Source organism: Homalodisca vitripennis, chromosome 6 (genome assembly GCF_021130785.1).
Source record: "Homalodisca vitripennis isolate AUS2020 chromosome 6, UT_GWSS_2.1, whole genome shotgun sequence".
Taxonomy (NCBI): domain Eukaryota; kingdom Metazoa; phylum Arthropoda; class Insecta; order Hemiptera; family Cicadellidae; genus Homalodisca; species Homalodisca vitripennis.
This window is the reverse complement of record NC_060212.1, coordinates 166,716,621-166,788,709: the sequence shown is the minus strand read 5'-3', so window position 1 is coordinate 166,788,709 and position 72,089 is coordinate 166,716,621.

Sequence of the window (72,089 nt, the reverse complement as noted above, 5' to 3'; positions counted from 1 at the left end):
TCACATAGTAGACTGAGCGTTAGTGGCGCCTATAAATCGAGGGGCGTTATTGCATGTATGTCTGTTCATACGACATGTTAAGAACCAACTGCCCTAAAAACTTTAAACTTTGCACGAAACTGCATTTATATGTACACAACATCAAGTTCCATAATGACGCGTGTCACTCAATACAATTTTACTGAGCGTCAACTAACATTTTTAAATTATCCTTATAGAAAAATCTTATGACTGTCTCTACGTCTTTACATATGATATATTGAAAACTAGCTGACCTACATACTTGAAATGTTGAGTAAAGATGAATTTATTTGTAGGCGACATTATTTTAGATGATGATGGATTTCACTTAGTGCAATTCGACTGAATAGTGTAGCCTTTAGAATAAAATGAGCAATACTCTTGATATTTTGCTTTCGACCACACCAAAACCTATGGCACTACCTGTTACAAAATAATTAGAATATTAATTTGCTTTATTTTTCTCTGCCTTTTTGATTTTATGTCTTATTAAAAGTTTTACGAAAGCCTTTTAATAAAAAAAATATTTGGGATTATTGTATTTATTTTTTATGTTAAGTGATTTTTTTGACACGTTTTCCGACTTACATATTAGAATTGTGATAGTAAATAATTCACATAAATGTATATACATAAATAAATAAACATGTGTAGGTGTTTTCTGGAGATAGAATATTATAAAGTTTTATAGAATATTATAAAACTATCTCAACGAGAATTTGTTTTGTTGAATGCTTCATTCCTTACCATCTGCTCGAACCCGATTATAGGCCAAAGTGAGACTGTTCGTGATTTGAGCCGTTATGAATAAAAAAATCAACAGCGGAATAAAATTATATTTGTAGTCAAACTCTAGTACAATTTTTCCTAGGTTTCATGTTAGGTTTAGCTAGATTTTCATAGCTCATGTTTAGATCCGCACTGTTGAAATATTACAATTTCCTCGGAGTTATTTCCAATTTTCTGTTATAGTTGTTAAAGATGTTCTGTACTTGAAATAGTTGAAATGACAATGAAATATTTTGCAGTCAATATCGTGGTTTTCTAAAAACCCGTCAACGCACAATCAAGCTTTATATGTATTCTTGCACAAGCCAGGAACTTCTAGTTTTTGGATGACTATATAAATGTATTAATTCTATGCAGTGGTATCTGAGAGCAGAAGAAATGTCAGTAACCGCCGTGAACAACCGAACAACCGGAAACCTCAAACTTCAAACATCAAAACAGCCTAGAAAATAAGAAACATTCAGTGCTACAAATGCATACGATGGAGAGAGAATGAAGAGCACTGCCTGTATGGTTCTGAAGGCTTTACACTAAACGTGTAGGTGGAAAAGTTACCGGGAGTCTCTAGTATCCAGGAACAAATATAGATCATTGGCTCGTACAATTCTAGGGGTTAGATTTCCCAAAAAGTGTACATTCATAGGTTAAAAGCTATCAGTGGCCAGTTTCTCTATTGTGTATGAAATCCAAAACCATCGGAATTTCAACAACTACGAAGGAAATCAACTTTAATCTGAGGTCTGTGATCCAGAAAGTATTGTTTTAATACCAAATAATTTACTGAATGGGCACTGGGAACTGTAATGTTCTCACATTTATTTTAAACCCAAATACTTGTGTATTCGATAAAACAATGGAGCTGGTTCTCAAGTTGACAACTGCTGCTGTCTCTATGGTTCCTTAGTCGAGATTCGAGTATTGTTGTTATGTCATGATAATGACATGCCCATTGTGTGAGCATAATGCTGTGCTTGCACTAAGTTGTGTTCATTTATGCGAAGTGTTTATTTTAATATTGAGTCTTAGTAATAAAATATTTCATTTAATTAAAACGCTTAGTGAATATAGTAACTGATAGTGTGTTAAATTTGCTGTCTAACGTTACAATAAAAGTTTATATATTTTAAACTAACAGCTTATATCAGTATAAACTGTTAAAAATTTAAAACGGCAGTGTTTCCGAAGAACCTCTTGGGTTTTGTCAGTTGGTGGATCGCCCTGATTTGGAAGCCAACCAGAGTCATCTGGGAGTAAGCGAGTGTGGCATTCCAAGTTATCCATTATCTGCATGGAGAATTAATACTGAAGGATTATCCTTTTTCTGGAAATATAAAATATGTAGCAAGTTTTTACGAGACAAAGTTCGAAGTTGACTTCCATCATTAAGTACTAACGCTCTCAAAATATTTCTGCTTGGTGTTCTTAAAGCCGATACTGTTGACTATTATTAAATTTCAGATTTTTTCATACACGAGAAATATATTTTAAGAAATTATATCGATACAAGTTACGTTAATTAAATTGCAATGGGTATAAAATTGTTGATTCCATAGATATAAAATAAAACCACCTAAAAGCATAAACGTGTTCTACCATAATTGTGACCAATCCCGTAGTTCACAACAGCTGGCAATATTTTGCTGTGAAAATGCTCATTTTTGTCAGTCTGTATTTATTATGTTTATTTAAGTGACTTTCAATGTACATTTATTGCCTACAATCCCTGGCGATATATTCACTGGTTCATATTTTAAATGTGTATCTGAAGCATTGAGACTTCTATGGCTTATTTTAAAGATAAAAAATGTAGGAAAACTGCCAGTCTAAGTAATGAGAGTAAAACTCTATCTTAAAAAGTAGATTTTAAAAAGGTATAACTTGACTGAACTGTTCTAGACGAGTTTGTTCCATTTTTACCGCTGATCTAATTGTATAGCTAGAGTTATAATTTAAAAGAAATTGCTCACCGGCAAATATATGATTTACATTATATTACAATTAAATTTTACAAAATACAATCATTCGACCACTTTACCCAATAGAGTATCTCCTATCAAAAAGTTTTAACAAATGTATCTCTATTAGAAATATTAAATTCAAAGTTCATAGTAAAAGAATTTAACCTAAATTCAGGATAAGCTATTTAGTTCTGTAGCTTTAATTCAAGCAACAGTTGTTTTTGACAAACGTTCGTTTTATTGCAGAACTAAAATACAGTAAAGAGCACCGTAGTAAACCGAGAATTTAAATGAAACTTTGCGAGTTTTGTAATGTCTGAAACTTAAGGTAGTAATAATGAAAATCTATGTAATACATTGTTAGGTACAAATTGTTATTAGTTTTGGTTTTTTAATCGTCAATATCTTTAGTATATTTGAAGTCCATTTTAACATATTTATATTATTAAAACGACAGAAAACAATTCCAATTACTTAATATGCTATTTTGTACTGCAATCAATTTTAATTTTGCCAATGCAAACAGGGTATAGCTAGTATTTGACAGCTGTAATACATGTTTTGGTTATAAAATTCTCATTCCGTTCACATAGTGACTTCTCATAAGACACAGTAAAAAGTTTTAGTTACCGTTTTCTAGTGAACGTGAGCTACAAACAATTATTATACTTCTATTGAGAACGTACGTCAGGTACCTTGTATAAAAAAAGATTTCAATAATACAGTATTTTAATATGAAATACATAGGATAGGTAAGTGATATAACACCAGTCATCGTATTATAGCAGAAAAATAATTAGCACTCTTCATTGAGTATTAGTCATTGCTATTAAGAGTGTGCTCTCTTGCTTTCAGTAAAAATATTAGATTGCTGCATTATTATAAAGCTACACATAACTATATGTTTTTTTAACATATATTCATATGAAATATTATTCGGTTGTGTAAAAAATTATAGAATAATTGTAACTATTATTAATTTATGATAAATTGAATTCAAATCTAAATGTTAGCAAAGAAAGTATAGTAAAGCTAAATTGCCCGATATTGCATTGTACTTCAAATTAAAAAAAATTACTCATAGTGATATTATTTTGAATTGAATATAATTTTATGAAATCAGTATTTAAATACTATACCAAAACCCTCATACAACTATGTTCAAATATAAATTCTATTTGTCATATAAAATAATACATTGTTATTTTTTATTACGTATCTAGGTAAATAAAATAAACTACTATAAGCTAAAATGCTTTCAATATAATATTGCAATGTTGAATTTAATACAGGACACAATATTGAAAATCATTTTAACAATATAACATTGTCATTTCGATTTGACAGAAAATTCATTAGGATTTTGCAGGTAATATTATTAAAATATTAAGAATGAAAAAATGTATATTAAGTTAAACTAATTTAAGCCAATTCAAGTATTTTTAATGGGGCATTATATAATATGCCATTTATAACAAGAATAAAATGAAATACGCAAAAATGCACTGCCATGTAAAAGGAGCTATTCCTTGATGTTTACAAGTACTCAGCTAAGTCCATTTACTGTTATCATATGGGACAAACCAACTCCAACTGAAATATATTTTCCAACCAATATGCTGGACAGGATTCTCGTACTTCAGCAAAAGTAACATGGTACTTTAACAAGGAATGTTGCAGGAAAGTACTCACGAGCACGGCGGGACGTACTGTTGTCTGTTCTGTGGATATCTCCGAGTGAATTATTGGGTCGGACCTGTGTTACTTTAGTTTGTATTTTTGCACAAGAGAAATGTTACACTACCCACTGAGTTTTGTTATTTTATTATAATTTTATTCTCTTTGTACATTATATATATATATATATATATATATATATATATATATATATATATATATATATATACAGTATATATATATATATATAAATTTAATGAGTAAAACATTTACATTACTATTAAAATATTATAACGATATTGTGTATGCATAAATTTATATAATTAAAATAATTATATCTAGAACGTTTTATTTTCACTGCATACATAGTAATCCTAGTGTTACATGGTCACAATAGGGAAATTTTAGAATTACTAAAAGATAAATAAATATACCTCGTACTGCAGTACGAGGTATAGCTTTAAATAATCAAGAAACTCGAGACGAAGGCAATGTTTGAAGATAATAAATATATTAATACTAATAAGTAAATTAAGAATAAAAAAAAACTATATCCTATAAACTGTTTAACAATAAATAAAGAAAAAATGCAAAATTAAATGAATATAATACAATATAACTACATAAAAAATTTAACGAAATCAAACATCGAAAACGATCAATAACCATGATACACGAATGAAGATTATCTAATTAATTGGCTGTATTGATTTTGAAGATTTAAAAAATTAAGATTAATTAGAAAATTGTTTAAAATTAGATGAGAAAATATTTTTCTGTCAATCTTAACCAGTAGTTAAAAAAAATAATTATAAACAAAAAAAATTGCAGATAAATTTATAAAAAAATTGTTATGGAGGATAAAATATTTTCGTGAGAAAGAAAAGTTTACTATTGTCAAGTTACACTTCCATCCCGTTATTTCGACACTTACATTAGTTGGATCAGGTGTGGACAGACTTCTAGCAAACACGTACCTTCTTAACATGTAAGTGATGAGCTATCGTATTATTAATTTAAAGGTGATTGTGATAATTATAAGTGAATCAAACATTTTGGTAAGACCGTATTTATTTTATAAACCGTACATTTACGATTGCCTATCTTGAGTACTGACAATAAACTCAGATCCAATAACCAATAAACGTGAGACATAGAACCACTTCAAGACTCATGCAATACACTGGGCTTGTTTATGAATATCCGGTGACATGAAACGCATGTTGCTATTATTTGTATCGTGAGAAGTCCAATCCACTCTGCTTAGGGAAAGCTCTTCACCTCTCCTTTGTAAACAAAATAGCTACTTTACATATAAAAGTACTTTTACATGCGCAGTTAAATTTCGTTTAATAATTGTTATTTCTGCTGCCATTATTATTGATCTTACGATATTTAACGATCGGTTGTAAGTATTTATAAAAATGTATTTTAATTGAAAAAAGTTACAGGATAGGATGGAATAAATTTCTATAATTTCCAAATTCATGCAGCCTAATAAATTATACCGAGTGATACTATTGACTGTGCAGTTATTGGCCTATACAAACGTTCTTTCATATCACTCAATAAAAGATAAAAATATTTATCGGTTATCCATTTCAAACAGCAGTTATGTGAAAAAATCGTTCTTTATTATTATAAAGAAGGAAGATTATAAATGGCTATTTTCCCAATAATCAAACATATTGTGGAATAAATAATCTCCATGTTAGGTACTCAATATTAAATCTGTGTGCAGTCTTAGGCAAAAGAGAAATAGCTATTTCATTGATAGCATCTCTAAAGCCATTGTTCGTATCTAGAGGACTCTCATTCGACTCCACTTCCCGTTCTCCATCTTCCAGCTTCATTTGAGTTGGAATCTAGTGATCTAGAGCTAATCTACGATCTGGTTGGCAAAAATATCCTCAACAATATGTAGGTCTAGTTATTGAAAAATATCCCATTACTCCATCCCATTTCAATTCCTTATTCCATATGTTCATATGCTTGAATGTTTATATCATTGTAAAATGTACATATAACTTTTAACACAGAATGTTCAGTATTCAAAATTAATTTTAAAATAAAAATATAATTTGGTCAACTGTTTAACTATGCCTAAGTTAAAAAAACTCATGCTTATGAGTTTTAAAATGCATAAAATAATTATAATGTTGACTGGTTATTTGTATAAAAATTAAAACAATGAAGAGTTGAAGTGAATGTTATAGACAAAAAGCTATTTACTATAAAGTAGCAGCTATCCGCGGCTTCGAACGAAATTTCGTATTAAACAGGGACACCATAAGCATATTGCATTCAAAATTCCTAGATAAGTGATAATCACTGAAAGATACTCAAATTCTGTTATTATTTCTTGATGAAGGCAGGGAATTAACCTGTTTTTATAAGTATCTTTGAAGTATTTTGAAATTCAAAAGATTTCAGTAAAATATGAGCGGTTTTAGACTAGTAAAACACTAAGTTTAATGAGAAACTGAAATAAAAGTCTATAGAATTTCTGTAAGAAACTTGTGATATAAATATTGATGACATCATTCCATTGCCGTATCAAAATGGCAATTAAAACAAACCTATACTAATTAAAGCTTCTGCGCGTAACGTGACACTTGTAAAGAGAAACTGACTTTGACTGATGATTTGCAACGAATATTTACTATCATCATTTGTTTAAATGTGTATAAATAATTATAATTACTGTTCTTTACTTTGGCAGGTTATTAACAGTAAATTTACTATCTGTAGATTAACCCCAGCCTACGGGGTTAATCTAACAGACCAGTATGGCGTAGCCTATATACTAACCAGGGACCCTAAGAATGTCTATGTAAAACATTTCCACAATAATACGCAATCTTATTTCCAACTCAGAAAATGTGTAGTGTCAATATAATATACTGACTTATAGTGCTATAAAAATATTGCTGTAAGTAGAATAAAGCAATGCCTCGAAGAGAGCAGAGTTAGCCTGAAGTATTATATTGGTTCTATCTCATATAAATCCGGTCCACTTTTCTATGTTCCCGTGAAAGTTTTATAGTATTAGTAACCGTCTTTTAGAAACTTATAGTTTACATGTGTTACAATTAATTTTCTTAATACAAATTATTAAACAAGTTTACCTGAAGATAATTCGATTATAGTAATTGGCCTAAATGGCTTAATAACGAAGATATGTGTAAATATTAAATTAATTTTATATTAATTGATGTGTTTATAAATATTATTACAAGAAGAATACCATCTATTTGCCACGATTATGTGGAAAAAAGTAATAGGGAACAATCTGATTCAGAAAACGGTGTCAAAGAAACATTTACAAAAATGGCAATATTTTATATTCAGAGATTATCGTCAGTTAGAAACATAGGAAGAAAATAAAACAACCGTTCATACCTCCTTAGGTAACGTCTCATAAAACCAAATAAAAAATGGCACAGCGTGCTTATAAAAGAATGTTTACAAACATAATAAGTTATTAAGTGTGAGAGTACATAGGTGAGAGAATACGAGCAATAAATGTGGTTTTTCCTATTTAAGTTTATGGCTGATACAGAAATATCTGTCAATATTATGTTTGACTATTAAATATGTACATAATTTATTTTCCAATGAGAAAATATAATATTATATAAGTTTTTGTATCAACTTCTTATGTGAAAATATTTTAGCATTAAACAGAAGAATAAACGAATTTTTGGGCCGCGATATAATCCACATACTACACTGGAACGCATGAAGAATGAGGAGTAAAGATCTTAATGGAACCACTCATAGCATGCAAATCTCAGTGAGGCCGGTAACAAATGACAGGCAACTGACTAACAACATTAACTGGGATCAGAGTAGAGACAAAGTAGTAACTTGAACTTGCACACCGGTGGTAAGCCTCTCTTCAAACCAAAATGTCAAACCTCATTCACTCTTACATGCATAAATAATTTAGACAGGTCTCTATACTAGTGAAATTTCTAGAGAAAGTATTAACTTGAACTTGCACACCGGTGGTAAGCCTCTCTTCAAACCAAAATCTCAAACCTCATTCACTCTTACATGCATAAAATAATTTAGACAGGTCTCTATACTAGTGAAATTTCTAGAGAAAGTATTAACTTGAACTTGCACACCGGTGGTAAGCCTCTCTTCAAACCAAAATGTCAAACCTCATTCACTCTTACATGCATAAATAATTTAGACAGGTCTCTATACTAGTGAAATTTTTCTAGAGAAAGTATTAACTTGAACTTGCACACCGGTGGTAAGCCTCTCTTCAAACCAAAATGTCAAACCTCATTCACTCTTACATGCATAAATAATTTAGACAGGTCTCTATACTAGTGATATTTCTAGAGAAAGTATTAACACAATACAAATAATAATTGCGCAATGAAAATATTTTAAGTTAAGCAATAACTTTATAGAGTAGCATTATGTAATTAAGACTCTAATAAATTGGGAACTTTGGGTAGGATAGTGTGGTATTATTCTTCTGATCAAAGATGATACACCAAGAGGATTGATTATAATGATTTAAAACCCACTTAAAAATATTTATATTCAGATCGACCCATTTCTAGATTTTATTCGCGTAGTTATAATGTTTACAATTGCCATTCCAATGATTCTAGGGTTTAAGTCGGCAGCAGCATCAGATTCCAAAAGCTGCATTAAGAGGAAGGTCAATCGCAGCTAAAGTCAACAAAAATGCACTACTTTGAGTTTCGGAGAAGTGCAAATTACTGGGTGCGTTCTTACATGGCAGACATACTGCAAGTGCTGGAGGTGGATGATGGCTGTCTTCTCAGCAGCTGAACTAGATATGTGCCTCAGGGCAGTTACTTGGAGCCAGTCCTGTTCACGATCTACACAGCTGATCTGCCTGGCTGTGTCACTCACTGTGCCGTCCATGCACATGCATATGATTTGCAATTATATCTTTCAAATTGGACTAATATAATGGGTTTTTGCCATTTTGGAGATCAACTCCGATCTTAATTGTAAAACATTGTGGTCAGTCGATCATGGCCTCAAGTTCAATATTAGTAAGTGTTCAGTGCTCGATATAGCAGAGCCTCAACGTGCTGCAACTGTATGGAGAATTCTGAGTAAAAATTAATGCTTGATGGCGAGAGTCTGGAAGTAACGGAATGAAAACTCTTGGAGTGTTGCTGGACAGCGATCTTTCGTTTACAGATCACGTGACTTCTGTCTGCCAGCGCGCTCTGGGAAGGTCATGGGGGCTGTACACCGGTTCAGGTCGTAGTTACCTCAGGCTGCTCCCATCCTGTCCGTGTTCTACCGTTGCTATCTAGCCTATAGCAATAGCATTTTGAAAGCGGGTGCTGAGCGGATCTCATAAATCCAGATCACCGTATTTCGTTTACCTTACAATTTAAGTTAATGAGACAGGGTATCCACTCGGAGTACAGCAGCCACTCTGATGCCTGTGGAGGCTGTGTGTAGACCACTGACATGCTGCATAGTTCACAAGACCCTGACACTTGGGTAGCCATTGTACCTGTATGATAGGTTCTTGCTCAAGGGGAGGTCGCCTTGCGTTACACCCGTCAAAGCAAAATACTCCACTTTCTGAGAGTTCCCCTTGAACTTGGGAGGAGGGGTTTCGGTTACTTCAGACCGGCATTGTGTAACGCCCTCCCCTGTTACCTTAAATCAATGCCTTTATCTAGTTTTAAAGATAAAATTAAGCAGTATTAATTTGCAGCGGACATATTGTTATAGTTAATTAATGAAGTGTAATTTTAAGAAACACTTAAATGCAACAATACTATTAGACATAGCTTGAATGGAGTTATTTTGAAAAACAGAATTTTTGTCTGAAAATTGCTTGGAAATAATGGAACTTCTATTTATTTATATCACACACACACACACTAATTATAACGTTATATAAAATATAAGATATAAAATCAACCCTTTCCGCCATAATTACGTTGTGTGCTCGTTTAATACAAAACTCGTTTGCTCCACCGTCCATAGTAATCGTGCCATTGACATAGTAGTGCACTAAACTTGCACTTGACAAGACCAGGAGAATCTGAATTTAATTGAATTACACTGATTTTTACACTTTGCAATCTAGGTGTCTCTTATACTAAAACTATGTAAATTGTTCGTTTTGATCTTTTTCGTCCTCTACTTTTTTTCTATTTCTCTGACGATCAAGGCTCTAGATTCGAATAGTTCTAGTTGGAGATTATAAATTTAATATTTGCGATATTTTGTCACGAGCAAATTACTTACTTTTTCACGAAACACTTACAAATTTTTAGGCATTAAAAATTTGTTACTAATAAATATAAATCACGAGGCAACTTTATAAAGTAAATTCACAGAACTATTTATATAACAAATTTGTTGTGTTAGATAAATCGTAAAACAATGTCACATACACGAGTAAAACAAATGATATTTTAAAATTTTATGAACAAAACTTCCTTTAAATTTATTTTTAAAGAATAAAGAGAACAACTTTTAGAACACAAAGAATTGTTTAAATTGCACCAATTAATCACACAACTTCTTCAAATATATCTCTGGTTGAGAGATTGATAGATAGCCCTAACGTATGACACATTTTGGAAATAAATGTAGTTAGTATTGATAAATAACCTCTGTACACAACATATTGTATATTCCTCATGCTTCACTCAAAGTCCTTACATATATCACTGGTTGAGAGATGCATAAGCGACACAAGTTAAAAATATCTAGGTACCTATATATCAGTCTTAGTACACAACATTGATATTTTTACTCATTCCTTACGGAACTTGTTCACATATATCACCGGTTTAGAGATGGATGGAGAGCCTCGATGTACGTTGAAATTAATGTAGTTATATATCTATACATCACTCTTAGTACACAAAATTGATATTTTTACTCATTCCTTACGGAACTTGTTCACATATATCACCAGTTTAGAGATGGATGGAGAGCCTCTATGTATGTTGAAATTAATGTAGTTATATATATCTATACATCACTCTTAGTACACAAAATTGATATTTTTACTCATTCCTTACGGAACTTGTTCACATATATCACCAGTTTAGAGATAGATGGAGAGCCTCTATGTATGTTGAAATTAATGTAGTTATATATGTATACATCACTCTTAGTACACAAAATTGATATTTTTACTCATTCCTTACGGAACTTGTTCACATATATCACCAGTTTAGAGATAGATGGAGAGCCTCTATGTATGTTGAAATTAATGTAGTTATATATCTATACATCACTCTTAGTACACAAAATTGATATTTTTACTCATTCCTTACGGAACTTGTTCACATATATCACCAGTTTAGAGAGGGATGGAGAGCCTCTATGTATGTTGAAATTAATGTAGTTATATATCTATACATCACTCTTAGTACACAAAATTGATATTTTTACTCATTCCTTACGGAACTTGTTCACATATATCACCAGTTTAGAGATAGATGGAGAGCCTCTATGTATGTTGAAATTAATGTAGTTATATATGTATACATCACTCTTAGTACACAAAAATTGATATTTTTACTCATTCCTTACGGAACTTGTTCACATATATCACCAGTTTAGAGATAGATGGAGAGCCTCTATGTATGTTGAAATTAATGTAGTTATATATCTATACATCACTCTTAGTACACAAAATTGATATTTTTACTCATTCCTTACGGAACTTGTTCACATATATCACCAGTTTAGAGAGGGATGGAGAGCCTCTATGTATGTTGAAATTAATGTAGTTTATATATCTATACATCACTCTTAGTACACAAAATTGATATTTTTACTCATTCCTTACGGAACTTGTTCACATATATCACCAGTTTAGAGATGGATGGAGAGCCTCTATGTATGTTGAAATTAATGTAGTTATATATCTATACATCACTCTTAGTACACAAAATTGATATTTTTTACTCATTCCTTACGGAACTTGTTCACATATATCACCAGTTTAGAGATAGATGGAGAGCCTCTATGTATGTTGAAATTAATGTAGTTATATATCTATACATCACTCTTAGTACACAAAATTGATATTTTTACTCATTCCTTACGGAACTTGTTCACATATATCACCAGTTTAGAGATGGATGGAGAGCCTCTATTTATGTTGAAATTAATGTAGTTATATAATATCTATAAATCACTCTCAGTATACAAAATATTTATTTTTTACTCATTTAAATGCATTTCATGTATCCCAAACTAGGCAAATAAGTTTATCGTTTCTGTTATTTTTTGGATGCTATATAGAGATAATTATTTATTGAGGTTTTAAAAGAAAACTAAAAAACTTCAGGAATTTAAAATTACTGTTAAGCCCTAATATAACTTTTTTATTGTATTTCTTATATATTCTGTTTGCGTTCAATTAGCTATATTTTAATAACAAAAATGTTATATTAAATAATTTTACATATTTATTTAGCACAATATGTTGTACTTTGTTTTTCATGTTATAAATGCTTTGTCTGAAAACCGCATGGTATTGTCTCCTGTTTGGTCATTGGAAAATGTATTATTAAAAAAAAAAATTAATAACAACAATAATATTTGTTTAAACAATTTTGAATTTAAACTGGTTGTTAACATTATCTTAACATGACTAAAGTGAATTATTTGAATTATAATTTCTAAGACTTTTCGAATAATATTTCCCACTAGAACTCTCAACTTGTAAATATACAGCGGCAGACATGGCCCAGAGGATTAAGATAGCTATCATATAAGAGAGAACGAGAATCATATGGAGGTTAGAAATCACTGAACCGTACTGAAATCACTACATACTATAAGAAGAAATATAGTATTTTAATAAATCTAATACTAGCTTCAAAAAAGTGAAGTGACATTCATATTGGATGCAATAAACAAGCTACAGGAAATGTTTCAAGCAGTTAATAAGTTAGTAAGTTAAAAATAAAAGACGATGAGTTTTTTTAACTCATCATACTAAATCTTTCTTAATCAATAATCTCCAAATAGTTAATTTATAAAAAATGTATTAACGTAGCTTAACTTTCAAATACCAAATAACACATTATAGAATAACTTTCTGAACGAAGATAAACAAGTTTAATTAGACTATTTTTAACCCTCTGGCCTGAGGTTTTACATCATTCAAAACTATTTCTAAATCTTATTTGAGATGAAGTTCCAACCCACGTATTAAAAATATCAACCCCATTTATATTAAAGCCTTATTTTTCATTATTAATTGATTTTCAAATTGTAATTTGCTAAAAAAAAGAATAAAGAATTCACCAATTAAACTTATGCATGACAAAAGTGACAAAAACTATATGTAAACCTATTGTCCCATAGCCTTTCTTCCGGAAAGTTCGAAAACTTTAAAAAAGAAAAGTTAGGCAGAAATTTTAAACATCTTACTAACACAAAATGTTTTAAGAAAACCAATTTGGTTTTAAAACAAGCTCATCAGTACATTATTTCTTTTAGCATGAAATTTAACGTGACTAAAAATTTGTTACATAATATTATAGTTAAATAACCTTAGTTAGACCTTTTCTTTATACAGTTACTTAACTGTTATTTCCGTGCGATAATGATGTTTTTACTAGTTCTGGACTAAATTAAGTATAAAAAATACACAAAAAGTGATGAGCCGGTTCTAAGTCTTGAGCCCAGTTCTCCCTGGCTCATGTATATGTTTATTTATATAGTATTGTAAGAGTTGTTCGTTGTCGCTGCAGAAGGCACTGACTGTGCTGTTTGAGGGCGCTCTCCACATCCTCTTCTGAGTGGCAAGGAACTTCTAAATTCTTGCACGTTAGAGAAAGTAATTGTGGAAAATATTTTACCTTTTCAAGTTTTAATGTTATTTCTTTTTTAATTTTCCCTCTAACATGTTGGCTTAAGTTGCTGTTTCGCACTGACGAGGTCCAGGAGAGGAGCTCTTGCCACCTGCTGCTCTCTCATCATGGGTGGTCGCAGTCAGTTTCCATGGGTTTCCTGCTCCGCTGGAAAACTGGCCTCCATGATGAGCTGAACACTTTTAGTCAACATCTGCGATACCCTGCTATTTGTTATTGGTTTATTTGTTACTTAATTTATTTTGTTATTTTTGCCAGTTATTATAGTTTATATTTTGTTATTTAGTTTTATGTTTAGTTTAAATGTTATTTAGTGTTATTTCTTGGTTTTCATTAGGAGCCCACCCTTATACAAAGGATACCGGGTGGAATTGAAAGTTCTTGTTTTAAATTATGGCTGTTCCTAAATTTTTTATTCAGGTGCAGCTGAGACATATGATTGACATATTATGTTATCTGTAGCAATGATTTTTTTAAATTGTTTGGCCAAACTTTTTATTTCGACAGAGAGGTTCTTATCGTGGTTAAAGAAATTTTTCTACTCTGTGGTGGTGACTGCGAATTAAAAAATTAATCTGAGCACGCTATCTACGGTGTTTTCTTTTTTCCTTCTAGGTTTAATTCTGATCCGCTATCCCGTTCGCCACTATAGGGGCAACTTCCTAATTGTCTACTTCGGGTGTGGGAACGGAGATGTGTGGTTTCAGTGAAGAAGTATAAACAAAAAATACAAAAAAATTCCTTCCTGTTCTATATACTTAAAATTACTCATTAATTTTCTTTGGTAGTTTTAAATGTTATAGTTTCCATTAATGTATTAGTCAAACACATATGTATTGTTGAACACAATAACAGGTGACTGGAAGGAAAATATCAATTCACTACAACCATACAATATTAACTATAGCCTTATGAAAAAAGTAGAAAACAGTATTGAGATACAGTGATGTTTAAAGTGCTGTATGAAACAAGGCTGTCAAAGGCTAAAACACTGTTCAATTTCAGTTCGTTTACTTTATCACATGACATAGCGGTAAAAACTTTGAAACGATAATCCATCACAGCAAACCGGGTTTGGTGGTTTGCAATGTAGGAAACAAACATGTAACATCCGTTACTACAGTACTATGTAACAAAATTATGCCATACAATTATAACTACGAATATTTTTATAATAGAATGTGATTAGTTTTAAATTATCTAAAGGGTTGAAATTTTATGCTAAAATTTCATATTTAGGAGCCTGTGTAGGATCATTAATAAAACAAATAGTGCACTTCATACACAAAACTTCTGTTCTATGCTGCCTTGGTCACGTCTGTTAACCGAATACATCCACAAAGTAGAGTGGTCATTTATAAATTTACTAATCAACATTTTTTAATTTTGTATTTTCCATTTGTATAAATATTGTTCAGATCCCTCTGGGTGGGAACAAATTACTCATTTTATAACACCGTAAGCTAGAGTAGTGCTCCAAGAATTTACGGTTTAATAATGACTTGGGATTACATTCGAAATATTTAAAGAGTAAATATAAACATTCCTCCATTTTTCTTCCTAGACCATTAGTTAATCAATAATAATACATGTATCCGTATTAAAACAAATATAAACACTTCATTTTTTATAAAATATATAATACAATTACATTACTTTACGTAGTAGAATTATTAGAATTTAGAGTATTCCTTTGTTTTGACTATAATTACGGCCATTCTTCTCACGAATTCATTATGTTAATATAAATACCATACATATATGCATTAGCATCAATAATTACTCATAAAGAAGATTTATGCATTACGAATAATATTTCAAAGTTTACTTTATTTTATTTTCCTTTAAATCATAACCCAGTATTCTTAAATAAAAGCATAGTCGATACAGCAGATACTGACAAGATAGTAGATACATCAGATACTGACAAGATAGTCGATGAAAATATAAACTGAGCGTATTTCCCCATGTACTTGGTATTTGTTACGCAATGTGTGATGTCAATCCAATGAAAGATTTTTAATGTAAGTGAATATATAGCTTTGCAATACTTTCTCCTGAAATTATTGATATGGTGTACGTTAATTATTATTGATTGATTCAATTCAAATCAAACAAACTGGTCATGATAAAATGAATATCCAATATAGAACTCTGAAAGATTATATGTTTCATAACTCCCCTCACTCTGGGAACTCTTGGTTGTGACGTGTACTTTTCTGTTTTACCTGAGAAATTGTTATGTAGAACTGATCACTCTACATAACGAAATTTTACATCCAAATGAAGAAGCGCGCATTCATTGTTGCTGCAATAACAGAACGGTCACTGATTAGACGCCAATCAGCTGTTCAACTAAAGCAGTTAGGCTAAGGTGAGCCATTACCATGCCATTGATATTTTGTCGCTTGCGTATGTCAGTTAGTAAAAATTTCAGTATAATAATTTTGTCTTTACAGAATTAAATGTCTACGGTAAACTAAGCCTTGGGCCTCGTAGTAAGATTGTCAAGTCCTGTCGATAAACGTAGGAAATTAATACGTTATCTGTAATAAATTAATACTAATCTAGTCTTTTAATAGTTCACGGAGATAAATAGTTGTAAATACGTGTTCATAGTGTCAAATACTGTAACCACAAATTGTTTCTGTAAATTGTACATAATTAGGCCGAGATATTATCTCGTAACAATTGCATCGTCTCTCATAAATTTCCTTACTAAACTTGTTAATCGTTCTATAAATAATTGAATCGGTAACTTTATGTCCTAATGTTTGTATATTATTTAGTTTTACTCAGAATAATGTAAAGGCAGTTGTCATGAAATTTATACCTACCATTGCCGTGAAAGTGCATACATTAATGCATTATGTTAATACTTCAATACACTTTACTATAATTATTGTAATTAATTAGTTTAAGTAAGAACAAACGTAATTAATTTTTTCTGTGTCAGAATAATTATGCTTTGTGTTTAAGACCAATATTGTATATCATTGTAATTGGCAGATTCTGCGCTTTTTAATGTACTTATGTTTATACATTAAACGTTTCTTTACATTTTACTGGCCGCTGTAAGCTAAATACGAGTATGTTAGACACACCAACAATAGTGACAGATGTTGCTGTTTTAGTCAGCTGGTTTCTTTTAAGTTAAGTTTGACATTGTTTCCATGATTGAAGATGAGTAGTGTTTACTGATTTCAATGAGCCGCAGAAAATGAATAAAACTGACTTTATGAAATTAAAGTTTCAATATTGGATTGCACGGACGATACAATCGACGGCTCGTGTGTGTGTTTTGGGTCCGCCCAGTTGGTGAGTAGACTTTACACTACTTATTCCATCGTGCTCCCCTGGGAGGTCGGACTAACTCCGTCAATGTCATTGTGGAGCCTCTACCTATCGGACTAGGCCTGAATAACTGCATCAGGGTGGATCCAGTTCCGACTTTGACAAATGGGACTCAACTTTAATTTAATGTCTAGCCATTATGTATTCATGTGAATTATTGTTTTGTAATTTTGTAGTTCAGGAATATGGTCATCATGATTTTGGCCACTGTAATTTTGTATTAGTAATCGGAGCGCTCCTACCGTAATAATTTTTCGTATTTTTATTTCAATTGGCCAACGAGTTAAGTTTAAGTTAAGTTAAATATATATTTGTTTATTTAGTTTAAGACCTTAGCACTGTGAGAGAAATAGGCAATACAGAATGAAATATGTGAAATATTGGTTTTAATTTCTAATTGCCTGATATTTAATTAGAGACCTTGCAACTTACTATTAGAAAATAATCAACCGAAATCTGTGGCTAATTTAAGTACCTAAGGCTTAGTGTCGTAAACCTAATAGTTCTTGCGTGCATGGTAGTGGTCTCGATTGAGCATACCTGAGGGCAGGAAACTGTTCCTTGTTGGAGACCTGCGACTATCACACCCCATCAACAAGGTGGCGCCCTTATTACCGAGCAAACCGTAACCATCTGGGTATCCGTCAATCTTAGTAGTCCTCTGTCACTGCGCAAGAACTTGGTTGTCCTGGCGCTCTACCAATACTCACGCCCTTCTCCACTGAGCGAGGCCGACAATATTGCTAACCCGCGAGGAGGGGTGGCAAACTGGCGCCCAACGCGGGGCCCCTTGTGTTAGCACCTGACTTTCACAGAATATAAAATTTTATTGAACTTGTGGTGTGAATATTTTTGAAAGATAGTATTTAGTATTTTTGTTGTTTGTTAGTATTGGGAAACACTGGTAATGTCTTGTTAATGGTTATGTGTTAAATTTTGCTAGTGTTCATGATCTTAAGTTAAATATTGGAAAAATACCTCTTTGCGAAACATAAAATAAATAATTTTGTTTTGGATTTGAACTTTCCCCGGTATGACAAACTGAGGATGATGTGAACTTACATAATCGTTGGTTGCATTCTAGTGTTGTTATTTGGTTGGAAAGAACTGCATTTTTAGGATTGGCTAAACTTAGTGCGAGGTGATATTTCCATGTGGGCTGTATGAATTATTCTGGTTATCTGGTGAATTTTTAGTATCCTACCTCACGATGAATGCGTATCATCTTCGTAAGACTGAGGTTATCTACGAACTTAAAATTAGGAATGTTGATACCGATGGCAACGCTAATGAACTGAGGAAGCGTCTGACTCAATGTTTTTCGGCTGATACCCAGGTTGATGAAACCGTTGTAAACTCTTTGGATGCCGATGCGGAATTGGAGGAATGCGAAGGGAAGTACCAGGACTTATCTTCGCTAGTGAGTGATTACGAAGGCACGAATAATGACAACGAGTTTCATCGTATTGTGGCTCGTCTTTGGCATCTGTATCTCCGAGTGGAGAGAATTCCGATTGGAGCATCTTCCGATAGTGAGCAATCGGAAAGTAAGGAAAAGTTGCTGAGTAGAAGTAAGGAGCTATTGGATTCTTTTAGAGGGACTTCTGATTCGAAGAACCAACCGGATCCCAGGACATCGGCAGGTGGTGTTCAACAGCTTTTATCGATTTTTATTTATCGATTTTAAAAAAGCGTTTGACCTAGTAAACCACGAGACTTTGCTTCGCAAGTTGGAGGCCGCAGGTGTGAGAGGGATTGCGCTTAAATGGTTTCGTAGTTTTCTTTTTGGTCGTGAGCAGCGTGTTCGTGTGGGTGAATGTCTCAGCTCAGCGTTACCGGTTAAGCTAGGTGTTCCTCAGGGTTCTGTCATATCAGCGACTCTTTTTTTGGTTTTTATTAACGATTTGCTGGAGTTAAACCTCAATGGAAAACCAAATGCTTTTGCTGATGACATTGCACTTTTTTACTGCCATAGAAATATTGAAACACTTTCTGAAATTCTAAATGACGATCTGCATAAATTAAGAAATTGGTTGTGAATTAAAATTCAATGCAAATAAATGTTAGCAAGACAAAATATGTAAATTTTGATTTTAAAGGTTTCAATTTTTTTTCTAGTTAGTTTAAAGTATCATATCAATCGTTCTTGTGAGATTAACTGTAATTGTGAGACCATTAATAAAGAGAAGGAATTCAAATATCTTGGGATAGTTTTAGATGAAAAACTTAACTGGGAAAAACATATAAATTCTTTACATAAAACACTTAAATCTTCGGTAAGAAAATTTTACTTTCTAAGAAATTTCTGCTCTACACATTTATTAAGAACGTTGTATTTTGCCTTAGTTGACTCCAGACTACAATATGGGGTGGTTTGTTGGGGTGGTGCATATAAATATCTAATTCAAAAATTGCGTGTCGTTCAAAATCACTTTTTACGAATTATATTAAGAAAAAAAAATCCGTGACAGTTCTTTTCCTTTGTTTATAGAGTTAAACATTTTGCCCATTCAGCATACTTATATCTATAAAGTTCTTAGATTATTTTACCAGAGAAGCGGCAATACTGGAACTACTGATCTTTTATACTTAACGCGTAATATAAATCGTAGAATATTTAGAACTCCAAAAGTATATAAATCGTCGTTTAAATGTTCATTTCGTCATAGTGGCCCTACGTTTTTTAATAAGCTACCCTTGTCAATAAAAGAATCGGTAGGACTAAGAACTTTTAGCTTTAAGGTAAAAATATGGTTGTTTTCTTTGAGTAATTTGTAATTATTTTTAATTATTGTTAATTTAGAACAATAAAATTTAAAACTTTATTATTGCTAAAATAGTTTTGATATTTTTTATTAAATTATTAATTGTATCGCTTTATTAAATATAACAGTGTAATGGTGGGCTGTATAATTTAATGTATTTGTAGTGTGATACAAGGAACAGACGTCACAGTGAGCGGCTCTGTGTCATTCAATTGAAAATCTGGACTCTAGCTTTTTTGTTGTTATTCTTTTTTGGCAATCTGGCCGCAATACTTGTAAACGTGGCCAGTTCTTATTCCGTAGAAAGAGTTTTTGTTCTTTTTTATATGTAAAAAAAATGCTGGAATAAATCATTATTTCATTTTTTAGCTTCAAATACCAGAGGATGGAGCGCAAGAAACTAATTTTGAACTGCCCAAAACTTTAGAGTTGGCATTTAAACCAAATAAAACCACTGAAGACGACGAGAACCTGGCGACAGAAAGGAAACTTCTAGAGGAATGGCGGAATAGGGGAGAAAGAAAACTGCAACAGGAAAGGCGTCACCAAGAGGAATGGCTCCAAAAGGAAGAGAGAAAACTACAAGAAGAAAGAAGAAAACAGGAGGCAAGATGGAAACAAGAAGAAGGACGACTGCAAGAAGCCCGAAGACAGTAAGAGGAGAAATGGAAGTTGGAAGAAGTGCGACTTCGAGGACCTCAGCAGAGAACAGAAGAAAGAATCCCGCACGAGGAATTGAGAGGTCAAGAAAGAAGAGGACCTCCAGAGGACGACTACCTTCCCAGAATTTCACTAACTCGAAACGACACAGGCGCTAGTTCCCGGCCCAGATATGTCCCAGTCTACAAGTGGGGGCTAAAGTTTGACAATTCCGGACCAAGTATCGCTGCATTTCTTGAGAGAGTAGAAGAACTTCGTCGGGCAAGAGGAGTCACACATCAAGAGCTATATGAGTCTGCGGTTGATTTATTTGCCGGATCAGCGCTTGTCTGGTACCGTGCTGCGTCTATTCGGATTCAGTCATGGCATCAGTTGACGAGGGAGCTCAAAGAAGTCTTTCAGCCTGCGGATTATGACATAAGACTTCATCAGGAAATCTTTAACCGGCTGCAGGGAGATAATGAGCCGATAGATCTGTATATAGCCGCTATGGAGGGTTTATATGGAAGATTAGCAGTATCTGTTCCTGAACCTACTCGCTTAGCACAGATCTATAATAACCTGCACCCTCAGCTGCAAGATCGATTGGCACTTTGCACCATTCAAACTCTTGAACAGTTGCGATCCATGGGACGTAGAGCCGAAGCGGGCCGACTAAGTATGGTTAGAATAAGGCCCGCAACTACAAGGGAAAATACCCTTGAACCGGACCTTGCTTATCACGATCAGAACCACCCACGAAAACCTTTATCCGGACGTGTGGCCAGCGTACAGTCTGCAAATTCAGACCGCCAGGACCCTGTCTGCTGGAATTGTGGAGATAAGGGCCACCGCTTCAGGTTTTGTAGTAAACCAAAACGAAGGTTTTGTTTTGGTTGTGGAAAGGAGGACGTATTTAAACGAGACTGTGTAAAATGCAGCTCAAAAAAACGGGCAAGGCAAGGGGTCAGAAAGGAAGTAGGTGGTTCTGGCTCCTTGGATACTGAGACCATCCCGGCCATAAACTATGTCATTCATAGCCAACAAGAAGACCATAGGCCTTATTTGAAAGTGAGGGTGTTTGGCCGTGAAGTTACCGCCCTCTTAGACTCGGGAGCTTCCCAAACGTTTTTAGGTGGACATGGAATGTGGATTTTGAATCAGTTTCCCGCTCGCTTTCAGAGTGCCAGTGGACGTTTTGTAGAAACAGCCGACTCAACACGCCATGAGGTCCAGGGCTTTGTCAATCTACCCATAACTTTACAGGGCCGTACTAAAAGTCTAAAGGTTTGCGTTGTACCATCACTGCAGCATACCTTAATCCTAGGCATCGACTTCTGGGAAATAATGCACATTGTTGCGGATATGCGCAATCGGAAGTGGGACTTTGCAACGAAGAGTGTGGATTTATTTTGTGGTTATGTTGAGGGAATCACATCGGAAGACAATGTAACTCTAGCAGAGAGAAAACGGCTACAAGATCTTCTCGAGGAGCATTTCGAGGATGAGCCATCAACATTGGGTAGAACAGACCGTGTGAAGCACGTCATCGACACTGGGGGCTGTGCCACCAATCAAACAGCGGTACTACAATGTATCCCCTGCTCGTCAAAAACTCATCAATGAGGAGCTAGACCGCATGTTGCAGTTAGGGGTTGTAGAGCCTTCACAAAGCGCCTGGTCCTCGCCAATTATGTTACTGGAGAAACCTGATGGCAGTAAAAGGTTTGTTGTGGACTTCAGGGCGGTGAATGCAGTGAGCCGAAAGGACGCCTACCCTCTACCACAGGTGACCGCTATCCTGGATAGACTGAGGGACGCTCGATTCTTATCTAGCCTGGACATTAAAAGCGCCTATTGGCAAATTGAACTAGACGAGGCAAGTAAGGAGAAGACCGCGTTTGCAATACCGGGTCGTGGCTTATACCAGTTCGTCACGATGCCCTTTGGTCTGTGCGGAGCTCCCGCAACATCGCAGCGCTTCGTTGACACAGTCTTGGGACCAGAGCTGGAGCCGAATGTCTTCGTCTATCTAGACGACATTATAGTTGTGACATCTACATTTGAGTCCCATCTGAAAACCTTGAAAGAGATATTTAAAAGAGTTCGTGAAGCAAAGCTCACCCTCAATAGAGAAAAGTGCAAGTTTTGCAGGAGAGAACTGAAGTACCTGGGCTATATTGTCAGTGGGGAGGGTTTGCGAGTCGACCCTGAAAAAGTAAAGGCGATTGTGGATATCCCAATCCCCCGGAACCAAAAGGAGGTTCGTCAATTTACTGGAATGGCCTCGTGGTACAGACGCTTCATTCCCAGCTTCGCGTCACGTATGACTCCTTTAACTTCCTTACTGAAACGGAGAAATCAGTTCGAATGGACTCCAGAAGCCGAGATGGCCTTCCAGGACGTAAAATCCTGCCTGATTAGCGCTCCAATATTATCCTGTCCAGACTTTTCGAAGCCTTTCACAATCTCCTGTGACGCCTCAGGCGTGGGGATCGGCGCTGTTCTTAGCCAAGACAGTGAGCAAGGAGAAAGTGTTGTTGCCTATGCCAGCCGCACATTAACTCGGCAAGAGCAGAACTTCTCGGCCACTGAAAGGGAGTGCCTTGCGGTGATCTTTGCTGTGGAGAAATTCCGGCCTTACGTGGAAGGAACCAGGTTCACGGTCGTGACAGACCACTATAGTTTGCTTTGGCTAAGTAACTTGAAAGACCCGACAGGACGTCTGGCTCGTTGGGCTCTGCGATTGCAGCCCTATGATTTTCACCTAGTACACCGTAAGGGGCAAGAGAACGTTGTGCCAGATCTTCTCTCTCGGACCACTCCACCGATATCGACTGAACCCTCTCATCCAGACGTGATTCATTGTGACTTGATTGAGATACCAGCTACAATACAGGACCAGTGGTACAAAGGAATGTTGGAAAAGGTTAAAATGGGCCCTCAAAAATATTGTCAGTGGCGAACTCAGGAGGAGAAACTGTGGAAGAATGTGAACACACTGGAACCCTCGCTTCACCAAGATAACTGGAGATTGGTACTCCCAAAAGATTTCAGATCCCAGGCCTTGTTCGAATGCCACGATACTCCAACTGCTGGACATCAAGATGTGTCAAAGACCTATAAACGTATCCAACAGCTGTACTATTGGCCAAAAATGCGGAAGGATGTAGCCACTTATGTTTCAAAATGTGCTGTATGTCAACGGACTAAGTACGACCAACAACTCCCTGCGGGCGTTATGGGCAGCAGACGTGCAGTCGATTCTCCATGGCAGATGATCGCTGCAGACCTGATTGGCCCTCTGCCACGATCAGTAAGAGGCTTTAAGTACCTGTTGGTTATTACTGACACGTTTACTAAGTACTCAGTCCTACGACCTCTCCGAGCTGCTACAGGCAAGGCTCGTGTCTCAACACCTGGAAGAGGACATCTTTATGGTTTACGGAGTACCACGGTACTTCATATGTGATAACGGGTCTGAGTTCATCGGGAAACCAGTGAAGGACCTTGCCAAACAGTACAATGTCAAGATACTACTGAACGCAAGTCGACACCCACAGGCGAACCCGGCAGAGAGGGTTAATCGGGATATCGTTGCTATGTTGCGAGCTTATGTAACAGACAACCACCGGGAATGGGACAAATTCATTCCAAAAATAGGTTTTGCACTCCGCACCGCGCATCATGAGGTGACACAGCATTCACCCGCGTTTTTGAACTTTGGGCGAGAACTCGCTACGTCGGGAGACGGATATGAAGTTCTTAACGATGGTTCGGGTGTACCCTCTACTGAGGATTGTGGTCCCTTTAGTGAGAAACTACGAGAGCTTAAGGACATATTCCAAGAGGTTTCAGAGAGACTGAAAACAGCCCATGAAAGAAATGCTAAACGCTATAACCTGCGCAGACGACCTGTGACTTATAGAGTGGGAGACGTCGTCTTGAAAAGAAACTTTGTACAGTCTGATGCTACTAACTACTTTGCAGCCAAACTAGCACCACGCTATGTTGGACCCTACGTAATAGTTGAACAGGTATCTCCTCTGATCTATAAGCTGGCGGACTTGGACGGCAAGAAAATAGGCCAGTGGCATGTGTCGGACTTTAAGAAATTTCGGCAGTGAAGAAAATTTGGGAAATTTTCTGCCGGATGGGGGGTGTTTGTGACGTGTACTTTTCTGTTTTACCTGAGCAATTGTTATGTAGAACTGATCACTCTACATAACGAAATTTTACATCCAAATGAAGAAGCGCGCATTCATTGTTGCTGCAATAACAGAACGGTCACTGATTAGACGCCAATCAGCTGTTCAACTAAAGCAGTTAGGCTAAGGTGAGCCATTACCATGCCATTGATATTTTGTCGCTTGCGTATGTCAGTTAGTAAAATTTCAGTATAATAATTTTGTCTTTACAGAATTAAATGTCTACGGTAAACTAAGCCTTGGGCCTCGTAGTAAGATTGTCAAGTCCTGTCGATAAACGTAGGAAATTAATACGTTATCTGTAATAAATTAATACTAATCTAGTCTTTTAATAGTTCACGGAGATAAATAGTTGTAAATACGTGTTCATAGTGTCAAATACTGTAACCACAAATTGTTTCTGTAAATTGTACATAATTAGGCCGAGATATTATCTCGTAACAATTGCATCGTCTCTCATAAATTTCCTTACTAAACTTGTTAATCGTTCTATAAATAATTGAATCGGTAACTTTATGTCCTAATGTTTGTATATTATTTAGTTTTACTCAGAATAATGTAAAGGCAGTTGTCATGAAATTTATACCTACCATTGCCGTGAAAGTGCATACATTAATGCATTATGTTAATACTTCAATACACTTTACTATAATTATTGTAATTAATTAGTTTAAGTAAGAACAAACGTAATTAATTTTTTCTGTGTCAGAATAATTATGCTTTGTGTTTAAGACCAATATTGTATATCATTGTAATTGGCAGATTCTGCGCTTTTTAATGTACTTATGTTTATACATTAAACGTTTCTTTACATTTTACTGGCCGCTGTAAGCTAAATACGAGTATGTTAGACACACCAACAATAGTGACAGATGTTGCTGTTTTAGTCAGCTGGTTTCTTTTAAGTTAAGTTTGACATTGTTTCCATGATTGAAGATGAGTAGTGTTTACTGATTTCAATGAGCCGCAGAAAATGAATAAAACTGACTTTATGAAATTAAAGTTTCAATATTGGATTGCACGGACGATACAATCGACGGCTCGTGTGTGTGTTTTGGGTCCGCCCAGTTGGTGAGTAGACTTTACACTACTTATTCCATCGTGCTCCCCTGGGAGGTCGGACTAACTCCGTCAATGTCATTGTGGAGCCTCTACCTATCGGACTAGGCCTGAATAACTGCATCAGGGTGGATCCAGTTCCGACTTTGACAAATGGGACTCAACTTTAATTTAATGTCTAGCCATTATGTATTCATGTGAATTATTGTTTTGTAATTTTGTAGTTCAGGAATATGGTCATCATGATTTTGGCCACTGTAATTTTGTATTAGTAATCGGAGCGCTCCTACCGTAATAATTTTTCGTATTTTTATTTCAATTGGCCAACGAGTTAAGTTTAAGTTAAGTTAAATATATATTTGTTTATTTAGTTTAAGACCTTAGCACTGTGAGAGAAATAGGCAATACAGAATGAAATATGTGAAATATTGGTTTTAATTTCTAATTGCCTGATATTTAATTAGAGACCTTGCAACTTACTATTAGAAAATAATCAACCGAAATCTGTGGCTAATTTAAGTACCTAAGGCTTAGTGTCGTAAACCTAATAGTTCTTGCGTGCATGGTAGTGGTCTCGATTGAGCATACCTGAGGGCAGGAAACTGTTCCTTGTTGGAGACCTGCGACTATCACACCCCATCAACAAGGTGGCGCCCTTATTACCGAGCAAACCGTAACCATCTGGGTATCCGTCAATCTTAGTAGTCCTCTGTCACTGCGCAAGAACTTGGTTGTCCTGGCGCTCTACCAATACTCACGCCCTTCTCCACTGAGCGAGGCCGACAATATTGCTAACCCGCGAGGAGGGGTGGCATGGTGCCTTAAACTTTTATGCTACACGCATGTAATTCATCCAGAAATATTTATTAATTTTCACCGAGAAAAGGATTTCTGTCATGGGATTACAATATGGTCTTAAAGTAGTTATAAGGGAATGGTAGATTCAATTTGAATGATGAGTTTAGATCCAGTTCACCTTAAGAGCTCAGCGTCTATAATATGAGGAAATCTGAAAGAGTTTCTCATATTGGAACTATGGATTTAGTTCAATTTGAGCTTCTACGTCAACTAATTTTTTTAGATGCCTCCATACAATCATTACTCCAGCTTCAAAGAGTCAATTCTGTGAGTGCGTCAGATACCAGAGGCCATACCAACTTTAGGGCAATATACACAACATTCACTATATGGTCATGACAGGAAAATGTCGTAATTATGATAATGATGAATACAGCTGAAATTGATAATAATGAATAATCTCTAATGGACTCTTCGATTTAGTAGATTGATCTGTTCTGAGCTTAATGTGTAGTCTTATTTTTAAGATGTCAACGTAAAGAGTAACAGACTATAATTTTAAAATCATCTATCGATACTGCTGTTTGGAGTGCGCAGACAAGCAACCTATCTTCCGAAAAAAAAACAATAATAGGTACCATGTTCCCGATTGTTAATATTGTTTGTTTTATTTCCATGGAAATCCATTCATGGATAGTCAATAGCAACTAATAACAGTCGATAGTTACTGATAACAGTCAATAGTGACTGATAATTTTTTTATTTGTTATTCTTTGCATTGTATAATTAGTTCCTAGTCACTCTATATTGTATAAACGTCGGCTATATGTATTTATTTTGGTTGTACTTTTGTGTAGTCTTGTGCAGACGTCGCGGAGAGCAGTCTGTTGACCTTTTAGTTTTTTTATGTGAGAGCAAGCTATAAACTTTTTATTTGTGTATTGTGTATCTGTTGCACTGACCACCTACTTGTTTTTGGTCAGTGACTTCCTAAGATTTTTCATTTATTTGTAAACATGAATGTAAATGTTGGAAAATAAATATTTATTTATTATATATTTATTTATTATAACAAATAGTCACAGATATCAGTCGATAATGACTGATAACAAAAAGTCATCGATAACAGTCGATAGTCACCGATAACTAATAGTCATTGATAACAGTCGATAGTCACCGATAACTAATAGTCATTGATAACAGTCGATAGTCACAGATAACAAATAGTCACTGATAACAGTCGATAGTCAGTGATAACAAATGGTCACGGAAAACAAAATATAGCCACTAAAACAGTAGATAGTAAATGTTAACAAATAGTCACCGATTACAGCTGTTAGTCACTGATAAGTTGATAATCACTAATAACATGTAGTCACTGATAACAGCCTATAGTCACTAATAAAAAAATGGTCCTTGTATGTAAAACACTAAACAACGCTACAAAGCTAGTAGGAGGCTGACTGCTCGATGTAATATTTCACCTTGTATGTAGAACACTACAACACTAAAACAAACAAGCAACGCTACAAATCTTATAGGAGGCTGACTATTCGATGTATAGTGTATATTTTTTAACAGTGAATATCCACTGTTGTCAGTGGCTATATGCTGTTTTCAGTGATGATAGACTGTTATCATTTACCTTTTGTTAAGAGTGACCTTGTATTATCAGTGACCTTCTGTTATTAGTAAATATCGTCTGTTATCAGTGACCATTTGTTATCAGAGATTAACGCCTGTTATCAGTGACTATTAACTGTTATCAGTGACCTTGTCTTAACAGTGCCCTTTTGTTATCAGTGATCGTTTGTTATCCGTGATTATCGATTGTTATCAGTGGCCGTTTGTTATCGGCGACTTCGACTGTTATCAGTGACATTTTATTATCAATGACCTTTGTTATCAGTAACTATTGAATGTTATCAGTGAACTTTTGTTAACAATGACCTTTTGTTATCAGTGACTATCGACTGTTATCAGTGACCTTTTGTTATCAGTGATTATCGAATGTTATCAGTGACCTTTTTATCAGTGACTATCGACTTTTATCATTGAACTTTTCTTATCAGAGACCTTTTGTTAATAGTGACCTTTTGTTAACAATGAACCTTGGTTAACAGTGACCATTTGTTATTATTGACTATCGACTGTTATCAGTGACCTTTTGTTGTCAGTGACCAGTTGTTATTAGTGACTATCGTCTGTTATCAGTGACCTATTGTTATTAGTGACCATCGACTATTATCAGTGACCTTTTGTTATCAGTGGCTTTATGTTGTTATCATTGACTAGCGCCTGATATCAGAGACTATTTGTTGCCTGTGACTATCGACTGTTATGAATGAATATTTTTTATCAGTGACCATTAGTTATCAGTGACCATTTTTTATCAGTGGCTATATTTTTACAGTAAATATCGCCTGTTATCTGTGGATATATTCTTTTATTGGTGATTGTTTGCTGTATTCAGTTGCTATGTTCTGTTATCAGTGACCATTTGTTTTAAGTAGATATATGTTTTATCAGTGAATATCGACTGTTGTCAGTGACATTTGTTATCAGTTGCTATATATTGTTATTAGTGACTATCGACTATTTTCAATGCATATTTGTTATCAGTAATTATCTACTGTTATAAGTGGATATATTCTTTTATTAGTGACTATCGACTGTATTCAGTTGCTATGTTCTGTTATCAGTGACTATCGACTGTTATCAGTGACCATTTGTATTAAGTATCTGTATGTTTTATCAGTGAATATCGACTGCTATTAGTGGCTATATGTTGTTATCAGTGACCATCGACTGTTATCAGTAAATATTTGTTATCAGTGGCTATATATTGTTATCAACGATTATCGACTGTTACCAGTGGTTATATAGACATACATAATTTTGGTAATATTTTAATATTATTAACTTTTATAATTTAGTAGCAATTATTAGTATTTTTGGGGCTAATCAAGCAAATACACTTAAAATGTTCCTTGGAAATATAGTTCCTATAAATTCATCTCATTACAGACTTTTTGTTTCACTCTCTCCTAAAGCTACGAAAATGATCGAGACCTATCCGGTTTGAAGCAGACCAAAATGGGTTTGGGTAGACAAGCGTATTAAAACGTAACCAGAATAAATATTATTTATAGGAATGCAAATACAAATTTTAACCAAGTTTAAAGGGTGTCCAATAAAATTATAAAAATTTGCAATCGACAATATTTTACATGCTACAAATCTATATAAATAATTTAATAAATATTTTTTTATATGTGCACACCTATACTATAACTGTGAAAGGCATTTGTACATAGTCCGTTCTAAAATAATATAAGAGTTTAATACGTAATACCACAAAAGGTTTTTAAAGCGGCTCATAGTAATGTAGTTGATGTAAAGAATATAAAGGCGGAAAGAGATTAAAGGATTTCAGGGTTCGTTTGATCCACCTTTACAATTTACGAAAGTGGCATGGAGCCGTCTCTATCAAATGGATGGTAGCTTCTCAAACTGAAGGTACTGATATTAATATTTATTCATAATCAAGTGGTTTTACATAGTTGTATACATTCAAATTATATTATTTAACTATGCCTATTGGATGTATCAGTAACCTAAATTATTAACTAAAATATATTTACATAATAAGATAAATAATCATGTACATTATATTCCAAAAAATAGAAATATCAGTAACTAGATTTGCTGTAACAATTATTAGTTATGACTGCATGTAATTGTTTCCAAACGTTTGAAACCAATAAATATTTAACATAACTGTGACACATATAAGAAATTCGTAATTTCTAAAATGTCTACATTTTATATAATTGATAGCCTATTAAATAAATACAAAAGTAAATTGTATGTAATTCGAATGCCGATGACCGAGCGGTATTTGACGTCAAACATATAGCCCAAGTTAGAGATAGCGCAGGTTCCAATCCTATACATGACGGTTGCAATCTTTATCTTGTCAGTAGTGTTAATCTTGTATTGGGGATCCTTAAAAAATCAAATTAATCTCTAAGTAATTTATAACATAATTTTTAAGCTTTTTATATTTTATGTATTTAAATAAGTTTAAACGTTTTAAAAATACAAAAGTACATCCGATAATCAATGCCGTAAATTTTTGAGACAGGAATACTAAGAAAAATGTCCGCTTAAACTCACATATACTCGGTAATAGCATAGTTAGAATCTATTCATAAAGATTGTTTTCATTTTAGGCTTTTAACTTCAATATAATAGTCAGATAGGCATGATATATAGTAAACACTAAAACGAAGAATTAATTTGGCTATAACACGCAATGCAATGCCAAGCCAAACTACTAAAATTATTGATTAAGAAGCTACATTTCAGTTTAAGCTAATTAGTTAATTTCGATTTTTCCGTTTTAGAAAAATGTATCTGCACAACTGTTTCTTTACAGATCTAAATACTTAATATCGAACCTCAAAAATCTCGATGCAATCCCCGTGGATTCTTTAAAATAGCTTAATAAGCGTCAATAATTTCGAATACTATTTGGACAATAGATCAAAATCTATTATATATATATATATATATATATAATATATATATATATATATATATATAATATATATATACAATATAATAATATATATATATATATACAGTATACATATATGTATATATATATAAATAAATAAATAAAAATGCCTTTTTATTGGAGCGTTTCTCAGTTACATTACTGTTTTACAGAATTACTCAAGTTAATACACAAACATTCTAACGACTAAACTTAACAGAGCTAATCATATAATAGGAATATTTACATTTAAAACACATCACTTATTATGCTAGTTCCTATGTACAAAATCTTTCTTTAACCATTTTCTTAAATTTAACAATATTTTCAAGACCTTTTAGGCCATCAGGAAGGTCATTGTACACCTTTGGCCCGAAATAAGAGAAACTCTTCCTTCCGAGGTCTAAATTTACTCTTGGAAGATGAAGATTTCCTCCATGTCGAGAGGCCCTTTGTGACACTTGATCCCGATACAGTAGTCTTTCCCTGAGGTACTGAGGTTCCTCAATGGTAAGGCTCTTGTGGACCATACATGAGGACAGTACTCTACAAACTGTGTCCATAGGCATTATGTTCGCAGCTTCTCGTTGGGGTGATACGTGTTCGAATTTGCGGAGTGTATATATATATATATATATATATATATATATACATACTTTTTTGCACATCAATTTACGTGTATACAAAAACTGCCATATCCGACCAAAGATATCTAATTCTATACATATACATATATATATATATATATATATATATATATTGATATTGTATAGAATTAGATATCTTTGGTCGGATATGGCATGTTTTGTATACACGTAAATGGATGTGCAAAAAAGTATAATATCTAAAATTTAACAGCAGTGTCTTGTAACTAATGCAATTGTGTGGCAAGTTATACAGCTAGTTTTTAAGAAATGAAGTTTCATAAATCTTTTTTATCTATTGAAATGTCGTTTTAACAAAAGTATATCCTTAAGAACCTTTCACTTTGTAATTAAAGTATGTTGATTTTATATCCACATACGTTTGAAGCCAATTAATCAATTCAACAAATTCGCTGCGGCACAACTTTAGTGGTGTAGAGCTGGACTCTAATAACAGTGTTAACACAACAATTTAACTTTTGCTGTTCCGGCACAACCATTCACGTTGCTTTGTTTGGGGTTACTGTTAAGTCATTGTAGTAGTTATTCACTGTTTCACTTAATAACACAGTTATTAATAGTATAATTTATTTGTATTGGAAGAAATAGGGGAATTAAGTAAATACTCTGAGTTCATGAAACAATTACAAACTAAAATGTAAAGACTAATGTAAAGATTTAAACAAATATGAAACTAATAAAAAAAGTTACCGTATTAACGACTTAGTTTGTATAATCGCTTATTTAAGGCAACTTTAGGGCTCCATAGCTATTTTTGACGCTTACCTGCAAAAGAACACCACCACCAACATCACCAACACCACCACCACCACCACCAACAACATTGCGTGTAAAGTCATAATAAAATTTAAGAAAATCTATAACGAGACTTCATAGCTCGTAGCTCTCTTTTGTACAGGTGAAAAATACATAGTGTTGGCATACCAAATAAGTAGAGCCAATTGTCGTTCTATTAACCGAACAAAAGGAAACACAAGAAGAGTAATTGTAATCAGCACGGAATTTTTGAATTTATAATGATAATAGAAGTGATATCTGATACATCATTTTTACTAGACGTTATATTTAAACAGCCGCTTGAACAAAATCATATATTTTCAGACGCTGAAACATAAGTTATAACATGACGACGTAAATCAATCATTGTCCTAGTAATAACTAGTAATAGACGTAACTAGTGGTACTTTTATCTTGAGCTTGAATAACCATACAATACAGTTAGGTAATATATCATTTTTATTTTTATTGAATACATAAAATCCGTATACACAATATGATAGATTTTATTTAGTGTACGGGTAGAATAAACAAAATATGGAGGAATACGGATAAATACTTGTCTGTCAAAGCTTAGAGATAGGATATGTGATCGATCCTTGGTGCATTGTATCATTTCAATTCAATCGTAAAAAATAAAGTTCTGTGGTGTAGTAGTGATAGCACATTCACCCGGCAAGTGACTTGTATAAATAATATTTCCTGTTTTGTAAGCGTTAAAATTATTGCGGTAAATTCACTAATTCTTTGTTCAAACTTCAATGAGAGTAAGGTAAAATATAAAGCTCTGTGGTGTAGTAGTGATAGCACATTCACCCGGCAAGTGACTTGTATAAATAATATTTCCTGTTTTGTAAGCGTTAAAATTATTGCGGTAAATTCACTAATTCTTTGTTTAAACTTCAATGAGAGTAAGAGATTTCATCAAGATCATCGATAAAAGAAAGGTGAGATATAATGCTTAGATAACTCAAATCTCTCCTCCTCTTAACGCCGAAATCTGTAAGTCAAAACATGCCATCGAGATCCCTCTCCTATGTCAGAAAAACAAAGTAATTAACACAGATGTTTTACTGCGTTACATGGTGAACAGTGCTCCTAATACCGTGATATTCAGCATACAAAACGTTTTAATATTGCAAGATGATCTTACAGCTAGGTATAATCACAAGATATTTATGCATATATATATTATATTTCCTAGACGTTAAAAACATAGCATATATAATAGTAAATCTTTCATTAAAAAACCTTGGAAATTTTCATTTACTAAGAGTGCTTAAGTATTATAGACTATATAACTATTCTCCTTTCAGTGTAAAAACTATGATACTTTAAAATGCATTGTTTATAACAGTAAAAGGAACAAGAAACAGCAAAACAAATATATTACCAAACAAGAATAAATTACTGAGCAACTTACGGGGTCGGTTCTATCGGCAGTCCTAATGGCAACAAATGGCTTTGATAAAATCATGGCTTTGGGCCAGTTATTTCTTGACCTTGCTAGTCCCTTATAATGGCTCCTCTTCAGTCTATAAAAATAGCTTGTTAAATAATGTTGCTAGATATATCTTCTAGTTACAATTTAAAAATAAATATGTGTATGAATTTGTGGAACTATAATATTTTCCCTTGGTGAGTGTCTGAAAAATGATTGTTGGTTGAATTAAAGTCGCAAAACGGTAAAATCGTTGTTAATAAATTTTATTTTAATGTTTATCATTATTCATTATTAAAAGTTAATCACAATTGTCTGTACAGTATCAAATATGAAATGTTAGATTTGTAAAGTTGTACATAATGTTAAATGGCTTTGCCCCCTCGCCTGAAAAACTGCACAATGATTGTCCTGAATTAAGAAGATCATCGTAAAAAGTAAACTTGGTTTTAATCCTTGCATCCGTTAGATATTCAGGATAGTCAATGTGTAATAATTTAAACCACGGAGTTTGATTACAAACTTAATCCGTAAACTCTCTCTTGGTTACATAACTAGAAGAGATCAACATAATTTTGGTTAGAGCCTAGAGATTAACAGAGTATACTAGTAGTTTCAACGTTTAAAAGCGCACAACCTGAAATAAAATTTACTCGCCATTTCGCATAACCTCTGATCCTCTTAACCATTAACTCTGAAAAACATTTGCTTGATACACGATATATGTTTAATTGAATTTAAAAAATGTCATAGCAGCCTATTTTATTACATCAACATTGCTTTCACTAAGAAAGTTGTAAGAGTTGACTTAGATGTTCCTCCACATTGGTCTGAGATAATACAAGTATGAAATGCTGCAAAGAAATTGCTGGTGAAGCTATTGCTATGTGATAGTTGTCCATTACATTTTAAAATTTGTTATAGTATATATAAGTAATGTGAATTTATAAGATTTATTATTTTTTTATTATGAGGGAAATATAATTTGCATAATGAATATATCAATAAAATAAACCAGATGATGTCATATGTAGAAATTACAGCTTTTAATACTTATCAATAATTTAAATATTCTTGTTGGGTCCTCACAGTTTGGATAAAAGAGAATTCCCTCTCAGAGATTTTCATTATATCAATAAACCGTTCAGCATGAAATACAGTATAGAGACGCCTTTATAACTAATTATAATCAGGTAAGGCTACGGATCATAATTGAGATAGTGAGAACTATGACCATTTATGAACAGGTTACGAGGGGAAGAGATCGAATATACATTATGAATGGTTATATTCAAATTCCATGACTATTAGATTTTAATGTAACGAAGTGGATTGGTTGCAGGCAGGAACATTCTTCTGTACACTACTCAGTGATTTCAGGTGAATTAGGAAACATCCTATAGTGAAAAACGAGAGTTTCCTCAAGGATTAATATACAAATCAGATGTACTGGTGGATTATTTGACAAAAATTAAATTTATAGAATATTTCTATTAGTCAATGACTTCTCGGTCCAATTAGAGCGTCTGAGGAAGTAGGTTTGGATATTATTTGTACGTCTATAAAACATGGACACACTGCCATTCAGATGAGGGTATACAATAAATTGTACTCATGCAGTCTGGAGGAGTGAGGAATATTTTAAGGAGTATATTGGGTGAACATATTATTCATTTTTATAAGTTTTATGATCTCGATTATTGCCTTTTTTTAAAACAAGTACGGGCACATAACATAATACTTACGTTAAAAATGTACACAATAGAAATAAAAAGAAAAGAGTTCACCATGTATATTAGATTTGTCTTCGCAAGATAAGACAGTGTTTTAGAATTACGTTTTATGAAACTAATATATAATATTTTGCATACAACAAACACAGAGTGTCACGTTTTATCATGGTAATCCTATGGATATGCAGGAGAGCAGTAAAAATTAATTTACTAATTTTACATTTCAAATACCTGTGTAAATAAATGGTGACGTATCACACGACAAGCAATCAAGAAAGAAAATACTCAAATTAGCCCAAGAAAAATGTCATACGTTACATCAGTATAACATGAAGTAAATTTAAGTATGTATATAATGAACAGAGATCACACCCTTTACCTAATAATTTAATTGCTCATAATCCTAGTTATGAAATAATTACAGATCAGCGAGCTTTACGTCTTTTATTTGAAAACAGTTGTAAAATATTGATTTCCTGTCCCGCTGCTTGCCGACCGTTTTAACTTATTAACGTACCTTCAACAATTTAATGCTAAATACAACTGGATAATCACTATTTGTCAGTTTATGAGATGAAAAAACTTAAATAAATGGCAAAGAAAAATATTACATGTTTTTATTATTATTATTATTTATTTACTTATATTAAAATTGTTATTTTGATGGGTTTCAATATTATCTGTAGTGATTAGAAAATCGTTGTAAGAAATTATTATATAATTTGTACTAAAATAATTATTAATTTGAACGTAATATAGTTATCTGTAAACATGTAAGCGATTTAAGCTGAAATTATTATGCAACCATAAAATATAGACTCTTAATAACAGCTTTCAGCACATCGTAAACGTGTTTTACAGCACTAACAATTTGCGAGATAAGAGCGTTACAAGACAGCGTACTTAAGAGTGGTTTTTACTCACATAAAATTTACTTCGTTAAAGAAATATGTGCTTTTTAATTGTTCGTGTTTAATAGATAAGTACTAATTAGTAGTTATTTATTTCAAATGTTACTCTTATATAGTTAATTTCATTCTTGACTCTAGTTATCGTAAGAGAAGCTTAATTTATAACAACACATTCTCTTCTACTCATTGGCATTACCTAGATTCCCTACAACTGGTGGTGTAACTTTCATCAGTAGTTGACTTCTGGAAAGTTGATGTAAACAGTGAAATATCCCTTATTTCTACTGAAGTCTGCCTTCTTTTTAAAAATCTCAATATTTACAACCGTGTACAGCTCTTAGATATGGAATTAGTAGATGAAAGCTGTTCTCCTTTGGAGCATTTTCATATACGTTTGACAAAATTGCTATGCAAGTCAGTCTGCACGTAGTCTATCGTGGGTAGGTTAACGCTTGTAACAGCAGCTTAGTAATCATTTATTTGTGTTACAGAACTGAGCGTGAGCGTGGGGCAGTTTAAACTCTAGTGTTGCGACATCCGCGGGCCAGTATTCCACAAACATACGCTTTTCTGCACCTTGCAGTGTGTTGGTTTGGAATCTACGTCACAACTTCATGACAACAAAGCTGATATTAATGAGAATGTTGCCAATATGTTTTTGTATAACTAATAATGGCATAAATAATTCACTCTGAACAGAAGCACCTACACAGTACGTGAGATGTATACAAAGCGAAGCAAAGCTGTAAACCAAAGATTATGAGGAGGGGAGGAAGTAAGGATTACACAGGAGTATGTCGTGAATGCTTGCAGCACAGCGTTGATTGCTTGGAGGACAATACTGCTTAAATGTAAAGCTTATCTTCTCTGCACATCAAAGAAAGTGGGGAATCCACAAGCTTCATTTCAAGGAGTATCTGTACGTGTTCTACTTGCTCATGAAGGTATTTATTGAAATAATAATCCGCCTGAGCACTTAATTATTAATTTGTAATTTTAATTCATTGTAGTGAAGAATAAGAAGGCATATTTAAAATAACATTTACTCACTATATTCTCATCAGATAACAGTGAATTTTAAAACATGGGTATATTCATGAATTTCAACAAAATGCATATTATTAGTACATCTAGCGAGAGTACATAACATTTAATTTTGAACCGATAGTTGAAATTTTAATAAAACATTTTAATTGGATTTCTTATTGTAATAAAATAATTTTTGCTTTACCCAGTATATGAAGCAGTATAACCAAAGAAGAGATACTACTAATTTTGAAACTATTAGTCTGGAAATTGAAACCTGTTGTTAGTATTTTTTTTAATGGGGACAGAATTGACTTAAATTGGATTTTTTCATATAATGTTTTGCTCGGAAATTAAAACAATAATGAGTGTGTTTTTGGGAGGAATCAGCCAAAACCAAGAAATTTTATAACACCGTAAATGTAGGTCTCTCTATGTACTAATTTATACACTAATTTTAATATGAGCAGAATTATATAAAAACACTGGAACAGAACTGCTTTTATTATGTATTTCCTAAAAACATCAGTTAATGCCGATAGTTTTTCAGATCAGAGATTAATATAGAAGCATGAAATACTGAGATACAATAAATTCATACGATAGTGAAGTAACACTTATATGACTTGTAACACTTATATGACTTGTAACACTTATATGCTGTTGAAGTATCATATTTCAGATGCTGCACTAAAGAAGAATGTTAAATCGAGATTAACTCAACATTTACATTGAATCAACCCTTTCAACCATAGCTGCGTGACGAAAATATTGTTATAGTTTTAATTTAGTGAGTTTTTGTTTTTACTTTTTGCTTTTCCATACACTTTTACAACACGAGATCGCATTTTGGCTAGTAGTATTTATATTTTTGTGGAAATAAGTTCTGGTAATATCAATTCTTTTTGCACAGCTTGTTTCTTTTTTTACAGATTTAGTTATCATGTAAAACTTAATTCTGAGTTTTTGGCTATTATTACCTTGACGTACTTAATAGTAATAAATGAATATTTTCTCAGATCTTTGCTGTTAGCTAATGTAAGTTACATTTTTAATTATAATGCTAAGCAAAAAGACATCCAAACACACTTTTAACTTACCGTAAACAGGTCTTATATAATTAAAATTTTTTGTTTAGACTTTTTAATTAGATAATATTGTTATTTGCGGATAAACACATGAAATTTTAGCATTTCAATTGGTTTTAAGTAGATGTACGTAACTAAACTTATTGTTGGTTGATTATAATTCTTATTTATTGGATGGACCACCTTACTCTATGGGAAGAATTTGTAACAAAATACATATTATCTCATAGTAATATTATTAATGCTATTATGTTATCAAACTTGTATTTTAATATTTTTGGTTTTTATTGTAATAAAGATGTATGTGTATAATAAAAACTATGGATATGTTAAATGTATTCTCGTGTGACACCTCGGTGTTAACGCCCCAAAATTTCAACAAATAAATTAGTTTAACCTAATACTACGAAAATGTCTTATTGTTACTTCAGTGATAATTTTAACCACTTTAAACTAGTAAGACCTCAACAATATGTAACAATGCTGCCGTACACATCAAGTGCCATCCGGATTAATATAGGAAAATATAGGCGTTAAGGCCACTTCAGAAGAAAGGGACAGGAGTTCTGCCACAGCCTGTATATGCATTAAATTGAAGCCCGCGGTGATGCGACGACACCGGTGTTGTCGCAGCCACGTGTACGGAATGCGCTGATATCAGCAATAGTTGTGTTGTACGCAGGCCTTGAGCAGTCTAAAAGCACCATGTACTTTTTTAATTACTAAATGAATCGCCTAGGCGGCAGCACCTCTCAGAGTACCATCCTAAGATGAAACGCGCTCTGATTGGTCTGGAGCCTTGGCAGCGGGAGGATCGGGCGATGTTGAGGGCATGCTCGGGGAGTCGGCTAACTTGTGCGGAACGCGACAGACGTTAACTTAGGCCCTCTCCCCCCCTCCCTCTCTATCCATATTTTAACTTTTCGGAAGCCAAATTCTAAATTCTTAATTATGTACTAATCGAACATAATTATTTTATTAATCTAATCCAAAGAGTGTGCTAATTTTAATAAATCATATATTAGTTCGACTCCGTTGTTTTATTTTGAAAAGTTTATACAACCTTCCTCGCCACGAACCCAAGAGAAGATCTTTCGCCTCAAACTGGGCAAACGAAGGCAACCTACCACACTCGAGTGATATCAAAAGTAAGCAGTGAATATTAAATATGTGCTTCTGGCCTAGCCTGCAGTGCCTGAATCGTGACATGTCTCGATACATTTACATATGCGTAATACTATTTCCTTACTATAACAATATTTTCATCCTACATAAGTCTCTTGATTGATCTAATAATTATTTTACTATTACAGACATAAAAATCTTGTTTTAAACGTTTATTGTAGGAGCGGTTTAAATTTAAATAAAATAAACTATAAAGCACAGAGGGCATACAGGAACTTAAAGTTACGTTCTTTAACAATCGATGTTTCAGTACCTTGTTGGTTTAAATGTAAAAAAACATTGATCCGATGCATAAACAATACAAATAAAAAAACAAACTAATACACCCACATATAAATATAAATAAATAAAATAAAATAAATACAGTCATATACACTCATTTATTTTCATCTAGCTATCAGGAAGTAACTATAACTGTACCCTGCGTTAGTTAAATTTCAAGTGTCAAATATAATGTGCTTTATAACTTTGTTATATATGTACGACGTTTATGCTCACATTAGTTTACACAACACAAGGCGACATTTTTATAATGCTTTTTCCTTATGGATGTGTGTTTTGTTCTTTTAACGTCGTTATTGAATTTTGGTCTAGTGTTTGATAATTTCGCTAGACAATTTAACGATATAAATACTGCTATATTCATTTAATCACCACACAAAATGATATTTACGAATTTTGCAATTAAATTTGTTAATAAGTATACCAAAGATAGAAACACGAATCATAAATCTATAACAAATATTTGCTATTTAAGCGAAATTTTCAGAACTAACGTACCTGTCTGAAAATCATATATTAAAAATAATTCAATCCACACATCGTCAAAATTCCATTTTTATGCCTCCAAGGTGGTTATTACTTAAAATAGCCTTCCGAAGACTAGGAGTCAGCTTGCCTATATAATTTTGCTTTTCAAAATATCTTTAAAAACGTTACATTTCATTAATGTCGATTTATGGTATTCGTATGAAGATTACTGCATTGATAGGAAACCCCAATTTTGGAAGATTGAACACAGCTGTAGTAGTCATCAGTGTAATGGCTGGAGGATCAATTAACTGTAGAGATATCGCAACATCAGCATCGCCTGCGGCATAAAACTTAGCCTATTGATATGTTCCTACCACCCTTAAGAGTAGTACAAGTGCTACTTCATATTGGTTTTCCAATGATTCTGTTTTTGTTTGCCTTATCTGAGTGGTTCTAAACAGTATTCTCTGGTGGCTACGTCCTGGGCACTGTTACGGTAAGGTGTTGGCCAACATTGGGTGAAAAGAGAGATAATAGTGAGCTGAAATTGGAAATACTAGTAAAATAAATATAATGTATTCAAATATCACAGCAGTGATCAGCAGGGTATTGCTCAATTTTACAATTTAAGCACTAAGTTTAAAGAATAGGCAATAACTGTAGGTAACGTTGTTGTTTTTTAAGTGGTGCTATCATTTTTATATTGTGAAAAACTGTTTACTTAAAAAATATAATCAAATCTCCTAAAGATACATTTTTTTTAATTGAATGTTTTCTTTGTACATGTATAATGCAGAATAACGTATTTAATGTATTTATATTAACTGGACAACACTCTTTATTCACAACATGGCGAAATTATAGCTCAGACCAGCAATGCTCTAGTTGAGACTGCATCATTTTCTCTAAACAATTCTACAACCTGTGTTCAGTGGGAATATTGGAGAAATATTAAATAAATATTCAGGCACCAACTGCATATAGCTGAGTCATAATATAGAAAGGAAAATTTCATATTGTTATTAAGTTGCATGAAATGTATATGTGTATATTTGTTATTACTAGTGTACTTTTTCACTAGCCTAAATTTCTTTTGCAGTTTTCAGCTTCTTCCAGACGTAATATTGACATTTATAACTTGCTAATGGCACTCAAATTGACAGCCTAATATAAGCAACTATAAGACACGTTCAGTAGTACACTTATCTGTGAAGCAAACTACAAAGTCGTTTTGGCTGAGCAAAGAGTCTCTGGTCTATCTTTGGATGCACCTTTGACATGAAAGTGATGTAGTTAGAAATTATATATCATTTTATTGTTTCTTCATTTATCTTTTGCTAAATATTTGCCTAATAGTGCTATATAACCAAAAACATCGAAAGACATGTGTGTCATCTGTAAGAGGACGTGTGCGGGTTTTCACTATTTGCCAAGATTTATAAAAGAAAGTACAAAAAACATTGTTTTCATAATATACTGGTACACACATATAATTTTATTTCTTTTCATGTCAATAGTGATGTACATAATGTCAAAAATCCTTATCTTCCACTAATTTCATACTTATTAAAAGAGAAATACTAAAACATTAGCTGTCAGAATAAAAAAATTCATTTATCGGTATTTTAAACATTTCTGATGGTTAAACTGTTGTTTTACACCTATTTTGAAGTTTTTTATCGACTTTTTTATTTTACCTAAACACAAATTTGCTTTCATTAAAATATAATAACTAAAAACATCATAAATTGCTGTTCACATCTAGAAATAAGAAATTAAGACATTAAAAGTACTAAACGGTAAGCCATTCTTTAAAAGCAACATAAGTTTTTAAAAATTTTGATTTTCTCTATCTACTTCCTAAGCAAGATATCTAAATAGTCATGTGCTTTTAAAATATAGACACTAAACGTCGGTAATCATTTATATGTTCACTGTTAATTTAAAACATCTTCAACATACTTAATATTGAAGCAAACCGAGATAAGAAAATAATATAAAATTAATCTAGAGAACTGTGCCATAAAAGTTATTATTTGTCACGTACTATAATACATTATTTTTCGCATTTTATTGTGCATGTTGGTGGATACTTCTCTAATTCTGAAGATCGAAATATTGAGAATATCAGTGATGAGAGTCAGTTTGCAATGTATACATACACTACCCAGTGTTTTGTGAACTTGATAGATGAAATTGTAATAAAAAAGAATATGGTCGTAATTAGCGTAAGTTGTGGGCGTAGGTAGGCAAGGGAGGTTACCATAAGGTTGAAAATATTCATTCCAACTGTATACACTTAACATGTCCTTAGTGTTTTATAAGAGTGGTCACGACTTTGCGCTGAAAGCCACAAATTGCTTTTTTATTTAAACATATAAATTGACCATTATTTCGAATTTCCGGATTGCTACTGAGTTACGTACAGCGGTTGCGTTTATAGACCAGCTCTTGGTGGATCTCATCTCAAAACAAACGTTTATCAAGAAAGCAAACACAGCGGTTGCGTTTATAGACCAGCTCTTGGTGGAATCTATACAAAGATCTCATCTCAAAACAAACGTTTATCAAGAAAGCAAACACAGCGGTTGCGTTTATAGACCAGCTCTTGGTGGATCTCATCTCAAAACAAACGTTTATCAAGAAAGCAAACACAGCGGTTGCGTTTATAGACCAGCTCTTGGTGGAATCTATACAAAGATCTCATCTCAAAACAAACGTTTATCAAGAAAGCAAACACAGCGGTTGCGTTTATAGACCAGCTCTTGGTGGAATCTATACAAAGATCTTATCTCAAAACAAACGTTTATCAAGAAAGCAAACAGTCCAGTCGTTTATTATGATCGAATTCCTTTTATATTTTGAAATCTGCCTGAAATTTTAGGGAAAACATTTTAAATTTATTCGAAAGACTGTTTAAATATTATTAATTTTTGAAATAAATACAGCAACGTCTAACTCCATTACTTTAATAATATATTAACCTTTGTTTAGGTTGGATAAGATTAGAAAATGTATCTTGTGTACATTTTATATCCAAAATTTTACTTTTTGTAGAGGTATTGAAGGATGATTCTACATTGTGAATTTCAGATAGTAACAGCATTGCAGCAGATCCTTAGATTGTTTACTTAGATATTGGCAAATGGAAAGGTACGCCTTGTCACTACGCCAAGTTTTACAAAGATCCCACAACAGATTTAGAATCTGTGTAAATGTATCTTTATGCATGAAATGGTCTGAAATAGAAGATTAAAGATATATTATACAACATATAAAAATCGTATATCTTGCATCGATAATTTTAATGTCCCCTGTACTTTTTTATTTAAACTCTTTTTGTAAGGGATCATGACATTTTAGGAATCATTATTATTTAACTCTGTTTGAATTATACCAATCATTAACAAGTGTAATGACTGATTTGAAAAACTAGCAATGTTTTTAATTTTTAACATTAAATTCTAAAACAGTTTGAGAACCCGTACTGACCTCTTCTCTATTACATCTTGCAGGTATCTAAAATAATAATAACTGATAAAATAAATTCTTTGGTGTAATTTTGTAATAAATATAAAATCAATAATTGGCGCAATTAAGATCAAAAGAAAACATTTGTTTGTTATAGCTTAAGCTTGATTATTTTAAGTACATGTTTTGTTGCCTTATCCCTGGAATATCTCGCAATATAACAGAAACGCTTAGTATAAAAAATATATAAAAATAGTAATATTTCCATATTCCCGTTCCACGTGTATTTATAAATATTATAAATAATAAAAAACTGTCCAAACGTTACTTTTTGACAGATTTATTAGTGACGCAATAAAAACCCAATACTACTGAAGCAAATGGATCCTTTGGTCTCTAACAGATTGCTCTTTTAATAGACCCTTAAGTGTAGATCGCCGTAAGTTAATGGCTGTGGCTAATTTAGAGGCTCAGTTAAACTGTTTTGTTGTACAATACCGAATACAATAACTTATTTCATATAAAACACTTTCCAATTATATGCCATAACATGTTGTCTTTGTCCAAAAATGTATTACAACATATATAGTAACACTATTGCATTATATACATTACAGTATTTAATTTACAATATTATACGGCAAAAAATATAGTATTCTATCTAAAGAGTTACATAAAGTTATTTTAAATATTTTATTATTATTAAAGTGCATAACCTTGCACTATGTTTCAAATTTAGTGTTCTGAAAATAAAAGTTGATAACTGTTACCTCGACTTATATACAATGAGAGTTAAAAAATAAAATAAATATAATCGTTATTAACGTTCATACAATATTTTATATATTCTTTTAAAAATTGAGGTACTACAAATTTTTGAAAATAACCAAACCGATTAAACTTATTTCGCTAAGACATTTATCCAAACTTTGAAACGCTTTAACAAGTGAGGGCAATATAAACGCATTCTTGGTTGTAATTTATCTGTTTTAAAAACTATATTTTCAAAGTACTGAAGAAAGTGAAGTATTGTGACAACTTATAACAAAGTAATTGAAAGCGATTATTATATGCTCTATAATTCAGTATGAAGAAATATTTTAACGTATGTTAATGAAACAATGCATTACAAACTTTTTTTTAATCCACCAAAGTTATCTGATTTGATACTATTCACTAAACATTTTTCATTAATACGAAATTTTAAAATTGAAATCTACTTATTAAAGACATATAACAATATTTGCATTAGTAATATTGTCAGCGTAATATTTTATTAATATTGTAATAATATTGTGTTAGAAAACTGATAATTGGGAGGTGGAGGGGCATCACCGTTAATATCTGAGCACATTGACAGTGATGATGTTTGTGACTTTTCGTCAGAAAGACATCAGCCAAGAGGTGAAGGAGGGTATATATAGGCAGATAAGTAGATGAAGGCGTAAGAACTAGCGGATACGGACACTGAGACCTGGTCCAAGGTCGTCAGTAGGAAGAAACTTCAGCCCCAGCAACCTGAAGATCAAGCTGGCAAAAGGCAGAAGAAGAAACCTCCGAAGAAGTCCCTCAGGAAGCGTCCTACGCCGATGTGCTGGGGAAAATCCGCCAGAAGCTGAAGCCTAATAAGAGAGCGCTATAATCAAGGGCTTCAGAAAGTCCCGTGGTGGCGATCTTCTCGTCGAGATCAAAACCACCGGAAGAAATCTATCTTGATGCTAACGCGACAGTCCGCGTCCTTGAACCCAAGTGGACACTGCAAATGAGGGGCCTGGACGAACTCACGACCGAGGTGGGGACAAACAACACTGTAAAATTTATATTTGGTGTCGCCATCGAAGTAAAGACCTTTGTATCGAAGACCAATACTCGATAACCGAAGATGGAAATTCTTACCCTGGGTGTCAGAAATGTGGCAAAACTTCCAGCCGAGGGCCTCATCAAGATTGGGTAGGACAGGTGTCGTGTACGAGAAAAGCTCGGGGCCTTTAGGTGTTTACATGCCTGGATTTTTTTCATGTAGCAAATCACCTAGAAGCAGTATATGCTATAAGTGCGGTGGCTAGTACATAACCCGCCGCTGAACCTTGCGTCCTGTGTTCAGAAGCCTGCTACCACGTACCTCGGGGTGATGATTGACAGCAAGCATCCTTTCGGCGGGCAGGCGTAGAGCACTGCTGACTAAGCCGCCAAGGCCGTCCTTGGCAAGCTTGCCCAACTTTGGAGGCCCTCTTCCTTGGGAACATCATAAGTTTCATGTCATCAGTTAAAGTTGTCCTTCTGTACGGAGCTGAGGTCTGGGCCCACGTCTTAAAAACGTGGTTACTGCAACCGGCTCTCCCGAGTCTAGCACCCAGATCAGGGCTATCCCGAAATAATTGGGGGAGGATGGCAAAGAATGGCGCGCAAGATATTCGTCATGCAGGAACATTATTCGCAATGCCACAGACCCAGAAAAACAGTCAACTGAGAAATGCCATAAAGCGGGCGTTTAGGATACTATCTCATAGGATTTTTATCTCATAGTTTCCCTGTGGCCTGTTCCATCAATTACCGGTTCTCAATACCACATAGTTATCATGAGATCTGAGGTACTTTCAGTGTATATTACTAAATTATTTTGCTTTTGTTCATTATAGTATTTATAATATTATGTTATTTATATACCAATATTTTTTGTATAATATTAATGTTCATAATCAGAATTAATTTCATGATGCAATATTTGCTTTGAAAATAACATCTTTGAGATGAAAAGTGTAAATAAAATATGCTACAAATGAAGCCAAGCATCAAGTGACGTCTAACCACAACAGAGACACAATATCCTGCACAGACAGCTGTTATATCCTGCTTCCGAGTCCTCGTCGCTTTATGTAGTTGGATCCTAACCAAATATAACAGTATGAATTGTCAAAATATTAAACTTTCACAAAGTTTCTTGTTTCTTAGACTTAAGAATAAAATTACATAAATTATTTCAAACTATATTTTACAATAACTAAATACTTGTCGAGTACCAATACTGAGAGTGATCATCTACTAGTGCTGTATAAAATGTTTAAGTAGTTACTGTAAAAAAAGTTACGTACCTATTCTTGGTCTTAGGGTAATTGGAATTGGAAATTTAATTTAATTGGAAATTACGTTTGTGCGATGAAAAATATTATATCAAGACATTTTTGATTTCATTTATATATATATATATATATATATATATATATATATATATATATATATAGGATATATATAAATTGTAATTATTTCTTTAAAAATATCGTATGCTTGTTGTTTACAAGATCCAGCAGTTTTAGGTTGGCGTTTTAAATTAACACATGAAATATAATTATCATACCTGTTACAGAATCTGAAAAAAAACCAAAATACTGCAGAAGTTCATCCAACTTCTTCCTATTGCGTATAAACATCCTTAAGTTTGATTTTCAAAAGGCTTCTTTTTTTCAAATATATTATAGCACTTTATATGTAGGATCGACTCGTCGTTTGTGTTTACCTAGGCCAAGCCTACACTGAAGCTGCTGAATTTTACAACTTGGCCATCATGAAACGTTGAAATCACAATGAATGTTCCAAAGCTTGATGTTCTTAGGTTACAAAGTTCTTTTGGGCTCCAATACAAACAAAAATGATTCGTCAACGCATTGCTAGGCGCTAATATTGAGAAGTTCTGGACCATTTCGGTTAACTCTATTTAAATATTTGCTTGAGCCTGAAAATGGCTTTTATGAACAGAAAAATTGGAAAGAATTCCCTGAAAATTATAGAATTCAAATAAATAAATAATATTATTTATAAAACATAATCCAAATTAAGTAATAGTAAAAAGTATTTCTAACATGTTTTTACATTTACGTTTTCAAAAATATAAATCAGGCAGGTAGGTTATTAGTACAATAACTCAGAATGCAAAGGCTCCGTCACTATCTAAAATTAGTGCAGATTGAAAGAATGATGAATAATGTGAATGGATCTAATGACTTAACAGCTGGTCTAGGGAAAGAGTGACTGCAATGCTACAAGTGTTACGACTGTTCGTGAGAAGGGTTTATGAATGATTCACTAATGCGGTTACATTGTCAACTTTTATAATGTGAATGGCTCCCTTGACTAAACAGCTGGTCTAGGGAAAGAGTGACCACAATGCTACAAGTGTTACGACTGTTCGTGAGAAGGGTTTATGAATGATTCACTAATGCGGTTACCTTGTCAACTTTTATAATGTGAATGGCTCCCTTGACTAAACAGCTGGTCTAGGGAAAGAGTGACTGCAATGCTACAAGTGTTACGACTGTTCGTGAGAAGGGTTTATGAATGATTCACTAATGCGGTTACCTTGTCAACTTTTATAATGTGAATGGCTCCCTTGACTAAACAGCTGGTCTAGGGAAAGAGTGACTGCAATGCTACAAGTGTTACGACTGTTCGTGAGAAGGGTTTATGAATGATTCACTAATGCGGTTACCTTGTCAACTTTTATAATGTGAATGGCTCCCTTGACTAAACAGCTGGTCTAGGGAAAGAGTGACTGCAATGCTACAAGTGTTACGACTGTTCGTGAGAAGGGTTTATGAATGATTCACTAATGCGGTTACCTTGTCAACTTTTATAATGTGAATGGCTCCCTTGACTAAACAGCTGGTCTAGGGAAAGAGTGACTGCAATGCTACAAGTGTTACGACTGTTCGTGAGAAGGGTTTATGAATGATTCACTAATGCGGTTACCTTCTCAACTCTTACAATGTAAATGGCTCCCTTGACAAAACAGCACGTACAAGAAAGGATTGACTGTAATGCTACAAGGCATATTTATTGTGCTTTTGGTAGTTTGAAATTGAGTATATTAGGTATATTATTATTTAAAATTCACATTTATTCACAACTTTCTTTTATGATACCCTAAGATACTGATAAATCCTTTAGCCTATACCTTAACTAACTGTCGTTTTATTGTTATTTTTCAACTTATACCAAATACTATTAAATATATTATGTTATCTACTGTGTTCTATAAAAAAATCTTCCGGGAATATGCAAGTTAAAAATTTAGTTATTTTATATGTATAAAATAGACATGTGCGTAAATAACCATTAAAGACGGTTGAACTAAGAACCAAGGGAACATTTACATATAAATCATATACCACGTTTCGTACAATATTTGCGTGCCTTATACATGATAAATCATGCCTCATCATGCCTGTGTTCCAAATAAACTGGATTAAAACAAAATTGTCTCAGTTGTGGCATGCCGTGTGAAGGGTAAGGTTGATTAATACCGGGACTAAAAAGGTTACGATAGGCCCTTTATGCAACAAATTGAACAACGCACAATTACTGTTTCATTAAATGCACTTAGCGAAAATGCTCGAATTGACGGGCAAACCACATGCACATTAGTCATAATACACTGTGTATCTATTATTAGTGAAATGTTATGTATAAATATTAATTATTACTGTTAAATGGCATAGTTTTAGAATATGGCTTTATAATACGGAACATATATTTCAGTAATGTTGTATAATTTTTTACGAAATACAAACGCCAATACTCTCATCAATTGTTTGCCGTAATCCTTTTCGTGTCAAAAAGTTACAGTTCTGAATACTTTATTAAATTACCTAGGAGCATAAGTTCAGTTTGACTTGACCCAAGACAGTATTTACTTAAATGTTCCAAAACTAGGATCTATTATAGCATACGAAGATTACTTGAAAGAAAAATGATGGCATAGATTATGTACCGATTGTATTAAATTGTAATTCTGGGGTAACTGGATTACCGGTGGAAAGAGTAGGTCCAGAAGAATGATAATGACTGGACAGTACAAGACAATATTCATACTTAATTATTTTGAATAATGTTGGGGAAAGAAATATTGTAAAAAAAAATTCAAAGCTAACCCCTCATGTGCCAGTAAAACGGTACATAAAAACCGTAAAAAACTAATTTAAACAAACTTATTAACAAAATTGTAACAACTCTATTTTTTAAATAATACGTGGTAAAAACCTTAAGTTTTTGAAAATATGCTACCTAACTAATAAAACAGTTGACAAACGCTTAAGTAATATGGATGAACAGTTTTCAAACAACAATAAGTATTGAACAGTTTGATATCCTGGATGTTATCAAAAATGGAACGTTTATTTTGTAAAATTCTGAAAGTACGGTGTACAGAATCTAGTAAATAGAGGAACCGTACAAAATTTGTTATTTGGGATTGTTGAGTTGAAAAATATGCCAATCATAAATATAAATACATTAGTCGTAAGTACAAACCTTGATTTTGTTAATTTTATAATAAACCATTGGAATTTTCCGTTGATTATCTTGGATTGAGGGATATTAATTTAATTTTTAATCATTTTAAAGCTTATTTTAACCTACTTTGAAACTGTTTTAGTTACATTAAATATACATTTGTATTAAAAATTTCATTAATTAATATTAAGGGAATAATTATATTCCTTTCCTTGAAAGAATTCTTTGCAAATTGTAAAAAAATACTATTATTTATTTTACGGGAGACTATATCTATGAATTTAAATTGTATAACTAACTACGTTATGAACATTCATTCACTTTTTCCACAGTCGCCAGAACAATTTAAACATTTTTCAAGTCGGACCACTATATTATCCCATCATCAAACAACTCTTCTGCGTCATTATCGTTAAACTAATAGTGCTAATTCCGGAGAGTATAATTGATGATTCAATGGTTCCCAACAAAACTTGTCCAGCTGTATGTTCTTACCGCAACGTGAGACCGAGTATTGTCGTGAAGCAGAACAATGACGATTAGTCGGCGGTTGTAAATATCGCGCCTAAGCTTCAATAGGACGTTTAACAGTATATCTCTGCATTTATTGTCATTCCTCTATTAAAGTCCTAAAAAGCTAAGGCCTTCATTCTCCTTGCTGGAGGTTCATGCTTGAATATTCGTGGCTTCGTCGGAGAGTTGAGGTGATGCCATTCATTGGATTGGCTTTTAGCCTCTGGAGTTACTACACTGACTTATTGCAACCGATGTCTCATCACCATCCTTGTGATAGCACGATAAAAAGACAAGGAATATGCCATAAACTTTGCTGCTGCAGTATAAAAAGCGTCTAATATTTGAATGATCGATAATATCGATTCATCTATTAGAATGATTTAAATACTTTCAGATATTTTTAGTCTGTTCAATAATAGTTAGTACTTTGTTGCTCAAACTTCGTATTTGTTTGACATATAAAAATATAACTTCACTATAACACCATCTCAAAAGTCTATGACGTAATTCAGTTCGACATTATTGTTGCAAAGATAGTGAAACTAAGTAAAACAATTTGTATGGTATTTCAATAATGGCCGGGAAATGCTGTTATTTGTCAATACCTTTACAAAATAACATATAGGCTATTACGATGAAGTAACATTTTACCGAGGTATCATGTTAGTATACAAAATTGTAACTAACTCACTACAATATAACATGGAGTGATAAACTAATGACTTTATAAACGGGTTAATTCTAATTTGATTATACAGTAAAATTATTGGGTACCATGAAGTCATAATCTACTGCTTGTTATTAGGCTATGCATACGTACATGTTACAAATATAAAAGTGAAAGATAACCTTGAATAGTGCTTACGTGATCTGAGCATGAATTCGGGTACTATCTCGAGGGATGTTTTAATTTCTTCACCTGAAGTACGTGGTGGCGCCGACGTCGCCACAGAAGCCCGCAGTAATGGGCATACGGTTGCATTCCAGATCATAGTTGTAAGATTTCAGGACGTGATGTAAGATCGAGAAAGTACCGACCGGAAATGCCTCAGCCCATCGTTACGAACTTCAGTGGCGCCAGAATGCCACGCGCTGCACTGCTGGTGAGATATTACGCAAATTCAAAATCAAGCGCTTGTAAAGGTGGTATCGCTTACTATTAGTACCAACTTTAGTACTACTAATAACATATTTACGATGACTTAATGTAAACCTACTTTTATCGCATAATAACTTTGCATAGTGTAATATTCCCATTCCTATTCTCATTGCTTGCAAGAAATAGCCTCTAATTCATTAAGAACCGCAAAACTAGTTACTAACTATCATATGACACATGACATAAAAGTCTTGATTCGATTAATTAAATCAGATTTATACAGGTTTAAAACACGTGCTTACAAAAACGAATCTGAAAAAATCAATGATAAATTGTTACTGAATTCACGTAAATGTGGATCTTTACTTCTTTCTTCTTGTCACCAAAACAGAAATAGAGACCGTCAAATCCACAGAGAAATCCAAGGTAACAAACCCGTGACAATGGAGGCGCTGCCTTTGTCTGACCAAAGGACTCCTGCAGACATTACCAGACAAAGATACGGCAAACAGACAAGGCTTAATAGATCGTTTCAGTACTTGGAGAATTTTAGAAAAAATTCTTAACTGATGCAAATTTTGCTTCATTAAAAATGAATGGCAACGGTGTTACAAAATTCTATATAATGTTGTTGAGAAAATGACTAACGCGTTAATAACACTGTGAAGTCCACATTGTTCTTTGTCAGTATTTTGTCAATCACCAGGCGGTTTAAGATAATTAACTGACAAACCTGTCACCAGGATAGCTGAAAACGCTGACATCAGAGTGACACTACCTCCTCTAAAGGCTATAAATACACAGCATGTCCTGTGGGTTGTGGCACTGGTGACCAGGTGTCATTGCGGTGTGTTGTATACACTTTCTATGTTCTTGATCACTGTGTTGTGTGTGGTGTGCTGAAGTATTAAGTCACGATCGAATGTTTTATACGTCTATCCTTTTATAGTGAAGTGCGTAATAATCTCTTGACTGATATTAATACAATTCTTGCAGATAGAAATATATATATATATATATATAAAACATCGAATCTAGGAGAACCAATGTATGATTTAGGATATACACATTTTATCGCTACATATATAAAACGGTATACGAATCACTAAAAAAGATATATGACTGTAGGATTATTTAAAACTAATAGCTTTAATAAGATTATGTTTAATTTAATGTAAGTTTCCACCGGTTAAAATTTCGTAGAAAAAATTACTTTAGATTAATAAAAGTTATGGAGTATGATTCCTGTTTTATCAATTGGAACAGCGTGTAGTCCAGAAACCAAACGATTTATTTGACAAATCTTCCAATTTAGTTTAGCAAGATTGTTATACAACACATTGTTAAACTAGTATGTACAATAAATGAAAGAATATTATTACATTGCCAAGTTTTCATGATTCTAATACGTAATTGGATGGATATTTATGTAGTTAACTACTAAATATTTCATTATTTTATAGCAAAATACATCGTATTGAACGATATTATAGCGACCAAATAAATTACAAGAAATACTGACTACCTCATATTGTCGTGGTATGTGAAAGCGGTATTTTAGACTGTAATGATGATACTTTAATTGCATTTTTAATCAGTCTATTAAATACGATTTTCAAAATGGCAATTTGCAAACAGTACTTAAAACTATTACAAAAACCACGCTTATATAGGAAGCAAACGATTAAAATAATACAACACGATATAATTTATTATTAAATTTTCTTTATTTTATGTACACAGATTTCACGTGAACTGTCGGTCATAATTAGAACATATATTTACATTCCTAAAGTTTAAGGGGAGACGTCACTGAAAGTGTTCCCATAAGAAATACATGCTAACTTAAAGAACAGAAATATCATGAATGGAATGAGATAGGCTCATGAAATATGAACTAAAATGTTCCTTGGACATATTACTACACTGTGTAGCAACTTTCCATAAGAAATACATGCTAACTTAAAGAACATAAATATCATGAAAGGAATGAGATAGGCTCATGAAATATGAACTAAAATGTTCCTTGGACATATTACTACACTGTGTAACAACTTTCCATAAGAAATACATGCTAACTTAAAGAACATAAATATCATGAATGGAATGAGATAGGCTCATGAAATATGAACTAAAATGTTCCTTGGACATATTACTACACTGTGTAGCAACTTTCCATAAGAAATACATGCTAACTTAAAGAACATAAAATATCATGAATGGAATGAGATAGGCTCATGAAATATGAACTAACATGTTCCTTGGACATATTACTACACTGTGTAGCAACTTTAATAACCTGCTACTTGCAAAAATCTTTTTATACTTAATTTTTTATAACAATTTTTTTTTAATTACAGTTTTTTATAGCTATAACTTATTTTTCTATTGTCTAAAAACTATGATTTTGCTACCAGTCTTCATTTACTTGTTCAAAGCACACAACTAAAATTTCAAAGCCCTATCTTTAATACTTAAAAAACGATGTGTTCCTAAACAATAAAAAACACAACTTTCGGAAAACCTTAAAATAAACCAAAATGTACTATTCTTACCTTCTTAAAAGGCTCCAGGGCCGTATTCTTCACTGTTTACTGCTTCCTGATCATCCCTTTTCCTTTTGAGAGATCATATTTTTGGCCTTCCCTCCTTGGTCAGCTGCAGGACTGCCTTTTCTGCCTTTTTAATTCTTAATTTGTCAGCTTGAAGAAAACCCGCAATCGCGTTGAATCCAGGAGTTATTCCCATTTCTTTAAGTACTCTAGCTCTCCCTATGGAACCATCATTAAATGTGATAACTGAGTCCATAACCCCAATTTTCAATGTTCTGTGGCCAACAAAGTTAGTTTTGGGAACTCTTGCCCAAACACATTATTTAAACTTTCATTGGCGTTTTGGGTTTTTCCACGTGTACACTTGGCCAGCAAATTTTTGTGAGATAAATCCATGAAAATAGGTTTGATGGATTTAACTCTTTCAATGCATTTCCCACTTTGTGGAGCAATACAAATTTATCCTACTCTTCTCGCAGTGTGTAATGTCTCATGCTGCCACCATTACTGCCACATTACTGTGTAATGTGATTTAATAAAGCACATCTACTTTCATTTGCTTTTTGTTGACAGTTCTATTCACCTAATCCCAGATAAATTACTTAAGAAAGAAAAAAACTCTTTTTCAACTCGTCTAGTACTTTGTAAGAATCTTACTACAACAAACTTTTTTTAAACTTCTTGTACTTTTACTTGCCAGATCACAATTTTAGATGTAAAATCACTAGTTTTAGTATTCTTACACTTTTCCAAAATCTCAAGGCCCCCACATACATTTAAATCCATGTTTCTACATGTTCTCAACAACACAAAATCTCTTCGTCTTCTAGAATATTACAGGAATCAAAATATTGGATATCTACATTTTAGTGTACGTGGTGCACTCATGTGACGAATTGGCCCAATCAATAGAAATGTTTGCCAAATATTCTAAAGTTGCACGCTACTTATTACTCTGCCATTGAAACATTCTCAAGAGCACCAGTTTCTTGAAACTTTGACAGCCTGAATCCACTTATTACAGATTTTGTCATGACAAACTTCGAGGCGGAAAACATGTGTAATTAGTAGCTTGTTTACAAATATTTAAGCCGAAAATATTAATAAGTAAATCGCAATAGAAGAGTTTGGTTCCTTTATGAATAATGTTTATAACACAAGTTTCTAAATACTCATTGATTAGTTAATCAGCTTTATGAGTTCTTCTTGTAATGACTAGTTCACGCTTACCTATATGTGTATATGTGCCTCTCGCTGACATCTGACATTCGTGGTTAATCAGCAACGCAGTTCTGTTTAGCATATATAACTATAATACATGTAGTAAAACTATTTTGCTGTAACTATACACTATGATAAGTGTAATTAAAATACTGTACATTAACTGTCTAGCAATAAAAAATGTAGTTAAACACCTTTAATTTATATCTTACACTGAGTAAGACGGCTTAATCTTGACATGGCTTTGCGTCGCTCATGGCGTGAGGTGTCTGCCGCAGCCAATGTGTTAAACATTAGTTTTTTACTTAAATTGGTTAATTATATCCCAAACTCTTGATTAAGGTACTCTGTAAGGCTCAATTTTGTGCAAATTTATAGTTTTATGTTTATGTTTATTATGCGTTGTGTATTGTAACTTATTTTGTGTACTTCTAAAAGTACACTGCTTTATACTGCTATACTATGGATATGTATACTATATTTATTTTAAACTTAAAAAACTTTATTATAAATCATTAAAGTGTATTTAATATTTTATTGCCCATGACTGTATCTACTTGGAATACATCTACCAATTGGAATTTTTATAATCTAATGAAATCTAAATATATTTTTAAAAGTGAAACACACACACATAACACATGTAGTTTGGTGGTTGAAAAAGATTAATTTTAGCTGATACCGAATGCCATTGTGAATACCAATATTTTGGTAAATTCACCCTAAGCTGCACATCAATATAATAATGGCTATTATTGGGGAGGCAGTTACTGATGATATGATGGCGAGGGGTGGGAGCAGTGTATGTGCATCGATCAGTCGACTGTGTAACTTGACATTGAGCAATATACGCTCAGTTGACTGTGTAACCATAACCATATACGCTTTGATAATAGATCGTCTCATAATTTACTAGTTTATTTATATTTAATTTAATTGACCGCTTATTTATTTTAAATGTATTCTATTCGATTAACCGGCTTAAACAATCATTTGTAAGTTTATATTCAAGTGTTTTATTAACAGCACTTAATGCGGATACTTGTGGAATAATAATTGTTTGAAGGGGAAAATAGCCCACGAAATACTGTTTTAATGGTTTTAAAGAGCTATCTCTAGCAAAATGAACTTTAAAAATTTTTCTCTCATTAGAATAATGTTAACCTCATACAGATTTACGGTCGTATTTTTAGTCGTAGATATATGAGGGATGTATTATTTTAAAGACGAAACTATAGTGCATCAGAATGTTTTCCAATATTAAAAATTCCTTTAGCAAAATTAAGGAAACATTCCAACTTACACAAAACAATGTTATAAAAACTAAAGACTTAAAACTGCAGAAGATTTAGCGTTTTTTTTGGGGAAAATACAGAAGTTAATGTTAATACACCTGGCTAGTAAGTGTCGGTGTAGAGTGGCAGGGCATTTCGAGACGGTTTACTCCAGCTGTCCCTCAAAGTCGTGAAGAGTGAGTTTGTGTCCAACTACAGAGGTTAATGTTAATACACCTGGCTAGTAAGTGTCGGTGTCGAGTGGCAGAGCATGTCGAGTCGGTTGACTCCAGCTGTCCCTCAAAGTCGTGAAGAGTGAGTTTGTGTCCAACTACAGAGGTTAATGTTAATACACCTGGCTAGTAAGTGTCGGTGTCGAGTGGCAGAGCATGTCGAGTCGGTTGACTCCAGCTGTCCCTCAAAGTCGTGAAGAGTGAGTTTGTGTCCAACTACAGAGGTTAATGTTAATACACCTGGCTACTAAGTGTCGGTGTCGAGTGGCAGAGCATGTCGAGTCGGTTGACTCCAGCTGTCCCTCAAAGTCGTGAAGAGTGAGTTTGTGTCCAACTACAGAGGTTAATGTTAATACACCTGGCTAGTAAGTGTCGGTGTCGAGTGGCAGAGCATGTCGAGTCGGTTGACTCCAGCTGTCCCTCAAAGTTGTGATGAGTGAGTTTGTGTCCAACTACAGAGGTTAATGTTAATACACCTGGCTAGTAAGTGTCGGTGTCGAGTGGCAGAGCATTTCGAGTCGGTTGACTCCAGCCGTCCCTAAAAGTCGTGAAGAGTGAGTTTGTGTCCAACTACAGAGGTTAATGTTAATACACCTGGCTAGTAAGTGTCGGTGTCGAGTGGCAGAGCATGTCGAGTCGGTTGACTCCAGCTGTCCCTCAAAGTCATTAAGAGTGAGTTTGTGTCCAACTACAGAAGTTAATGTTAATACACCTGGCTAGTAAGTGTCGGTGTCGAGTGGCAGAGCATTTCGAGTCGGTTGACTCCAGCTGTCCCTCAAAGTCGTGATGAGTGAGTTTGTGTCCAACTACAGAGGTTAATGTTAATACACCTGGCTAGTAAGTGTCGGTGTCGAGTGGCAGAGCATGTCGAGTCGGTTGTCTCCAGCTGTCCCTCAAAGTCGTGATGAGTGAGTTTGTGTCCAACTACAGAGGTTAATGTTAATACACCTGGCTAGTAAGTGTCGGTGTCGAGTGGCAGAGCATGTCGAGTCGGTTGACTCCAGCTGTCCCTCAAAGTCGTGAAGAGTGAGTTTGTGTCCAACTACAGAGGTTAATGTTAATACACCTGGCTAGTAAGTGTCGATGTCGAGTGGCAGAGCATGTCGAGTCGGTTGACTCCAGCTGTCCCTCAAAGTCATTAAGAGTGAGTTTGTGTCCAACTACAGAAGTTAGTGTTAATACACCTCGCTAGTAAGTGTCGGTGTTGAGTGGCAGAGCATTTCGAGTCGGTTGACTCCAGCTGTCCCTCAAAGTCGTGAAGAGTGAGTTTGTGTCCAACTATAGAAGTTAATGTTAATACACCTGGCTAGTAAGTGTCGGTGTTGAGTGGCAGAGCATGTCGAGTCGGTTGACTCCAGCTGTCCCTCAAAGTCGTGAAGAGTGAGTTTGTGTCCAACTATAGAAGTTAATGTTAATACACCTGGCTAGTAAGTGTCGGTGTCGAGTTGCAGAGCATTTCGAGTCGGTTGACTCCAGCTGTCCCTAAAAGTCGTGAAGAGTGAGTTTGTGTCCAACTACAGAAGTTAATGTTAATACACCTGGCTAGTAAGTGTCGATGTCGAGTGGCGCAGAGCATTTCGAGTCGGTTGACTCCAGCTGTCCCTCAAAGTCGTGATGAGTGAGTTTGTGTCCAACTACAGAGGTTAATGTTAATACACCTGGCTAGTAAGTGTCGGTGTCGAGTGGCAGAGCATTTCGAGTCGGTTGACTCCAGCTGTCCCTCAAAGTCGTGAAGAGTGAGTTTGTGTCCAACTACAGAAGTTAATGTTAATACACCTGGCTAGTAAGTGTCGGTGTCGAGTGGCAGAGCATTTCGAGTCGGTTGACTCCAGCTGTCCCTCAAAGTCGTGAAGAGTGAGTTTGTGTCCAACTACAGAAGTTAATGTTAATACACCTGGCTAGTAAGTGTCGGTGTCGAGTGGCAGAGCATGTCGAGTCGGTTGACTCCAGCTGTCCCTCAAAGTCGTGAAGAGTGAGTTTGTGTCCAACTACAGAGGTTAATGTTAATACACCTGGCTAGTAAGTGTCGGTGTCGAGTGGCAGAGCATGTCGAGTCGGTTGTCTCCAGCTGTCCCTCAAAGTCGTGATGAGTGAGTTTGTGTCCAACTACAGAGGTTAATGTTAATACACCTGGCTAGTAAGTGTCGGTGTCGAGTGGCAGAGCATGTCGAGTCGGTTGACTCCAGCTGTCCCTCAAAGTCGTGAAGAGTGAGTTTGTGTCCAACTACAGAAGTTAATGTTAATACACCTGGCTAGTAAGTGTCGGTGTTGAGTGGCAGAGCATTTCGAGTCGGTTGACTCCAGCTGTCCCTCAAAGTCGTGAAGAGTGAGTTTGTGTCCAACTATAGAAGTTAATGTTAATACACCTGGCTAGTAAGTGTCGGTGTTGAGTGGCAGAGCATGTCGAGTCGGTTGACTCCAGCTGTCCCTCAAAGTCGTGAAGAGTGAGTTTGTGTCCAACTATAGAGGTTAATGTTAATACACCTGGCTAGTAAGTGTCGGTGTCGAGTTGCAGAGCATTTCGAGTCGGTTGACTCCAGCTGTCCCTCAAAGTCATGAAGAGTGAGTTTGTGTCCAACTACAGAAGTTAATGTTAATACACCTGGCTAGTAAGTGTCGGTGTCGAGTGGCAGAGCATGTCGAGTCGGTTGACTCCAGCTGTCCCTCAAAGTTGTGATGAGTGAGTTTTGTGTCCAACTACAGAGGTTAATGTTAATACACCTGGCTAGTAAGTGTCGGTGTCGAGTGGCAGAGCATGTCGAGTCGGTTGACTCCAGCTGTCCCTCAAAGTCGTGAAGAGTGAGTTTGTGTCCAACTACAGAGGTTAATGTTAATACACCTGGCTAGTAAGTGTCGGTGTCGAGTGGCAGAGCATGTCGAGTCGGTTGACTCCAGCTGTCCCTCAAAGTCGTGAAGAGTGAGTTTGTGTCCAACTATAGAAGTTAATGTTAATACACCTGGCTAGTAAGTGTCGGTGTTGAGTGGCAGAGCATGTCGAGTCGGTTGACTCCAGCTGTCCCTCAAAGTCGTGAAGAGTGAGTTTGTGTCCAACTATAGAAGTTAATGTTAATACACCTGGCTAGTAAGTGTCGGTGTCGAGTGGCAGAGCATTTCGAGTCGGTTGACTCCAGCTGTCCCTCAAAGTCGTGAAGAGTGAGTTTGTGTCCAACTACAGAAGTTAATGTTAATACACCTGGCTAGTAAGTGTCGGTGTCGAGTGGCAGAGCATGTCGAGTCGGTTGTCTCCAGCTGTCCCTCAAAGTCGTGATGAGTGAGTTTGTGTCCAACTACAGAGGTTAATGTTAATACACCTGGCTAGTAAGTGTCGGTGTCGAGTGGCAGAGCATGTCGAGTCGGTTGTCTCCAGCTGTCCCTCAAAGTCGTGATGAGTGAGTTTGTGTCCAACTACAGAGGTTAATGTTAATACACCTGGCTAGTAAGTGTCGGTGTCGAGTGGCAGAGCATGTCAAGTCGGTTGACTCCAGCTTTCCCTCAAAGTTGTGACGAATGAGTTTCTTGTCCAAAGCCCAAAGATAAAAGATAATGCAGCGTTTAATTCTTTCTACCGTGTTGGTACAGCTGCACTCCATAAATTGATGCCAATTTTCCAATTTGCATATACAAATCATTCAAATTGTTAGTAAAAACCATACAAGGTTGTATACAGTGATATACAGAAATCGTACAAATAAAAAAACTTTACATAAACCATACAAGTTTTGTACACAATTACCTACCGTATTAACTACAAACAATCAACTATGTATATTAAATGGGAGGACGTAACCTAGTACAGGCAGAAAGCTGCAAGAGGCCAAATCCATCTACATGTATGGAGCTACCAGAGACTGAGATCTGCAAGTGGTTGTGACATATTAGTTGCCGAAAACGTAAATAACAGGAGGTGTCATAGCACGGGAGCATCAATGTATATAATGGGTAAATAATATTGAGTCACTCGAAGAGCATGTCGTAAGTAATTTTTTCATGTCGCCTCACTCAGGAAACAGTTTAAGAAAAGTTACACGCTTTATTCTAGTTCACTGAACAGTTATTTGCGACAAATGTTTCAAAGCTAAAAATATTACTGGGTAATAAAACATTTCGAACTCGATAAGCTGCTAGATACCGCGAGGCCTCTGCTCTCAGAACCAGTAACCAAGCTTTGAAAGATGAAGCAGATTTTTAAAACCCAAACAAAACTAAATAGCTGTCTATACATAAAGGATTATACATATAGAAACAGATTATTTCGTAAAATAAAATACCGTCGTACTTATAATAAACTTTTCTTATGATATTGAACACTGACAGTTTTCTCAAACCAAATAAACACTGAATACGGAACACAATTGACATAGACAAAAATAAACTGATTCCTGCTATCATTTAATACCTTATGCTGGAAGTGTTATGATCATACAGCTACAGGCAACGCATATGAGACCAACATTAGATTATCTTCTGATATATCTTGTGCGAGTTTCCTAGAAACGAGTTGTGATTACTACTAGGTTGAGCGAAGTATACCAGTCAGGAGGTAAATTGCTCGGCACGACATCCAAGATACACCAATGACTTTAATCTTCATCATTTTAATTTTGTTTTTTTCTACATCTGTTTTATTTTTAGATAGTTATATTTATTTCATCATTGTTAAATTCATTCAATTATTTATATTTTCCATCCGATCCTTTCATTATCGACTGTCATTTTAACAATACACAGTGTAAAACGTTCCCCCACAGGATTGATAATTCCCGAACGATTACAGGTAAAACAATGAAACTTGGTACATCATTACTGCGCCTACAAATGCACCTTTTGAATCTAATACCATGTTTTCCTATCAATGTGATGGCCCACAAAGAGTTAGAAGGATATCTTAAATGAGATAGTAGGTTGTGCAGTACATCAAAATCAGTTAAACATTCTTTCTTAAGTCCAGCAATCATTTAATAAGTTTAATTTTCACAACCTCAACCAAGACAAGATTTTTGAACCATATAGAATAGGACATACGTACATTGTAAATGTTTTAAACTTAAAACCAAGGTACCTTCCTAAAGAGTAAACTGTTTTAGGTCAGATTTGCGGAAATTTTCTCTACTAATAATGACCACTAATTTTATATACTACTCGTTCCATGCTCTCATTTTAGATTTGCTTCTGACTCCTTGCGGACCACCTCCTTGACATGACAAAACGTACTTACTTCAATAAGTAGTTTTGTAGGTACAGTAATGATGTATAAAGTTTTATTGCTTGACCTGTAATCGTTCGTGAGTTACCATTTCAAAATTTTCAAAGCTAAGTCAAATCAAATCAAATCTTTTTATTGCATCGAAAATTCTTACACTGTATGGCAAACGTCATGGTTTTTTAAATTTCTGACATTCATATAACAATACACACTCACACATACAGTTTCACAGTTACGCCTCTTTCATACATCGCCAATGCAACCCACTTAGTACAGCGGAGTCAGTTGTCTAATTGGGCGGTCTCCCAGTCGAATGCCAAAAACTCACCTGCATTATAGAATGCTTGTGACACCAAGAAGCGTTTAAGGCGAGTCTTTAACGCCTTGGGCGTTGGAGTATCTTTAATTGAATTGGGCAGTCTGTTGAGGAAATGAACACCCGCCTGCGAGGGCAGGCGTTCATAAACCACCGTTCTGTGTCTCCCAGTTCGGTAGTTTGCTCTACCACGTGTCTCATACATGTGTATGTCTTGGCCTCTGGTTAAGGCCCATTTACTCACACGAAACAAAGTTGTTTCCAAAATGTAGAGGCACGGCAGAGTCAACAGCTGCAATTTCTTGAAGGATTCCCTGCACGACTCTCTAAATTTGATTTTGGCGATTATTCGAATTGCTTTTTTTTGGAGTCTGAATGCTCTTTGAAACTGTGTGTTTGCGCAAGCTCCCCAAAGGACCACTCCGTAGGCCAGATGGGGGTAAATCAGTCCATAATACGCTGTAATCAGTACCTGACTCGGGCAGTATTTGGCTAAAGATCTCAGAACAAAAATACCTGAGCAGACTTTGGCGCAAACATAGTCAATATGCTCATTCCAAGTCAGCCCTTGGTCAAGGTGCATTCCTAGGAATTTTAAAGAGCTGACTTCTTCCAGTGTGGAGTCATCTAACAAAATAGCAGGCCCACACTGGTTGCCCGCAGTGCGCAAGGCTATATTCAAAACGTTGGTTTTTGAAGGGTTTGTTGTAAGATGAGGCTGTGGAAGTATTGGACACAGTTGTTGACGTCAACAAAAGCCTGTTGTTCCAAAACTTCACTTGATATTGCATTGAAAATAAGTGATTTTAGGTGTCAATGTAGATAATTGTCTTCAAACTCAAAGTAATGGGCTTGGCTGTTTTCTATTTGGTGTTGGTTACTTCACTTTTAGTACTTTTTTATTTTTAAAGTGTTATAATAAAGCTATTCAAAACATTCAATTAATTATAATGATAAGGAAACAGTTGAATAACCTATGTAAGGTAAAAGTGTTCTTATGATTTTGACACGGTCATTAAATACAAGTTAGAGGCCAATAAATAAATCTATGTATCCTTTCATTTACAGCACTAAAGTAAATCACAGTACAAGTATATTTATTTTTGATGTAATAACGTTGAAACACTAGGAAAATATAACATTTCTACCAAACATTTTCACACAACAATGTTATATTTTCAAAGGATGATATATGCAATATCAATATATTGAAAGTATATAATTAAATAATTGTTACTATATATGTCGTAAATGTTTTAAAATATTTTAGTCATGTTTGCTGATACTCTGTTTTATGATAAACCTTTTTCAGTATTGAATCAGTAAAACTGAAACTAGTAATGTGAAAATGATAGAATTCAGTAACGAATTCTACAAAGGTTAAAATGCGCTCGAGGGAGATTGACCGTTCGAGAAAGGACATTTTCCACTCCAAATATCCCACCTTGTCTTAAGCGGCAAAAATTTACTTATAGCTCCAGTATGTTTCCACCTTCCATTTTAACTAAAACTTATTTTAAAACACAATATTTGTACCATGTTTTGTATACGGTTCATTTTTAGTGAGTTTAAGAACAGTTTTAATCTTGGCACTTTTAATTGGATTTATTAACAAAGATTCTTTCGGGTTTTTACATGTTTATATACAAAAAAATAAATTTATAATTGACAAAAAAAACTTTACTGAACTTCTGCAAAACTAAAAAATGTTACCATTTGATTGCGTTATTTTATAATAAAATAGCACTACGTTTAAATGTTTGCAATGAAATTTAAATTTAAATAATCCCTAAAGATGTAGCTTATCCCAGTGCAGTGGAACGATAGAAAAGAGTTTACGCAGCAATACGATTTTCTCGCATTACTGGAATCCCATAAAAATATTTTTGTGTCTACTTTGGCATGGATGGTTTAATTTATTGGGTATGTTGATATTTGTCTAAGCGGAATTAAATCAATATAAAAAATATATAAATGGAAGAAGGCAGAGTTAAACTAGTTAGTAAATAGAATTGTAAATTGGCATGTTAAAAGTATTGTTTGTAATTCTTCAAGAAAGGTTACGATTTAAATTGAGGTGTGGGGAGACTTGAAAAAGAGATAGACTACAAAATAGTTCGATTTAATAACTCTGGAGTAAAGTGATTGAGTAAAATATTTTAGGACACACCAATACAAATACTACTTGAAAGAACACAATTCGTTAATTCTAAACTTTCAGCATTTATGTTTAGTTAAATAAGTTAATTTTCCAATTTAGAGTTTATATCTGTTTTATATATATATATATATATATATATATATATATATATATATATATATATATATATAAATGAATGTTTGTATGTTTGTCCTTTATGGAATCGTAAACTATATTATGACCGATCATTACGAAGATTAATATGTATATGTATTTTTCCACAGAGAAGTTTTATAAGCCATGCCCATTGATGTAAGTCGCCACTAGGCAGCGCTGCAAAAGGTAAAAGTTTTTAAAGCTCCTGCACATTATAAACTTCAATTACAATACATTAACGTATAATAGCCTAACACTGTTTGAAGGCGCTAAGTTATTATGTATATTTGTCTTTAAAATAAATTTCTGGATGAACTTAAAGCTAGAGTGTTAGACCACTTTAGAATAAAGTACCTACATACACGTGTACAATGAATACAAAGATACACTTTTTACAGATTTTGTTGCAAACTCTAAGTCGGCGCTGGATATTCCCTTGAACCAGAAATGCTCATGCACGGGCCAAGCTCACGAAAAGCGTGTGAAGCCGCGGGAACTAGCCAGTATTTTATAAAGTTAAAGTTTCATGGCCTGTCTGTTGTTTAATATTCTCATGGGAAATAACTCATATTCCGCAAAAGCCTATTAGTTATATTGTAGTTATAAACTTGGACTACTACAGCTACCTTTTAGTTGTGTTACATCTCATGTGTAACATTCCTCAGATTCAGATAACATATGGAAATGCGAAGCTATAACATTTAAATTATAGAAGAATTGAAATGAAAAGAATAAAGGAAATAGATCGAGCAATGAAAGAGGGGTGGCGGTAGGCATGGTTGAGCTCCTGCTCACCCCTCTCCTTATACGCAAGAAATCTTCGCGCAGGTCGCTTTTTAATCGGTTCATATATAATCAGAATTTATTGCTCAGGAGGATTTATATCTAGGCCAGTAGAGCCAACACTTGAACACTAAACTGAGCACTAATCCTGTGACAATGAAAGTCGAGAGATACAGAGTCGGGAGCTGGCAGTTGAAGCGGTGAATGTTCAGCAAGCTTTTAATATCCACACATTTTCAATTCTCATTGATCATGTTTTTTTGCAGTATGAATAGTAATAATCTATGTCAATATTAATATCGTTTTATGTAACACCAAGAGAACGCACTAAAATAAAATTGATTCAGAGAATATGGGCAAAGTTATTATTTTATAGCTCATTACTGTGATGTTGTGCACATTCATATGTAAATATTCAGTTTGTGAAGTACATATTCAGGATGTTTTATATGTATGATTTAGTCCATTATAAAACCCTGCCAATGTAGTTTGAATTACAAGTTTACAGATTTGATGTCAAACGTGATAATAAATTCTTATATCATTTAAATTTTAATGGTTTGCATTTACATACTTTATCTGACTCTGAAGAATGTAATACGTGAGATGTAACTCAACTAAAAGGTAGTCGTCCACACATAAGCAACAGTATAATTACGAGGCTTATGATGGATAATTTCCCATGAGATTATACAGAACACAAAACTTTAACTTTTGAAAAGATTTCAGGGAAGTAGGGGACACTACCACAACAGACATAAACTTGAAATAAAAAAAGGAACTTATTTAACTAAACATAAATGGTCAAAGTTTAGTGTTAACATCAAATGTTTTAGTAGTATTCGTATCAAAGTGTTCTAAACATTTAATAATATCTAGTTTTAAGGTTAATATTATTAATAGATTGACTCTTGTTACACTAATTTACAGATATTTAGTTTCTAGTTTTTAATAATTTACGATTCAGTTTAATTGTTACGTTAAATAAGGACGATGATTCGTAATACGACGTTTTAGAATCGTTCATTAATAACCTTTTTCATCCTAAGCTCTGAAGTGGCAGTTGGTTATTATGAAGCTGGAACTTTAGCCGTTAAAATAAATCACCACTGGGAGTGGGAATAGAAACTATGTTTTTACTCCTTTGTAGCAGTCCGTTGGAGTTGGTAAGTTTACGTATCATAAATAATGTTTTAAATAGAAATATGTTAGTGTCATTTCTATTATTGGATCACAACTACTACTGTTCTTTACCTTTACAGTGTAGTTTAATAATTGTAATTTGTAATTAAACAGTATTGTCGTAACGCTTAATTCCATGCCATAGAATAATGAAGATTTATTATATTATGTATCTCCCAATATGTGCTATCCATTGAAGTTAAAAAAGAAAAAGTTCCTCTTTCTTCGTTGCGGTTTTTAAATATTTCTGTTATCAGAAATAAACCGCAAAGGCACACGTAAATCCAATGATAACGGATAACAGAGGGGGTGTGTTACAATAACAAACTCGTCAGTGTCCTAGAGCTGTGTGCTCAGTTAACATAACCGAGACTCGGACTTCATATGTCTTATTTGCCAAAAACGTATAATACTTATTTTATCAGTGTATAATACATTTGTCTCAGGACTACTTCCGTACTTCATTAGCTGTATGCAAGATCCAGAGCTTTGAATTAATATAAATATAAATGGAAAATAACATTAATATTTTTTTAGTGGGCTCGTATCGTACAGAACATATTATTAATCCTGCCAAATTGTAACCTTGTGATCCGGTGACTTCAGGTTAAAGATTATAGCTATATTTTCTATTTTTTAACTTACTTATTTTTCCATAGAATAGTTTTTATGCATTTGTTCGGAGTATATTTGAGCTGCATACATTAACTACGAGCTAATTTAAATTTTGTAATGTCGTTAAATAAAAGATAATTTCATGAGAACTTTTATACAAAATCAGATTAAAAAATAATCCCACTAACCTCAGAAAAAAACATGTTTATACGTATAATAATACACATTAAATATAGTTCTCAGGCGTAAACAACACTGATAGAAACTGATTATTGATGTCAATAGTAATAATCGAAGTAGTATTTGATACAATTTGTTTCAAAGAAGATTGATAAACAATGTTAACATTATTAATACGTTTTTATTCTTAGTTATTGATTATCCTGTATCTATATAGTATATGTCAATGTCTATAAGAATCTGGGCAATTCTAACTTAATCGTTTAGACTACATACTTTAATTATCGGGGTTCCTCATACAATGTGCAATGTGGCACAGTTCCCCAGATTCAGAGGCTGTAGTGAGTGAAGCTCACTGTAGACCTTGGCAGAGTGACAAGTCGTTCAGTTCCGCTTGCCAATTTGCGAGTGGAAAAATTATACAACTGCAGTGCTGTTACCTTTTATACGTCATACTGCAAATTAGTAACGTCAGGTTACTGTGAAAATGCTGTCATAGCTGGGAATAGTAATGATATAACACCCTTTAATTTTTTTATGTAATTTTATAAATTATTACTACATATGCCAAAGAAACATTATAACTTAATTTTATAAGAGATCAGTTTTTAAAACTTACTTTATATATTGCTAATTACAAAAACTGATGATGTACAAAATACTGCCTAACGTTGCATAATCTAAAAGAGAAAGTATTTTTGTGGATATTGCACTGAAAAACCTATTAAAGATTTAACAGTCTCATATAACACTTCAGATTGATCTTATCTTAGTTTATCATTTTCAATTTATAGATCAGATCCATCACTATATAAATACAAAATATTTATCGTTATTTTTTTACAGAACTTAAATATCTGATAATTTGAAGATATTTTTAAACATTAAGAATTGGATTAATAGTGAATTACATTAAGAAGATTGAGTGCGCTTACTTTTTTAAAGTCAAAGAGGTATGAAATTTAATGTAAAAAATGTCTATTAGACATATATTTAGGGTGTAATTAATTTGGGTGTGACAGTATTTAAAGAATTGGTATGTATATAAATCTAGTGAAAAAAAATTATTTAATTTAGATTTATTGTATTTATTATTTGTTAGATTTATTATTTGCCTTCTGATACAAACGTATTTAAATAAAAAAATGGAACAAATCAAATTTAGGTTGTAACGATTTTTATATTTGAAGCATTTAGAGTATCTCACATAATTATTCTATTCTGTTTTTATAGTTTGTAGTTGAAAACTTTGCACAAGCATCGTAACGTGGGATTTTTAGTATACTTAAAAAACTGATACTGATTGCAGTGAATTTATTGTCAGCTTAAACTTTCTGGTTCACCGTCTTCACCTAGGACTCAAGCCTTCTTTAGCCCTTGTTTTGCTCACTCTAATATAGGTATTACTTCACTTATTAATGACACAATGCATTACCTGTTAAAGTCGATATTCTATCGATTACGTTGACCTCATCAGTGTTATGAATTTGAATATGTTTGAGTTATAAATTTAATATACAGGGTGATTCAAAACTAAACGGCAATCTCTCGGGAGCTTATTCTATAGCTAAAAACAAGTAAAAAAGTTCATATGACCATATGCCCGGAAACGCTTCGTTAGCGAGTTACGGCTAGCGAAAGATTTCGCCCGGATTTCAGAACCCTTGGTGAAGTCAGGCCGTATAAAAATGGTAAAGGTAGTTACAAAGATACAAATACGATTGTTTTTTATGTTTTTATATCTGACAAATTTATTAAAATTCGTCCCAGAGCTGTAAATGCAATACTTTCAGAGATATCTTACGTAAAACACAAGAATTGGTGCAAAGAAATAACACATTTTTGTGTTTAACGTAAGATTACTTCCATAAATGTTAAATAAAGGTCATTTTTTTCTTAAACAGATTTGTAGAACATTTAATTCTGAAAAGATTCATGTGAATTACTTAGGAAAAAAATTAATAATAGGTATTGAAATTTAGCTTTATTTAAAAATAAAACAGACGCACAAAAATGCATATTCTTATCTGCATAAAATATTAACTAATGTTTAGGTTGTGAGTAACAGCTGATCATTTATTCTAGACTGAACATTAACATAAAATGTATTTACCTTTATAAAACTGTAATAATCACCTATAATAGTTGCTCAAAGTGTCCTCCGTTGTTAGCAATGCACGTTTTCGCACGACGAATCCACTCTTTTCTAGCGCGATTCATAACGTTTGGAGCATTCTTGATAGTTTCTGCCGCCTCTGTAATGCGATTACGTAACTCCTCTATGGTGTTAATCCGTTTTGAATAAACAATTGACTTCATCCAACCCCATAAGAAAAAGTCTGCTGGCGTGAGGTCAGGAGAACGTGGTGGCCATTTTACTGGTCCATTTCGACCAATCCATTGTCTACCGTATGTATCATTTAAATAGTTTTTCACATCATTAGAAAAATGTGGAGGTGCTCCGTCGTGCATAAACCATGCATTTATTCTGTTTTGAACAGGAATATCTTCCAAGAGGGTAGGCAGGTTTGTTCTTAAAAAATTTAAGTACGCTACTCCATTAAGTCGATTAGGGAGGAAAAATGGACCAATCAAATTATCACCCAGAACACCAAGCCATACATTGACTGAAAATGTATGTTGAAAATGCCTCGTCGCAGTTTCATGTGGGTTGTCGTACGCCCAAGTATGGGTATTACGAAAATTTACAATTCCATTTCTAGTAAAACAGGATTCATCAGTAACGAGAATACGCCGAAGAAAATACTGATGTCGTAAACAATTTCTTCTTAACCAGCGGCAGAACATCTTCCGTTTATTAAGATCTTGCGGTAATAAGTCTTGAACACGTGTTATATGGAATGGGTACAACTGTGCTTCATGAAGTGCTTCTTGTGCTTGTGCTTCTTGCAATGCTGGACTTTTCACATGCATTCGACTCAATAGACCACAGGATGTTGTTGGCTGTCATGCATTTTTATGGTTTTCGACCAGAGGTGGTTTCTTGGTTTGATTCCTATTTGGTGAATAGGAGACAAAAGGTTAAAATTGGGAAGGATTTCTCCTCATCTTTAAGTAGAGTTGCTGGTGTTCCACAGGGAAGTTGCCTTGGGCCCATTCTATTCACCCTGTTTTCCGCCACTATGGGTTCAGACTTGCAACATAGTCGCTTGTATTCATACGCCGATGATGCTCAACTGTGTGTTTCATATGAAGCCGGAAGAGCTGACTCAGCAGTTTCCATTTTGAATGCTGACTTAATCATTGTCCATGATTGGTCTGAGAGGCATGGGATTAAACTGAACAAGGAAAAGTGTAGTGTGTTGTCGATTCCTTCCAATGTGGGTTCGGAGACAGTGGGTGAGGTGTTGCTTGGCAGTGTCAGACTGAAGGAGTGTGAATCCTCAAAGCTCTTGGGCCTCATGCTTGATAGTGGCCTCACACTATCTGGTCATGTAAGTGCTGTTTGTCGGCGAACACTTGGTCGACTGAGAATACTATACAAGCATAGGCACATGTTTCCTAGAGAGACCAGGCTTCGCCTTGTCCGGGCTCTTGTGCTCTCTGTGATCGATTATTGCCTCCC